The sequence below is a fragment of the Mustela lutreola genome, chromosome 6, assembly GCF_030435805.1.
Source record: "Mustela lutreola isolate mMusLut2 chromosome 6, mMusLut2.pri, whole genome shotgun sequence".
Lineage (NCBI taxonomy): Eukaryota > Metazoa > Chordata > Mammalia > Carnivora > Mustelidae > Mustela > Mustela lutreola.
In genome coordinates, this window is record NC_081295.1 from 68,818,817 (window position 1) to 68,890,905 (window position 72,089).

At 39.6% G+C, this 72,089-nt stretch overlaps 3 protein-coding genes and 1 pseudogene across 3 annotated transcripts; 3 read left to right on the top strand and 1 right to left on the bottom strand.

Annotated features, from left to right (window-relative positions):
• Positions 1-5,138: 5,138 nt before the first annotated feature.
• LOC131833163 (trace amine-associated receptor 5) lies at positions 5,139-6,152 on the top strand. Its single transcript, XM_059176345.1, has one exon. It carries the CDS (start codon positions 5,139-5,141, stop codon positions 6,150-6,152), a length of 1,014 nt encoding a protein of 337 aa, XP_059032328.1.
• A 4,456-nt stretch (positions 6,153-10,608) lies between these two features.
• On the bottom strand, positions 10,609-57,590 carry LOC131833165 (trace amine-associated receptor 6-like). The gene is given in 5 exon segments (XM_059176348.1): positions 10,609-10,894; positions 10,896-11,169; positions 16,872-16,876; positions 54,701-55,067; positions 57,515-57,590. Coding segments are annotated over 5 exon segments (1,008 nt in total).
• Positions 19,757-20,890, top strand: LOC131833271 (trace amine-associated receptor 6-like; annotated as a pseudogene).
• On the top strand, positions 29,516-30,547 carry LOC131833164 (trace amine-associated receptor 7a-like). Its single transcript, XM_059176347.1, has one exon. The coding sequence runs from the start codon at positions 29,516-29,518 to the stop codon at positions 30,545-30,547; it is 1,032 nt and encodes a 343-aa protein (XP_059032330.1).
• Positions 57,591-72,089: the final 14,499 nt, after the last annotated feature.

A 72,089-nucleotide genomic window follows, 5' to 3' on the forward strand; every position in this document is an offset into this window, starting at 1 on the left:
GAGCCCCACATCAGGTTCCCTGCTCAGCGGGGAGTCTGCTTCTCCCTCTCTCTGCCCTTCTCCCTGCTTGTGTGCTCTCTTTCTCACTCTCTGTCAAATAAATAGATTTTTTTTAAAAAAGTGTCTCCTGAGGACTGTTTTATTTGGTCATTTGAATATGGCATATTTAGGTCTTGAGATGTTTCAGCAAATTATTATTATTATCAAAGGACAGGATTTGAAATCAAAATTAGGTTTTGAGATGCTTAGTGGAGTATTGGTTTATTCTTTAATGGTTGTAGGAATATAGTCTTTCAGGAGGCAATTTCCTCTGCCCCTAATCCTGAAGGCAACATGCCAGAGGCTAGGGTACTCCTTCTGTTTGAAGAATCAAAGAAGCAGGAGGAGTTAGGCTGAGCGAGAACTCCTTCCTGCATCTGATGGGGGTAATAGAGCACTGCAGGATGGCAGGAACGTTTTACCATCAGCTTTCCATGATGAATCTTCCTTCCTCTTTAGGGATTCACAAGGTGGTTGAACTGCTAGAACCTAGGGACTGAACAGGAAGGGCAGCCCTTCACTCAGTACATAACTCATTTTGTCGTTTGCTCTCAGAATAGCATAAAACATGTGACAATATCAAGGAACTTGGATCTGAGGCCATGGGTCCTTTTGTAGACCAGCATTTTCTTTTGCCCACTAAAAGCATAGCTAAACAGAGGAGAAATGAAAGAGTGAGTGGAAGCTTCTGTTGTAGTCATAATCACTCCTTACCTTCATGAAGAACTTTTGTCATGTACAAAAAATGCCCGTGAACATCAGCTCAATTATTACTCAAAACAACACCACAAGCTCTTCCCAAGTGGGAGGTGGCTATTCCTAGAAAAAGTGAATCATTCCATTATTATTCCAAATCCAATGTTCTTCTTTCCAGAATGTATCTAGGTTGACTAGAGCAGCCATTATTTCAGGAGGACGATGGCTGCCATGGACACCGTGCTCTCTGTATTGAAAAACCACTCAGTTCAATAAGCATGTACTGAGCATCTACTATGTGCCAACGGCTACTTTGACTGTTTGTGGTTCAGAGATGAATAAAACTGAAATCCTGGCTTCAAGGGAGTTACAGTCTAATATGAGAGACATAGCTACTTAATTTCACAACATGGTAATACGTTCTGTGATAGAGCCAAGCACAATAAGCTATGGGAATATGGTAGAGGAAATTTTTGCCCAGCTTGGGGTAGAGGGAAAACTGTCAAAGCAATGTGTCATCAGATTGAACAAGGGAGCCATTTCCAACCCCTGAAATATCGAATCTTAGCATTCCCTATAACCCCTAGCTCAAACCCCAGTTCCTTTAAGAGATTATGCAACTTCTCCTATATTAGAAGATTCAAAGCCAGGTCTATCTCTTGATAAATCCCATGGTTTTTACTTCATCTACTGCTAACCTACGTTTTTCCTTTCATATGCATTTAATTGGTCTATGGATTACAGAGGGGCTACTAAAAACTGGAAAATTTATACTCCTTAAACAAATTGTTTCTTTCTTTCTTTCTTTCTTTCTTCCTTTCAAGGGAATTTTTTTTTTACAATTCTTTCTGTTAAAAAAAAAAAGAAGGAAAGAAAGGAAAGGAAAATGAAATAAAAGAAAAGAAAGCCCTCACTTCCTCAGACCTTAGTCACCAACAGTGATTGCTGTTTTAGACTACAAAAACAAGCAGAGGCAATTCTTAAACACTTAGTAACTGCGTTTCCGTAACGTTGCTGAAGATTTACATGTTCCTTGGAGATCATTGGTTTGATTTTTTTCTTTTTTAGAATATCACCTAGCTGCCTTTCTCTCTGCTGGACCAAAACTCGGTAGTTTATTTCAAGGGAGTCTGACATTGCTTCGGCGGGAAAACACTAATATTCCTGTTTTGTGGCCTAGACTAGTGGCTTTAGTGATATTAAAATAGCAAGACTAATTGTTAAAATCCTAAATCAAACAAAATTTTGACTTTCTCATAAATATTTCACTTACAGTTATTTCCTGTTTCTTAAAATAAATAGCCACTTTGAGGCAAGCAGGGGGAAAGGAGCATCCCTGAATCCTGAGATAAGCAAGAAAACCTAGAGGTTCTAGACTCCAATGACTTTTCCTTCTAGCTGTTATGTAACTGGAATGTATTTCTGAAAGTGAGTGGAAGAGGGAACGAGAGCCCTAAATTGGGAGGGTTGACATGGGGTCTGAAATAATATCCACTCACACTCTTATCTGTCCAATTCTGCTTACTCTGACAGGTACTGTTCTTAACATTCATTCATCGTCATGATAAATTTGTGGTGTAGGTAGTGTATTATACTCAATTAATGGATGAGAAAACTGGGTGCAGAGAATTAGGTAATTTCTGATCTAGGGATCACAAAACTAGAAATAGTCTTTTTTTTTAAAGATTTTATTTATTTCTTTGACACAGCAGATCACAAGTTGGCAGAGAGGCAGGCAGAGAGAGAGAGGGAAAGCAGGCTCCCTGCTGAGCAGAGAGCCTGATGCGGAGCCCGATGTGGGGCTCAATCCCAGAACCCTGAGATCATGACCCGAGCCAAAAGCAGAGGCTTTAACCCACTCAGCCACCCAAACGCCCCACTAGAAATAGTCATTTTAAATTCTGTATCTCCAAATAGACTTGTGATTCCATATTGCATTTCAGGTTTGATGTAATATATCCCCCCAAATAAACAAAACATTTTTTTTTAACAGAGAATTTCCTCCTTTAGGCCTTATTTTATTTGTAAGGGATTTGTCCTTATTTTTCACACACTATTGGTCACATTAAACTTAGAACTGTAGGACTTCCTGGCTGATCGCCGATGGACTATGTCTTATAAACAGAGGGGTGTCATGGTTTGTGGTAATGCAGGATCCTTCCTGGTCTGATTATCAAGTTCTGGAGTCAGAAATCTGTTTTCGTGCACATGGACCTGGTACAAGGCAAATTTCCAACAATCACTACTGGGTTTAGCCCAGGCTGTGTAGAGAGGGTAGAGATGCCTGCCAACTTCCTTCATTTTTTTTTTTTTTCCATTTTCTTTCCTTCTTTTTTTTTTTTTTTTTTTTTTTGACCTCTATACCTTCTATGAAAGGCTCTGCTGGCAGATGTAATCTCTTGTCACATTTAGAATTATGTCATTTTTGCAATGTCATTTTGACTTATATTGTGTAATGATCTCTCTAAGGCCATAAAGAGGCATTTCATCCTCTGGAGGTTTGGTACCAAGAATCAGAGAGCAGACTATGTCGCAGCCGGCGCGACAAGAGGGAGCAGGGTTGAAGGAGAGGAGAATGAAGAAAGGGAGTGTGGGGAACAGGAGGGACTCAGGCAAACGTGTCAAGCAAGTGCCAAAGTCTATTTCGCAGAGTTCTGATTTACACCACACAGTAAGGGAATCACCTCCTGTACATCTGGTTCTAGTTTCTATTTTGGCCTGAGAGTAGCTGGCCATGCAGAGATATCAGACAGCCTTGACCTTCGTGGTTTAGACACTTAGGCCATAACTCAATATTCACAAAACACAGGAGCCTTATTAACTTAGTCTTGAGACAGCAGCTGCAATGGCAACAAGCCAAACCTCACAAAGTTCTCATAACAATCAGCAGGGAGACACAGTGGCACTCTAGCTCGCCACCTGCAAAGGTCCTCGGTTGAAGAGGTTCCCAAGAACTGTTGCTCTGTTGGGTTAACCCCTTCTAGGCACAAGGCCCCCAACAAGAACATGGTTGAATATATTATTTTCCTTGATAATATCCATGTGAAGTAGGGACGTTTAAGTATAATTATAGGTACTCTTACCAATTAGGAGACAGAGGGATAAAGGGTATAAATCATGACCTAGGCAGTAACAGAACCAGAATCTAACTGCTGTATTCAGGGCACTGTTTTATCTACTGTGATTTTTTTAACCAAGATAAAACCTAAGAGCTAAAAAAAAAAAAAAAAAAAAAAAAAATCATGATGAATCCAATGTGGAGGTCACAAACCAAAGGGCTTATGATCAATTATTCTCAACTATTTTGTTGAAAAAAGTGTACACGAATAATCCTAAAGCAGAAGGGATATATGAAACTTACCAAAAATAAAACTAAACAACATATAAAAACCAATGTCTTCAATTATCTCTAATTAATTGGCAGGATAAATGATCCTGTCCCAAGTAGGAGCCTCAAGCTCCTGACACTTGTGAGTAGTGCAAACTAGGTCCCTTGGTGCTCCTCTATCCCTCATTTGTGTGACATACACAGTGAGGACTGGTTTCTATCTGGAGTATAAAATCATATCCTGATTGCACATCTGTCCTCTTTGCTGCTAGGAGAGAATTCTACATACCTATGTTCACCTGCTACAAGAAGAGCTTCTTCTGAGGAAGTGATTCTGATTCCTACCTATGTAAGCAGCTTAGAAACGTTGATTCATTTTTATTAGAACTTGTTTAAAATTTCACAGGTTAGTGTTAAGATAGAAGAAATACTTTTTCAAACCACATAGCTCTTTAGAGATGTATAAACAATGTGTGTTCTCTTTAAGAATTGTGCAGCAGCAGAACTGAAATCGGGTCATTTTCTATTCTTTTAATTATTTGCATTTTGAATTATTTTCTTGGGAAAGTGGACATGTAATTAAAAAGCTTAAGCTGTTAATTACTGTCATTTTATTTAAGTCTTGAAGGGAGGAGCCAGAAGTTACTCCTTCCCCAAGTGATGATTTGTTACAAAGAATGAATTCTTCCTTTGGTTCAGACCAAAGGGTGAGCTTATCAAAATGGCAGAGGCACCCTCTCAATAATTGTATAACACCTACTGTGACATTGCCTGTTTTGTCTTTGTGGGAACATTTAGATTACATTCTTCTTCTTTTTCCTTGAAGATACAGTCTACACTCTTCTTCTACACTCTTTTCAAAAGTGCCCAGTCAGACAAAACAGAGTTTGCATAGAAATGACTCTTAGGAGATCTTAAATCCCACGTTGCTTTGATTTTTGGAGCACATTTTATTCAGTACCGCAGGAAATTGCACTAGGTTCCAAACTGCTCTTCAGTTTCTCCTCTATGTCTTTTTTTGGGGGGTGGGACAGGTGGCCAGTTCCCAGAGAGAGAGGAAAAGAAGAAATCATAAATGACAGCTGTCCTCATCCAAGGTGCTGAAGAACATTCCACAAAATTCTGCTACCAGATGAATGGGTCTTGCCCCAGGACAATCCATCCTCTGGACATTCGGTTGGCCATCTACCTGGCCTGTGCATCAGGCATGCTGATTACAGTCCTAGGAAATTTGTTTGTGGTGTTTGCTGTGTCCTACTTCAAAGTGCTTCACTCTCCCACCAACTTCTTGCTGCTCTCCCTGGCTCTGGCTGATATGTTTCTGGGTCTGCTAGTGCTGCCCCTCAGTACCGTTCGCTCAGTAGAGAGCTGCTGGTACTTTGGAGACTTCCTCTGCCGCCTGCATACCTACTTGGACACCCTCTTCTGCCTCACCTCCATCTTCCATCTCTGTTTCATTTCCATTGACCGCCACTGTGCCATCTGTGAGCCCCTGATCTATCCCTCCAAGTTCACGGTCAGGGTAGCCTTCAGGTACATCCTGGCAGGGTGGGGGATCCCAGCAGTTTACACTGCCTTCTTCCTCTACACAGATGTGGTAGAGAATGCGCTCAGTCAGTGGCTGGAAGAGATGCCTTGTGTTGGCAGTTGCCAACTGCTATTCAATAAGTTTTGGGGCTGGCTAAACTTTCCTATGTTCTTTTTCCCCTGCCTCATCATGATCAGCTTGTATGTGAAGATTTTTGTGGTTGCCACAAGGCAGGCTCAACAGATCAATACCTTGAGCAAAAACCTGGCTGGGGCTACCAAACGTGAAAGAAAAGCTGCCAAGACTCTGGGCATCGCTGTGGGGATATACCTCTTGTGTTGGCTTCCCTTCACCATTGACACGCTGGTTGACAGCCTTCTTAACTTCATCACACCACCACTGATCTTTGACATTTTTATCTGGTTTGCTTACTTCAACTCAGCCTGCAACCCTATCATCTATGTTTTTTCCTACCGATGGTTCAGAAAGGCACTGAAACTCTGCCTGAGTGGGGAGATCTTCTCATCTCGGACACGCACTATTGATTTGTACCAAGAATGACTTCTTTAACTGAATGCAGGCAAGGAGTAGGAAGGATGAATGGTGCTGTGGCAGTGGGCTGTGTGGTGTCATGAGGTTGTGGACATGCTTCTTAGGACACCACGGTTTGAGTGGTGGGGAAAAACTTCTTAATTCAAAAAGAAATACAGTCATTCTTTATTCAGTGTTTCTATAGGAGAGTGTAGGAAAGGAGAGAATGAAGTCAACCGAATATTCCTTGGATAAGTTAAAATTCTGTGAAAATATTGGGCTCCTTATTTGTTACTTCATTGAGACAGAGGAGATACAGAGGTGAAGGAAAAGAGCACAGAAGCTGGGATTTCTGAGTCCTCTCCTGGTCCTGCCATCTGCCAGTGCCAGGTGAGACTATTTTGGCAATCTTTGAATTCCTTTGTATCTCACGGAGTTTCAGCTAGAAAATTGGATTTTCATACTGTTTCTTCTCTAATGTCTCCTGAAGCTCAAATATTGTGTAATTTACTTTTCAGCAATGTTACTTGCATCCTAATTCACATCACTTTTTATAGTCATAGTTAAGTGTTCAGACTGTTTCTTTTTTATAATGTTCCCTTTAGAATCCATGTCTTTGTGGAATCCCACTACTAAACAGGATTGTAAGCTGGATTCGCCCATTTCAATGATTACTGAGTTAACGTATTATATTCTTAAATGGATATCTCCTCCATTTCCTTTAATAATTGAAACTTGGAAATAATGGACTATTTTGTAAAATGATAATGATCCACATATCGCCATTGTAATATTTCTTCGTTTTTAAAAAAAATCACATAAGTTAGACCTACTATCTTTCCAGGGACACGAGTACATGATTTTCTTTGGAAAAACAAATACCTATCCCACATGCTTGCTCAGCATTGAACCAAGTGTTTCTTACAAGCTGTTACTAGTAAAGACACTGACATCTTTTATGTACATTTTGCTTCTGTCTTCTTCCTAAATCTTTTCCAACAGGTCTCTAGTAATTCCCACATTTCTTACTGAATGCTTTTCAAATTAATAATTGCTTGTTTGGAAAACTTATTTGTAAATTAATTTGAGGTCTCTGAAGTACAAATAATATGGATAGATGTAACATAGATATAAACATAAGCCAATCAATCTCCATAAATAAAGAAGTAATGTTTTAGTTTGTCCTTGAAGTTAGCTGAAATGAATTTATTTTACTCCATTTCTTTCTTTCTGGATAGAAAGATAACTTCTATTGACTTTATTGTCTTTATAATTAAAAATTATTTATTGTAAACATATTTTTAAAGCCTAATTTTTCTTTGGAAGTAATTATTCTTTCCTTTCCAATTAACTGAAGTATTATCACGTAGCTAAATGAAAACAGAATTCTAAATTAAAACTCATCATAATATACATAATTTTGAGACATTAAGGGACACATGTTTTAGATATAGGAATAAATAAAATTAAAAGGGATAAATCAGTCATTATTTTTAAAAACATAGTTTCCTCTGCCTAGAAATAAATCCAAACTTCTTCTCAATCCACTGAACATGGCACTGTATGTCCTAGAAGAACACTCAGCTATGTCATAAGTTGCAACTTCACATAAATTTTTTTAAGGTTTTATTTATTTATTTGACAGATATTATAAGTTGGCAGAGAGGCAGGCAGAGAGAGAGAGGAAGAGAAGCAGGCTTCCTGCTAAGCAGAGATCCTGATGCAGGGCTCCATCCCAGGACCCTGAGATCATGATCTGAGCCAAAGGCAGAGGCTTAACTCACTGAGCCATCCAGGAGCCCTGCACACAAATTTTTTAAATGCAGACTTAAACAATGGTAGGCAGGTTTTTGTTGAAACAGGACTTTTCCGAGTCTTTAATATGTCATGCCTTATGTTATTCTCCAAGAGCAGGATACAGTATGCAGTAACTCCAAAACATTGTTGATGCAGAAAATTTTTTTCCCTGGAGAACTTTATAGGATGACTGTCTGATAAAGCCTCATTTGGGAAATGTTGGCTCGGAAGATAGTAAGAATTAGAGTCAAACCCTGAGCAGAGGAGTAAGAATGTCTCCACATCGAAATGGAAGGTGTCTGGGGGTATGACGGCCGAGGAAAGGTGGAAGATCTTGAATGCCAACCTCAGGAAGGTCAAAAGGGTGACTATTCCCTTGGTAACTGTTTAGTTATTTTATCTCCATATTTTGTGAACACTCTGTACCTTCTCAGTTTCTTTGGTCATGCTATTCCTTCAGCCTGAAAATCCTTTTTCATCATTTGCCTCCTGCAAAAAACTCTTCTTAATCTCTTAAGGCCCAGCTTAAATGCTACTCCTTTAATACGTCTCCCTATTCTTCCAAGCGAGATGTCAATTCTCCTTTCTTCTGTGTTCCTCGAATACATCTTTTCTTTTTTTTTTTTTTTAGATATTTATTTATTTATTTGAAAGACAGAGAGTGAGATTGAGAGAGAGAGAGCAGGAGTGGGGAGAGAGAAGCAGACTCCCGGCTGACCAGGGAGGCCAATGTGGAGCTTGATCCCAGGACCCTGAGATGAAGGCAGACACTTAATCATCTGAGCCACCCAGGCACCCCTCAAAGGCATCTTTTATCATTTAAACCTTTATGAATTCCAAGCCGTAATTGTCAGTAGATCAGTTTTTCTTTATAAGATTTTCTAAGGTTTTTGTTCTGTATTCCTGAAAAACTGAACCCAGAATACTAGGTCTTCAAAGATATTAGTGAAACGGATCAGTGAATTAGTCAATATAAGGATTAATGCCCATTGTCCTCACGTAACTGTTTACCCTATATTTTAAAAATAAACTTTTTATTATTTTAGAATAGTTTTAAATTTATAAGAAAGTTGCAGAGACTGTACAGATAGTTCCTATATCCTGTCCCCCATTTCTCTTATTATTAACATTTTAAATTAGTATCATACATGTCTTACGATTAATGAACCAACATTGTTGTGTTATTTTTAATGTATCAATAAAAAGTCCATACATGATTCAGATTTCTTCAGGTTTCCCTGCTGTCCTTCCTCTGTTCCGACTTCCCATTTATGACTCTACATTTAGTTGTTATGTCTCCTTGGGCTCCTCTAGACCCTGACAGTTTCTTTTACTCCCCCTCTCTTTGATGACCTTGATGGTTTTGAGGAGACCTGGTCAGATATTTTGTAGGACAGTCCTCAGCAAGGGTTTATCTGAAGACTTTCTCCTAATTACATAGGGATTATAGGGGTTTTCTTTGGGAGAAGGACCATAGAAATAACATGCCGTTCTCATCACATCATGACAAGGACACTCTGCTATCAACATGACTTGTCAGTATTGATACTGACCTTAATCTAGCTGAGCTAGTGTTTGTCCTTCTAAAATTTTCTGCAGTTAACAACATTGCTTCTTGCCAGAGTTCCAGATTCTTAAAGATAAAGGTAGGATCCCATTGCCTGTTTCTGTGTAACCCAGCACTGCTTTGGTGCAATGTGGGCACGAGGTTCATCATTCATACATGAAAAAAAAGATGAGTATGTGAATGTTTTTATTGATGTATATTTCACTTATCTCCCCAAACTAGCAAACTTTTTGTTGAAATTAAGTTTTGCTACAGAAAAAAGAACAAGAGACTGCTTTCAGAAGAGAATCTCCCCCAATGAAAAGTTATATTTAATATGTTTGAACAGAATAGCATAGAGTTCCCTGCGTGCCAACCATTTACACAGTTTGCACGGTAATAACAGCAGCAAAAAGAGGAGACAAATAATCACCCTAGCATCATTTGGGGAAGTACAATGGCTTTTGCTTCCCGCACTGCTGGAGGAAATAATTACACAGGATAATAGTAATTCATTTGGCAATCACAACAGCCGGGTCAGGATGGAGTCTATGTTTGTGGATGCCCTCCAACCCCCAAGAGATCTCTCCTGATTCTGAATCAGACAAGGTGTCTGTGTTACTCTACACACAATTTATAGATAAATACTTCAGATCTCTCTCCTCAGACATTAAACACAATACATTTAACTGCTCCCCCCCCCCCCAAAAGCCATTTTTTCCCCAAAAGCCTCCCTTGGGAAATTAACCAAAGCAAAAGAAAGCAAGAACCTTCTGAAGGCAAGGTTTTGAGAGAGTGAAAAACTTTGTAAGACAAAGTTTTGGTGCTTGGGACAGAAACTTGGCCCAAGTCCATGAATTAAATGAATTAAAAGAAATGAGGGAGGAAAGTATATTTAGGAAGTGGGATATGCTGAGCTCTGAAATAATTAGCAAATAAAAATTTAACATTTATTAGGAAATTGCACGCTTTTGGAAAAACGACAATGAAGTGCACATCTTAACATGACTGGAAACACATTGATCTACCCTTTTAAATTTGAAGAATAATTTGTTTTCTCCTTATGAATAGTCCTATTTGATTTTTAAAATTCATTTCATTTGGAAATTGTAAAGATTTCTTTAACTTCTTCAGTCCAACTGCTTACATTTGTTTGGACAACACATTTATGGTGGCTGAACTGTCCTTGAAAACCCAACCACTCACAATAACTTTGATGTCTTTCCTGAATCATGGGTAAAATAAAGCATAACTCAAAAGATTCATGGATGAATCATAATAAGCACACCAACAGCAAATCTCATAAATACAGGCGGGGGTCATGAAGTCCATACAAGCATCAATTAATGAGTCAATACTATATAGTAACCATGAAATCATAAATGCTATCACCATGATACGCAGGGTTATAGTGGCTTTTCTCTCTCTTAGCCACTCTGGATTTATAACTGTTGTCTTGCCTCCAAGTATGTTCAATCTTTTTAGCCTGTCGTCTAGCCACAAGAAAAAGATTGCTAGAGAGAATTGCCATATTAAGAGTAGGTATGAACAAGGCTAGAAAATCTATTAACACCCAGTTTTGACATCCTCCTACACAGTTGAGGGCACTAGAGAGTCCCTCCAGCCCATCATCACAGACACCTGTGTAGAACACAGCCCCGCTGTAGACAAGGGGCAGGGTCCAGGAGACGCTGACGCACATCCCTGACCCAGATGACGGGAACTTGCTAGGATAGACCAGAGGGTCAGTAACAGCAATGCGCCTGTCCAGGGAGAGGAAATCCAAGTGGAAGAGAGAAGAGTAACCAAATGCCACATCACAGCACGTGTGGAAGGGACAGAAACTTGGCCCAAAGCACCAGCAGCTCTGCACGGACCTGACTGCTCTGAAGGGTGTGACAGTCACACCCTGGAAGTCAGCAGAGGCCAGAGAGGCGAGGAGAACCTTGGTTTTATATGCAGGATGGAAATCAGCACGAGGAGATTTCCAAACACAGCCAGCACAGCTCCAGAGCCTAACAGTGCATAGAGCATTAGCCGGGGTCCCGGTGAGCAGGGAACTTTTAGGCAGGATGGGGTCACGTTCTGGTCTCGAGCTGCTCGGCTGTAGAGAGGGATGAGTCGGTGCTCACGGTGCATATGGAAAATTCTGTCCTTGATTTTCACAAAGATGTAGGATTCCACTTTTCAATACACCTGAGAAAAAGATCTATAAGGATGCCTAAGAAAATTATCAGAGAATATCTCTATTATATTCTTCAATTTTCCATTTTTATTATAAATCTTCAATGATTTCTATAGCAAAATTAAAATTATATAATGCAAGATTACTGAGGGGGTTCATTTCAGTTAACAAAGAGCTGGCTCCCTTAATTTGATAAAATTTCCTTTTAATAAAAAAATTTCCCTTTAATCATAAACACCTTTATTTTTTGTCTTTAGCATTTCTCTTCACAAAGACTCTAATATGGGATGTAACTGTGTGGTTCAAGGATCACTTTTTCTCATCTTTATCTCTATATTGTCTGACCTACATTGCTGACTAAGACATGCAGTCCTTCCAGAGAAATAAATGCCATCAATGGGAAAATTTCTTTGGAATCCCTATAGTAAGATGTGAACTTGGAAGATTATTTTCAGCAGTGGTTTTCAGGAAAGTCATTCTACAAAACAATTCTTTATATTAAATTACCTTAGCCATTATGGTTTTGGGGCCAACGATTACTTAGTGCATAGACTTAAATCTTCCCCTATTCTCAATCCTGACTTGGCCACCTTATTAGGTTTCTGTTATAGAAACACAAAAGAGTGCAGCTTTTTTTTTTTTTTTTTTTGTCCCAGTAAGAATTATTTTTTGCATCTGCCCTGGCTACCAACAAGTAGAAAATGTCACATACCTTGAGGACATTTTGAGATTGATGAAATACATTACAAAGAAAGTATTAAAAAACAACATGGTATTTAGAGTGATGACCATGATCCTGTAAGAGTATTGATTAAAGAGTTGAAATGGAGTCTCAGAAGTCACTGTTGATTTCAGAAATACCAAAAGACTGTGATGAAATGTGTTCAGAAGAGTTCTACATAATATTTTTCATTAAGCAGGCAGATATAGGAATGCCTGGGTGGCTCAGTCAGTTAAGCATCTGTCTGCCTTCAGGTCAGGTCATGATTCTAGGATGCTACTCAGTGGGAAGCCTGTGTCTCCCTCTCCCTCTGCATGCCACTCCCCCTGTCTGTGTCACTCTCTATCAAATAAATAAATAAAATCTTTAAACAAATAAATAGGCAATGCAGAGTGATCAGCAGGAAAACAAAAGAAACAAACAAACAAACAGAAACCAATATGGGCTTTTAGATTGTGTTGACAGCAAGGAGGTGACTTAGAAAGAGGAGAAGCAAGGAAGGTGATTTTAAACATCTCCAATCTCAGGTTGGATTTTTTTTTTTTTAATTTAATGTTTCCCTAGCAAGAAAAAGAAGGTTGAGTTGGGTACCTAAGCGCCAACCAGGGCACACAGAGATCTCTGGCTGGGGCACCTGTTTTGAAAGACTGAACTTCCCAGCAGGGCTGGAAGAAGCACTTTCCTTCCTGGAGGGGGATGTTGTGGAGTCTGCACCTTAGAGGAAGGGAAACATAGACAGACTTCCAAGAACACTCACAGATGCTGTTGTGGAATTTCCTGGAGTTTGGATGCCACCCTGGAGGAAAAGGAGCAGAATCCCTAAATTTACTGAGATCTATGTCTTGTTCCTGGTGGGATATGAGCCTCTAAGCAAGATTTAAGAATACTGCAGAAAAATAAATCGCATTGTGGCATGCCTGAGTAAGCGGTAGCTAAAATTTGTGCCCGTCACCGTATATATGTATATATTATGTCCTCTCCCCTCCCACACACTGACCTCTGCACAAATCCCCACTACGTGGGAAAATCATCTTAACCTTGTGTCCATTTCTCCCATATCTCATGCTGCTCCCCACACAGCACCTGTCCCACAACTATGCTCCAGATCCCTACCAGCACCCTGCCCTCCCCATCTCCACGCCTTAGCACTCTCTGCCTGGATATTCTGTTTTTACAGTAAGTTTCTCTCCTTAACCTACTCGATGTATTTTAAATCCATCTCCTTGGTGAATTTACCCCAAATACACTTGGATAAAACTCAATATCATTATCATTAACACCTAAAACAAATAACTGACAAACTTGAATTCTGAAGTCAACAAAAATGCCTTTCAAAATTGAAATGGGAAACGAAAATATCATTAGATAAACAAAAACTTAGAATCTTAATTGCCAGCATAGCCACACCAAAAGAAAAACTTGAGGGAGTTCTCAAGGCAGAAAAATCTAATCCCAGAGGAAACACGGCAGTGTGGGAAGTAATGTGGTGTGCCACAGTGTCAATATTGGAAAAATAAAAGGAAGGCTAAATGTAAAAACAAACATCTTTTTTACTTAAATTGCATGCAGAATTAAAATACGTGATAGTGGTATCCAAAAAGTTGGCAAAAGTAGATGGAGTATAAAATTCTAGGTAAACTTTTGCATTGCCTTGAATTAGGAAAACTCTTAACTTATTGGAGAATTTAATTAATGAGGGATACATATTAAAACTCTAGGATTCCAACAGAATAATGTAATTAATTCCAATTTATAATTTCATGGGAGGAAAAGTGAATAATAAAAAAATCTAAAATTAGTCAAAAGAGGTAAAAAAGCAAATGTAAAGAATAAAAAAAAAAAAAAAGATGGGATCGGGAGAGAGATCAACCATAAGAGACTCTTAATCTCACAAAAAAAAACTGAGCGTTGCCCAGAGAGGGGGGGCAGGTAGGGAGAGGGTCGTGAGGTTATGGACACTGGGGAGGGTATGTGCTATGGTGAATGCTATAAAGTGTGTAAGCCTGATGATTCACACACCTGTACCCCTGGGGAAAATAAAACATTGCATGTTAATATAAAAAAATGAAGAAATACTAAGATAGTTGATTTAAACCCAAATGCACCAACAATTATATCAAATATGTAAGAATACTCATTCAAGTTGGTAATAAACTTACTGGACTGGATTTTAAAATTCAGCTCTAAAATCCTTGCTTAACTTTACCCTCTCTCTTTTGGAGAGACTTCAAACAATATAACTGGTCAAGAACTAAAGGACAGTTTATTAACATAAATTTATTTTCAGGATAAGCCTCAACTTAAAATTAAGGTATTTGTGAGATACTGGGAGTTTTTCATGTATTAAGATGTGGAATGGGGTGTGTGAATACATCAAATTTGAAAAAAGGCATTGCTCGGATTCAATCATTGCTTAGAGTGAGCTTCTCCAAGCTTCTTCTACAAACACTTGCTGACATGGTAAAGTGAGGTCCCATTTCTACTGCTGATTCTGCCCACTTCTCTGCTTTGCTACTTTTCTATTGCCCGATCTTCTGAGAGGAATTTCTTGGTGTTTTCACCTTTCATTCTCACCTCTCTGTTACTTTCATTGCTCATTTTCTTCTTCCTATTCTCTCATAATGTCACGTGCTGTTGGTCTTCCCCTAGATCGCTGTTTTCTTCACTTTCATTCCAACATCTCCTTTTGCTGGAGTTACTTTCTTCAGTCTCCTCATCCCTCTGCTTCATGCTTTCGTAAGGAGATCAGTTTCTCTTGTTCACCAGGGCTCTTCCAACAGCGAGAGAATCAGATGTTAAATTCAGATCTGGCCCAAGCCTCAAGTCTGATGTTTAGGGGATAGTCTCCTTTGGGCATTTCTCCACTGTGGAACTGATCATGACAAAATGATATATTTATAACAATAACTATCTTTTCAACGTGATTCCTTCCATGTGCTATGTCACTTCACTTCTTCAAGTGAAGAAGTGAGAACAGTTGCCTGTCATGACCTATGAATATTATCACTGTCAATTATAATGCAAACTTACAATGTCACATATTTATGGGGGAAGATGATGTATTCAAAAAATCGTGTTTGGACACTTAGCTATCTATTTAGGGAAAAAAAAAAAGAGTTGTATTCTTCTTCTGCAAACACATGTGACTGGATATACATATTCCTCTGGGACAGATCTGAGTGTAAAACGAAACCATAAAAATTTAAAAGAAACCATTCAATATGTTCATAGTTTCTCATAGAAAATATTGGTAGACTAACTATAGATTTTTAATTTCCCTATAATAAAGAAGTTCAGAAAAGGTAAACTTGAAAAAAACTCTTTAGAACATCTAGTGTATTCTAATTGACTTAGGTGAAATTAGGATGAAAAAGATTTTTTTTTCCCCCCAAGCGCTTGAGCCTCCAAAGCCCAGGCCCTATTCAGAAAAGAAAGAGCCAATAGTCACTAGATTTGAGAAAGTTATGGGCACTATCAAAACTTCCCTTTTTCCGGAATAAAGGGAGAAAAGGACCATAATAACCGAGAAAATAGTGAGGATCTCTGAGGCAGGAGCACCCCTTCTCTCCCTCTCTCTGCTCTGGGCTGATGGAAGAAAAGTAACTGATACGCCAGTGTGGTTGGTTGAATAATGGCCCCTTGAAAGAGATCCATATCCTAATACTTGGAACCTATCACTGTTAATCCTCTTTGGAAAAATACGTCTTTGCAGATGTGATTAAATTAAGACTCTTGAGATTAAGGAATTATCCAGGGTTATCTGGATGGGCTCTAAATGCCGTGCAAGTATCCTTATAAGAAAGAGGCACAGGGAGATGACACACACATGCAGAGGAGAAGGCAGTGGGATCATACAGGCAGAGGGTGGAACAATGGGACCAGAAACTAGAAGAGGTTAGGATGCATTCTCCCCTAGACCTCCAGAGGGAGTGAGACCATGTAGGCACCTTGATTTTGGTTCAGGAGAATAGATTCTGTATTTCTGGCCTCCAGAATTCTAAGGGAATAAATCTGTGTTGTGTTAACCCATCAAGTCTGCAGTAATTTGTTACTGTGGCAATAAGATTCTAATATAGTCAGGTAGGTTGAAGGAGACCTTCAAGGGACCTGTAATGGAAATACATTCTCCTTCCCCTGTGCAGAACTCACAGCGCAGAGAGGTGCCATAGGTTGCTGAACCCCACCAAATGTTGCTCGGCCTGTGATGCCACAGTATAGCTAGATTCTTCTGAGAAGCCCACTGGAACTGACTGATAAAAGTAAGAGCTACAGCTGGGGGAGCATGTAACTCTTGATCCTGGGGTTGTGAGTTTGAGCCCTGTGTAGAGTTTACTTATGAATAAAATCTTAAAAAAAAAAAAAAAAGTAAGAGCCAAAGAGCTTTACTGGCAGGTACGAGGGATGACTGTTCAGTCATTCTTCCAGGGTCCGGAGACCAGGGTCCAGAGACCCAGCAGGCCATCTCACTAGACATCAGTGCGGGAGGTTGGTCACCCAGACCAGATCTCCACTCCATAGAGTCACTGTTGATGCCTGGTTAACTCAGAGGGGGATGGTCGAAAAAACTCAGATAAACGGAAAGGAAGTTTCTATCACCTGGAGGTTAAGGGCATGACCCAGACATCAAGTTCCTGTAGAACACAGAGGAATAGCACACAAGATCTGGAGCTAAATTGCTGGGATGCAAACCCCCAGTTCATCCTTTACTAGATGTTGAATAATCCTAGCCAAGTGATTAACATCTAATGTGTTAGTAAAATAGGGATAATAATCATGCTGACTTTGTGAGGTTTTCTTGCCTGTGATGATTTAATGATTTAATATATATAAAACACCTAGATAGAGCAGGTGCTCAAAAGTTGTTTGCTACTGTTAAAATGATAGTTGCCTTAAGGATAAGGCAACTGAATCCATGCCCCATAACTCACAGAAGATAGTGGGGTTTTCTGAAATTTCTCTTATGAAATTCCTCTCTTCCTAAAAGGAAGCATTTCTACAAAACAAACTATTAAAAGCCATAGCATTAAAAAAAATAACATAAAGCTATGACCCAAATTCTAAAAATATTTGCATTAAAAATATCCGGTAAGGGGGCACCTGGGTGGCTCAGTGGGTTAAAGCCTCTGCCTTCGGCTCAGGTCATGGTCTCAGGGTCCTGGGATAAAGCCCCGTGTTGGGCTCTCTGCTCAATGGGGAGCCTGATTCCCCCTCTCTCTCTGCTTGCCTCTCTGCCTGCTTGTGATCTCTGTCTGTCACATAAATAAATAAAATCTTTAAAATATATATATATTTTTATCCCCAGGTCTGTATATAAAAAATATATGTTTATAAAAAATAAAAAATTAAAAAAAAATATGCAACTGTAAGAAATAATAAAAATATATATATATATATATATATATATATATCCGGTAGGGGTTCCGCGGTTCATTAGTTGAGAAGTAACTTGTTGACTCTGATGAGAAAGCGTGTGAGAGGACACTTCAGAATGCTTCCAGTTTCCTGGGCAGACACAGGGCAATCAGCTGAGGCTAAGGGGAGAGGAGGAATGGAGGGAGGAAAAGAAAACTAGGAGAACATGAGAGCCTACTCTGACAGGACTCAAATCTCTGTGTCTTAGCTGAGGACACTGGAGAAGAAGGGGATTGATACATAGATCTAAGACCCCCAGCCACTCTCCTAATTTCAATAAAATGGAACGTTTTCTTGGAGGTACAGGAGAGACTGACGAGGGTGCACTGGCTGTGAATCTGAAGAGGGCAGAGCAGCATGTCCCCTACTGAGCCCCATGGGATTGGGCTGGAGCACCTGTGAGTGACTGCCAGGTGTGCGGACTAGGTGGGGGATTGGTAAGCATGACATTCAGAGGTTAGGGTCCTGTGAAAATCCTTTTTTTCCGTGATGAGATAGATGGCCATTTCATTCTAGAAGACACCCACGAAGACAATCCCAATCTATTCTTGTGGAAATGGGGCAGACTACATAGTCCCTTGGAATTCAGATGCAACCCTGGGAGAGAAGAGTGGGAGCCCCACACTGACTGAACTTATGTCTATTGTACCCCATGACAGGCGGCTCATGGGAGATTTAATGGTCAGTTACAGAAAGATCAAGAAAATTGCCTTCTGTGGTAGTTGAGATCTTTACCTGCTAATAAATATGTTTTCTCTACCTCCATGCATGAGTCAGAGCATAAAATCTACAATAAGTATTGGGCTGTCCGAAACTGTGTACAATTTTTGAAATTTTCCCTGTTCTTGACCTAATACCTTACATTCCTTCTTCTAAACCTGGCCCTAAATTTATATCCTCAGTGAATTCTATTTATTCATCCCAGTTATATTAGTATTGATGTCATTTTTCACTTAGCACTTTTTACATGTGTTAATTTTAACTTGGAGCACAATGAATTATTACTGTTTTATGTCTGTCTGTCATACTAACATGGATACTCCCTTGAGGGCAGGAGATCTTTCTTGTTTATTTTTGTATCTTCAAGACCCTGATACAAAGTAATGCTTAATAAATAAACATAAATAATGCACACGTGAATAAGACTTTCTGCAGAGACCTTTATACATACAGAACATTTCTTGATTTTTATTTTGTTAAAAATGTTTAGTAGTGTATAATTGCTGAATTTTATGTAATTTTTTTGCATTCCTCAGATACGTTAAAATGGTGAGTTATGCTATTTTACTTTCTTACGTTAAAGCAAAAGTACATTTTTTGCATAGACTCCAATCATGATATATTATCTTTTTATATATTTCTAGGTTTGGTTTGTTGACCTTTTGTTTAGAACTTTTGCATTTTTTTAATATAAGTGAGGTATCCTTTTCTTCATGTTTTCCACATGGTCACTGTTAGGTTTTAGAATCGTGGCTACTCTAAGTCAAAATATGAATTTTAAGTGGAGATTATGAAATATAAATATCTTCTCTCTGTTCACATCTGGCACTACAGGAACCACACTTGATTTAGGATGACTTGAGAGAAGGGATCTGGCTGTGCTTCTTGGGAGTTTCACTATTAACATCACAAACAGTCTTGGCGGGGGTGGGATGTGGTAGTAAAAAGTAACTAATAAAAAACAAATCACACACTTAGGACTAACTGGCAAAGAGGCATATGCCCTGTATCAAGACCAGGTAATAAAAGATGTTTGATAAGTTGCAAGCCAGAAAGTCTTCTGTGGCAAAAGCAAATCTGCTACAGACCTACTTGAAGTAAGATTCTTACTGGATTTAGAAAAATTGGTTCAATTACACACTAAAGAGTAAAAATAAAAATGATAGTGATTAATAACAACTAGGATTTCTTGAACTTTTAAATCAAATATATTACTTCATATTTTCAGAGATAATATGAATATGTGACAGGCCATGGAGATACTATCTGGTATCTGGTATCTGGTAACAGAGGTAGGCAGTTGTAAACAACCTTTCCTCTGCCTTCAGGAAATAGGAAATGCTCTATTTGGTGTGATTGACCGAGGGCACAACTTCTCTATGTTTACCTGCTGTTTGCGGCAGCAGTGGGAGCACCGACTTGTCCCCCCTGCAGCTGAGCAGCTCCCCTACCAGAACATGACCCCATCCTGCCTGAAAGCTCCCTGCTCGCCTGGATTCCTGCTGGTACTCTACACACTCTACACAGTTTGGCTCTGGGCTGTGCTGGCTGTGTTTGGAAACCTCCTGGTGCTGATTTCCATCCTGCATTTCAAACCAAGGTTCTCCTCGCCTCTCTGGCCTCTGCTGACTTCCGGGTGGGGGTGACCATCAGGTCCATGCAAGAGCTGCTGTTACTTCGGGCCAAGTTTCTGTCCCTTCCACACGTGCTGCGTTGTGGCATTTGGTTACTCTTCTCTTTTCCACTTCTCCATCAACAGGTGCATAGCTTTCTGGTCAATCCTAGCAAGTTCACGGTGTGTGGGTCAGGGATGTGCGTCAGTGTCCTGGACCCTGCCCCTTGTCTGCAGTGGGGCCGTGTTCTACACAGGTGTCTGCGATGATGAGCTGGATGGACTCTCTAGTGCCCTCAACTGTGTAGGAGGGTGTCAGACAGTTGTAAGTCAATTTTGGATTCTGATATATTTGCTGGGTTTTTTTCACACCTCGTTTGTTACGATGATTCTGTACAATAGTATTTTTCTTGGGGCCAGAAAACAGGCTACAAAGATTGAAAACATTAGTAGTAAAGCGGAAGGCTCAGGGACATACAAAGCCAGAATGAGTAAGAGAGAGAGAGAGAAAAGCCACTAAAACCCTGGTATCACAGTGATAGCGTTTTTGATCTCGTAATTACCGTGTATCATTGACTCATTTATTGATTCTCTTGGGGGAGTCGTAACACCTTCATACGTTTATGAGATACTTTGCTGGCTCAGTTATTATCACTCTCCTGTAAATCCTTTGATTTATGCTTCACCTTACCCTTGGTTTAGGAGAGCAATAAAACACATTATAAGTGGCCAAGTATTAATAGACAGTTCATCAACCATAAGTTTGTTTTCTTAATGAAGCAAAATTTCAAATTGAGGAATTTGTCACTATATTAAGAATTTCCTAATAACTGTGGCATGAACCACAGGCATGAAAATGATGCATTCACCTGGGGATGAGAAATGGGACCTCAACTTCAGTAGTACAACCTTTATGTTTTTAGGTGAAGTGAACATCTCTAAGCACTTGAAGGGGATATGTTTATTTAAAAATGGCTGACATAAGTCATATTTTCTAGTTTCCTCAAATCCATGTGCTTCCTGACTTTAATTATTAATTATTTTCCTTTTTCAGGCATCCCTTTAGGCTTTTCTTTGGGTCACCTCAAAGATTGTATAGATCTGTGAAGTTTGACGGCTCCTGTCTTTCTGGACTCTATGTACTTGACTTCCATTTTAAGCAGCTTGTTTCTTGGAGTCCAATCTTTCTGTAGCTCTTGAAGTTCTCTAAGGCTGATTTCAGGCTCATAACTGGATTCATATTTTATATTTTGGGGGATATTTTGTTGAATAACCATGAGCAGATGGTACAATTTCCACACCAGTGATTGTCCTATGTGATTGTTTTTTCACCTTCCCAAGTGTGTCGTTTCACCTTCCAGCCATTATGGAGGGCAATTTTTTGTTATTTTCTTTTCTATAAACACTATCCAAAGTGTGTACATTGTTGATGACAAAAATAACAATGCATTGCAAGTTATGGAGAAAGGATGGCCCACTCAAGAAGTGTTGGTGTGGCATACAGCTTTTTGGAAAAGTATTGTTAAGCATTCCTCATATCATAAACGAAAACAAAACTCATATTTCTACATGTTAAAAAACTAATAACTTCAGAATTTTTCAGTGGAAGAGTTATGACCAAAAACATATTATAAATTCATGCAGTCAATTTAATTTTCTTTTCTAAATTCAAAAGAAACAAAGCCTAGGTAAAGAAAAACAAAAACGTTAACTTGGAAAAGTATTGGCAACATACATGGTCAAAGGAGGGTTAGTAGATTTAAAAATAGAAAGTCCTCTTACAAAATAGTAAAACAAAGATTAACACCTGACTAGACATATGAATAGGATTTCACAGAGAAAAATACACAATGCCTAATAAATACATGAAAATGTAAATTTAAAAATAATTTTTAAATGCTAATGAGAATGTGATGGAGTATCATATATCAAATTGGCAAATATTAGAAGTTTCAATAATACCCAGCATTAGAGCGTGGGAAATTGGACACCTGTACGAATAGAACATGCTCACATTACAACTTGGGAGAACAGAATTTATTATCTCTTTTTTTAGAGGAAGTGAAAATTTAAAACACACTTGTCACTTGGTCCTGCAGCTCTTATTTCTAGTAATTAATTTGGGATTAGAGTCAGCCAAGGAAGCAAAGATGACAATAACATTCACTGTATAATTAATTTTTTTAATAAATTAATTTTTTTTTCAGAAAAACAGTATTCATTATTTTTTTCACCATACCCAGTGCTCCATGCAATCCATGCCCTCCATAATACCCACCACCCAGTACCCCAACCTCCCCCCCCCCCCCCCGCCACTTCAAACCCCTCAGATTGTTTTTCGGAGTCCATAGTCTCTCATGGTTCACCTCCCCTTCCAATTTCTCCCAACTCCATTCTCCTCTCTAATTTTTAACCCACTGAGCCACCCAGGCGCCCCCTCCATTCTCCTCTCTAGTTTTTAATTATCAACTGGAAAAAGCCTACATCCATATGGGATATATTAAATAAATTATGTCCCACCTCTGTAGTGGAGGGTTATGAAGTCATTAAAAAGCACAAATGAGTTCTGTATAAATTGACATGGAAAGACAATCTCAATACTATTTTTTGATTAAAATCGAAACAAAACCCCAAAACCCAGACCCAAATTAGACAACAGTATATGAAGTCTGGCCCCCATCTATGTATATTTCTACATGCTTTTACAAAGTCTAGCTTTTTATATAATGGACAATGTGTGTGTATATGGGGGGTTTATTTTGTCATTTATCTTTTTTTTTTAATATAATTTTTTATTTTTTATAAACATATATTTTTATCCCCAGGGGTACAGGTCTGTGAATCACCAGGTTTACACACTTCACAGCACTCACCAAAACACATACCCTCCCCAATGTCCATAATACCACCCCCTTCTCCCAAACCCCCTCCCCCCAGCAACCCTCAGTTTGTTTTGTGAGATTAAGAGTCACTTATGGTTTGTCTCCCTCCCAATCCCATCTTGTTTCATTTATTCTTCTCGTACCCACTTAAGCCCCCATGTTGCATCACCACTTCCTCATATCAGGGAGATCATATGATAGTTGTCTTTCTCTGCTTGACTTATTTCGCTAAGCATGATACGCTCTAGTTCCATCTATGTTGTCGCAAATGGCAAGATTTCATTTCTTTTGATGGCTGCATAGTATTCCATTGTGTATATATACCACATCTTCTTGATCCATTCATCTGTTGATGGACATCTAGGTTCTTTCCATAGTTTGGCTATTGTGGACATTGCTGCTATAAACATTCGAGTACACGTGCCCCTTTGGATCACTACGTTTGTATCTTTAGGGTAAATACCCAATAGTGCAATTGCTGGGTCATAGGGCAGTTCTATTTTCAACATTTTGAGGAAACTCCATGCTGTTTTCCAGAGAGGTTGCACCAGCTTGCATTCCCACCAACAGTGTAGGAGGGTTCCCCTTTCTCCGCATCCTCGCCAGCATCTGTCATTTCCTGACTTGTTGATTTTAGCCATTCTGACTGGTGTGAGGTGATATCGCATTGTGGTTTTGATTTGTATTTCCCTGATGCCGAGTGACATGGAGCACTTTTTCATGTGTCTGTTGGCCATCTGGATGTCTTCTTTGCAGAAATGTCTGTTCATGTCCTCTGCCCATTTCTTGATTGGATTATTTGTTCTTTGGGTGTTGAGTTTGCTAAGTTCTTTATAGATTCTGGACACTAGTCCTTTATCTGATATGTCGTTTGCAAATATCTTCTCCCATTCTGTCAGTTGTCTTTTGATTTTGTTAACTGTTTCCTTTGCTGTGCAAAAGCTTTTGATCTTGATGAAATCCCAATAGTTCATTTTTTCCCTTGCTTCCCTTGCCTTTTGCGTTGTTCCTAGGAAGATGTTGCTGCGGCTGAGGTCGAAGAGGTTGCTGCCTGTGTTCTCCTCAAGATTTTGATGGATTCCTTTCGCACATTGAGATCCTTCATCCATTTTGAGTCTATTTTTGTGTGTGGTCTAAGGAAATGGTCCAATTTCATTTTTCTGCATGTGGCTGTCCAATTTTCCCAGCACCATTTATTGAAGAGGCTGTCTTTTTTCCATTGGACATTCTTTCCTGCTTTGTCGAAGATTAGTTGACCATAGAGTTGAGAGTCTATTTCTGGACTCTCTATTCTGTTCCATTGATCTATGGGTCTGTTTTTGTGCCAGTACCAAGCTGTCTTGATGATGACAGCTTTGTAATAGAGCTTGAAGTCCGGGATTGTGATGCCACCAACGTTGGCTTTCTTTTTCAATATCCCTTTAGCTATTCGAGGTCTTTTCTGGTTCCATATAAATTTTAGAATTATTTGTTCCATTTCTTTGAAAAAGATGGATGGTACTTTGATAGGAATTGCATTAAATGTGTAGATTGCTTTAGGTAGCATAGACATTTTCACAATATTTATTCTTCCAATCCAGGAGCATGGAACTTTTTTCCATTTCTTTGTGTCTTCCTCAATTTCTTTCATGAGTACTTTATAGTTTTCTGAGTATAGATTCTGTGTCTCTTTGGTTAGGTTTATTCCTAGGTATCTTATGGTTTTGGGTGCAATTGTAAATGGGATTGACTCTTTAATTTCCCTTTCTTCTGTCTTGCTGTTGGTGTAGAGAAATGCAACTGATTTCTGTGCATTGATTTTATATCCTGACACTTTACTGAATTCCTGTATAAGTTCTAGCAGTTTTGGAGTGGAGTCTTTTGGGTTTTCCACATATAGTATCATATCATCTGCGAAGAGTGATAATTTGACTTCTTCTTTGCCGATTTGGATGCCTTTAATTTCCTTTTGTTGTCTGATTGCTGAGGCTAGGACCTCTAGTAGTATGTTGAATAGCAGTGGTGATAATGGACACCCCTGCCGTGTTCCTGACCTTAGCGGAAAAGCTTTCAGTTTTTCTCCATTGAGAATGATATTTGCGGTGGGTTTTTCATAGATGGCTTTGATGATATTGAGGTATGTGCCCTCTATCCCTACACTTTGAAGAGTTTTGATCAGGAAGGGATGCTGTACTTTGTCAAATGCTTTTTCAGCATCTATTGAGAGTATCATATGGTTCTTGTTCTTACTTTTATTGATGTGTTGTATCACATTGACTGCATTGACTTATTTGCGGATGTTGAACCAACCTTGCAGCCCTGGAATAAATCCCACTTGGTCGTGGTGAATAATCTTTTTAATGTACTGTTGAATCCTATTGGCTAGTATTTTGTTGAGTATTTTCGCATCTGTGTTCATCAAGGATATCTTTATCATTTTAGTGTTGTGATGAAATTAGTGTACCATAATTGACATTAGTATTTCACAATCTCTGTTTTACTTGGGTACAGAGGTAGGTTTTTCTGTTTGGTTGTTTTAATTTAATGAGGATATTCTTTAAGTATATATCCCTAGTATATTTTGTCTTACCTAAGGAAACTAAATTGTAGCTGCATTGGTTTTTTTTAGGAACTACCTCTTAAAAGTAGTTAAAGTATCTTAAGAATTACATTTTAATGTCATTAAAATATTTTACATAAGGTTTTGAGTCGTACAACCTCGTAGGTCACCCTTTGTACCTTGTTCCTTGGGCCCTCCTGGTTTTGAGTGTAATTACAGGTCTGGAGGCAAGAAAAGGTGTTAGGGGAGGTGTTTTGTAAGGCAACAACTCCAGGGAAGGCCACTGTAGACTTCTTTAAAAAAAGGGAAACTGACCTCAGGCAGGAGTAGACCAGGTACCTCCTCTAACAGAAAGTTTGAGAGAATTAGAGATTAGAGGGAATCAGTTTCATCAGGACCTGCTATATTTGATTTGGGTTTGTTTCTCAGAAACTCAGCCCTGTGGCTGTGGCAGATATGGGATTCTTTCAAGGCATTCAAGGAAGCTTTCAGGTCCTTCGTATGGGTCTTGAGCAGGAATTTATTTTTTTTAAGATTTTATTTATTTGAGAGAGAGAGAGACAGAGTGAGAGAGCATGAGAGGGGAGGTCAGAGGGAGAAGCGGACTCCCCATGGAGCTGGGAGCCTGATGTGGGACTTGATCCCAGGATCATGACCTGAGCCAAAGGCAGTCGCCTAACCAACTGAGCCACCCAGGCGCCCCTTGAGCAGGAATTTAAAGGCTCTCAAGCTCATCATTTTTGTATTTTAACTAAAATGCTGTATGGAAGCATATCCTTCATCACCAGAGCCTTGTCTTCAGTCAGAATTTGAATACAGTATCTACAGATAATAATTGGAGTAAATGTATTGCCACTACAGGCTGTGAGCTATCAACTCCCCCTCTACCATGGAAATGGGGTCATAAATGCACCACACAGAGTTATATCTAATAAGCAATTCTAGGAAACCCACAACCTATTCAGAGAACTCATCTCAAGACTCAATGCCTCAATAGTTCTTTTATTATTAATCTGTCTTTATTTCTGAAAGTACTATTGTTGTGAGTTTTACATTGTCTGATATTCATATAGCCACAACAGCATTCTTGTGCTTATTATTTGAATAGTATCTATTTTTCTACCCCCTTTTCCTTCAGACTGTGTCGTTATACTTACAGTGTGTCTCCTGTAGGCAAAAATAGTTGAGATTTGCTTTTTTCCATGCAGCCTGACAATTTCTGTCTATTAATTGGAGAGTTAAATCCATTGACATGCCATGTAAATTTTATATACTTAGTTCTATTATCTTGATATTTGTTTCTCATTTGTTCCTTTTATATTTTGTTTCTCCGTTACTCCTTTCGTGCCTTAGTTTTTGCTAAAATAACACATTTAGTTACCATTATTTTCTTATATTTGCTTTTATGGAGAGATATAATATTCAATACTATTAGGATGTCCAATCCTTAAATGTTACCAGGAAAATATAGCAATCCTAAATATATATAGAGTTAATGGCAAAGCATCTACACCCATAAACCACAAATGACAAAACTAAAAGGGGAAATGAGTTACTTCACTGTCCTGATCAGGCATTTCAGTACTTCTCTCTCTAATTTGTATAGATTCAACTTTATACCAGTAAAAACCCACAGGGTTTTTTGGTTTTTTTTTTTTCCCCTAGAAACTGACAAGGTGAATCTCAAATTTATATGAAACATAAAGACAAACAGAATAACCAAAGAAACTTTGGAAAGAACAGCAGAGTGGAACACACAACATAACCTGAATTTAATACTCACTATAGAGTGCCTGGGTTGCCTCAGTCATATACCCAGCTGCCTTTGGCTCAGTTCACCTCAGGGTCCTAGGATCAAACCCTACCAAGCTGGGAGCCTGCTTCTGTCCCTCCCTTTGCCTCTCCCCCTGCTCCTGCTTTCTCTCTCTCTCTCAAATAAATAAAATCTTTAAAAAAAAATACTTACTATCATGTTTCAATTAAGACAATAAAGTATTGACCTCAACATAGAACAATATAGGAAATACAGATCAAAAAACTATAAGAGAGTCCAGAAATAGGTCCACTTGTACAAGGTTAATTGGTTGGTTTGGTTTTTTAAAAGATTTTATTTATTTATTTGACAGAGAGAGAGAGCTCAAGCACAGCCAGGAGAGAGGGAGGGGTAGGCAGAAGGAGATGAGGTACTTGATCCCAGGACACTGGGATCATGACCTGAGCCAAAGGCAGTCACTTAAGAGATGGGCCCACCCAGGCACCCTGGTTAATTGGTTTTTGACAAAAGAACAAACATCATTCACTGGAAAAAGAATAGTCACTTCAAGAAATGCAGCTGGAATTGCTAAATATCCATATACTCCTACCATTGCTACTGAACCTCGAATGATAACAATAATAAAATTCCTCACAACATATTAAAAAAGTAAACATTAGAAGTAAAATTTTAAGAATTTTGGAGGGAACATAGAAAAAAATACTTGTGACATTGAGGTAGGCAACAGCTTCTTAGACAAGAAACGAAGTTGCCAACAACAACAACAAAAAAAAACAGTTGAATTTCATCAAAATTAAAATCTTTTATTCATCAAAAAACAACTCTCAAGAAATTGAAAAGTCCAATGTTCATAATATATATTTAGAAAGGACTTGTACCCAGTCAACTAAGTAATTAGAAAACTTAAAACCCAGTTAAAAATGGGCAAAAATGTTAATGAAGAATTCACCAAAGTGGATACATTAATAGCCAATAATAACATGAACAGATTCATCAATTATACCTCAATATGAAAAGGCTGATTTTAAAAAGTGACCAGAATTCATTTATTAGAAAAATTCACTGATTAGAAAAATTCATTTATTAGAAAAATCTAATTCATTTATTAGAAAAAGATCTGTTCTAGAGAGCTAAGAGGAAAAAGAAATTTGTCAATGTTAAAATCTAAAGTATAAGATAGGAATATCCATGTTCCAAAATTTTTTTTCATATTATTTCTTTAATATCTTCCAAACAGTCCATTTAGAAACAAACTACTGAACAAATATATAAAACCAAAAAAACCTTAGCAGGAACATGCTTTTTAGGTGTCCATACACTTCCTTTGTGTATTTTCACAAGGAAAACACTAGATTTCCACACCCCTATTTTCTCAGATTAGAATTATCAAAACTCAACCTGAGACATCCTAGACTTTAATAAATGATTCTGCATTTAATTTCTGTAATACAGACCAATAATGGAAAGAATAAAGAGCTTATATGAAAGCTTTAGGGACAAACAAGAATTATAAATAAATTGTTCTTACAAAAATGAAAATGTAATCTCTAATAATCAGTGAGAATGAACGATATGGTTTCAAATTCTAAACAAAGGTTTTTTAAGGACAGGCCCTATTTCCATTCCCTTTCCATGAAAAAGTCAGATGTCACTGGAAATTAGGAGGGTATAAATTTATATTTAGCATAAAGAGGATCATTATTTAGATTTTTTTCCTTTCCACACCTTGCACTATGGGGATTCAATCTTAAGGGCTCTGGGTATTTGGAATTATTTGGCTACTTTCCTGAGGGGACAGAGTCATTTGAACATTAATATAGCTCTGGTAAGCGGGGGGTAAGTGGCATTCGTGCGCGCATCATGGCACAGCTCTTTGTTCACCAACGTGTCTCGGATATGAACTAGTAGGTGATACAGAGAAACTATGTTTTTAATTCAAATAGCATCTTATGTGATGATGAAAATTAACTGCTTATTCATTACGAAGTGAAATATCTTATGAGATGAGGAAATGAATCACTTTTTAAACATGAAAATAAGAATTTGTATTTACAAAGAAATAGGGGAAGAATGTACTGGCAATTACTGACATATTGTACATATCTTTTTTTTTTTTTTTTTTTTTTTTTAAAGAATCTTTCAAGACGGCAAGGACGTCTTAGCCGGGGAAGACGACCATTTTTCTGGGTCTCAAAACCGATTATCATGAGCAGTGATTTTCTCCCTCCTGAGACTGAGCAAAAGTGCTTTGAGAACCTGAATGGATCCTGCGTCAAAACTCCCTACTCACCAGGCCCCCGCGTGATTCTCTATGCAGTGTTTGGCTTCGGAGTTGTGCTGACTGTATTTGGAAACCTCTTGGTGATGATTTCAATCCTTCATTTCCAACAGCTGCACACCCCTACGAACTTTCTGATAGCGTCTCTGGCCTGCGCTGACTTCCTGGTGGGGGTGACTGTCATGCCCTTCAGCATGGTGAGGTCTGTGGAGAGCTGCTGGTACTTCGGGGACAGTTACTGTAAATTTCACTCTTGTTTCGAAGGGTCCTTCTGCTATGCTTCTATCTACCACTTGGGTTTTATTTCCCTCGATAGATACATTGCTGTCACTGACCCTCTGGTCTATCCAACCAGGTTCACAGCGTCTCTGTCTGGCCTATGTATTGCCTTCTCCTGGCTCCTTTCTATTATTTATAGTCTTTCCCTTATTGGCACGGGTGCCAATGAAGCTGGGCTGCAAGATCTGGTAAGTGCTCTCACTTGTGTGGGAGGTTGCCAAATCGCAGTGAATCAAAGGTGGGTATTGGTGAATTTTCTATTATTTTTCATACCCACGCTTGTGATGATAATTGTCTACTCCAAGATTTTCCTCATCGCTCAAAAACAGGCTAGAAGAATTGAAAGTATGAGCAGTAGGACTGTGAGATCGGCAGACAGCTACAGAGACAGAGTAGCCAAGAGGGAGAGGAAAGCAGCAAAAACCCTGGGAATTGCAGTGCTAGCTTTCCTGATTTCATGGTTGCCCTACTTCATTGATTCAATCATTGATGCCTTCCTGGGTTTCATCACACCCACATATATCTATGAAATACTGGTTTGGATTGCTTACTATAACTCAGCAATGAACCCCTTGATTTATGCTTTCTTTTATCCTTGGTTTCGAAAAGCCATCAGACTAATTGTCACTGGCAAGGTCTTGAGAGAGAATTCCTCAACGATCAATTTATTTTCTGAGTAAGTGTAGGTTTTAGATTGAAAATAGACTCGCAACGAGCATGGCATTGGGAAGAAAAAAATAATCATAATTGTGCAAGACTTTTTTTTTTTAAGATTTTTATGTATTTGAGAGAGAGTGAAAGTGAGATGACAGAGGGAAGAAAAAGAAGCAGACTCGACGCTGAGCAGGGAGCCTGATGCAGGACTCAATCCCAAAACACTGAGATCATGACCTGAAGCAAAGGCCAACCCTTAGCCGACTGAGCCACTCAGCAGCCCCTTGTGCAAGATCTTCTAATGTAGAATAATTGAATTAAGCTTTGATCCAGACACTTAAATTCAGGTTCAGAGTTCTTTGATAAATGCAACATTAAAACCCATTTGTGAAGGAAATGGCATGGCCTTGGAGCCAAAAATACCCGGACTACAGTACCAACTTTGCCATTTAAAGCAGCTTAGTTTACACTGAGCTCTACTGTATTTCTCTGCTGAGTAATCATTCCCTTGTGGTATTTTTCAGAAAGATTAGGACAATATATATAAAAAGCCTAGTATAGTTTTGTTATTCTAAATCCTGCCTTTTGTTACTTTATATGATCAATTCCTGACTATATATTCTCTTTGTCCTTTTGCAATATATTTTTTTAAAGATTTTATTCATTTATTTGACAGAGAGAAATCACAAGTAGGCAGGAGGCAGGCAGAGAGAGAGAAGGAAGCAAGCTCCCTGCCATGCAGAAAGCCCGATGCGGGGCTCGATCCCAGGACCCAAGCCGAAGGCAGAGGCTTAACCCACTGAGCCACCCAGGTGCCCCGCAATATTTTTTTAATAAAGTTCAAATACAGCTAAGAAATACTTACAGAGGTGGTAACTCTTTGCTCTGACAGGGTAAAGGAACGAGTCCGCACTATCTGGCATTCAGATCTGTGAGTCTAAAAATGTGATTTCAGAGTCAGAAAAAATCAATCAAGAGAAACATCTCCTAACTCAATATCATTATTTGCAATGGGAAAGATAGTTGGCACCATAGAAAAACATTTATTCAGTAAGCTTCTCCCTGTTAAGTCTGCTTATAGAATTACATTAGGATTCAGAAATTTTACCAGTTACTGTATGTTTTAAGAAAGGATTTTAAGATTGTCATTTATCGTGCTACTTTATTTTAAGATTCATTTCTTTTTTTTAGTCACATAATTGAGCTTTGTTCCACAAAATACTTATAGGGGCTTTCAAGGATATACGTGAAAATGTAAGTTAAAAACGTGTCCAAAAGAAGAAAGAAAACTGAAATGTAAGGCATAAAAAGCCAAGACAGAACCTGCAAAATGCACTTCATATGACCCACAAACTTGATTCAAAGGTGAAAAAGGGAAACTGAGCTAGTTATGCAATTCACAGTGGATCAAGCAACCCCAGCCAGTTAAGTCTTTTCTTGGTACTAACACTGAAGGGGGGCTGAATGTCTCAAGCACGATGTGAATAAATCACGGATTCTGCTCTAGCCCCAGTTTTATTGCAATCACACACCGAGATTTTAAAACCAGGTGTCGAATCTTTGGATCAGGAGTGAATGTCTATCACAATAATCTTGCACTATTTTTTCAAATTTCTAGCTTGATGTCAATCAACATTGTCCTCTAGCACATCGTTTCTATTAATACACAAATGGTATGATGCGGTAAACCTTTCTTGAAATAGCGTGTTATTTCTGATTATACTGTGCTTGTGAGACACGCTCTTGTCTTTATTGAATTTTATGGATGATTAAAGGCACCCTAGAATGTTCAGTATTGTTTTACCTACAACTCTTTAGTACCAACACTATATATCATCAATTTCTTTTGATTCCAGTGGTTTCAATATAGCAACTGGCTCTGATCCTGTTCTGCAAGCCATAGAATCATTACACTGCTTCATTTAATTAATTAATTTTTTAAAAGATTTTATTTATTTGAGATAAACAGAGCATAAGCCGGGGGGTGGGGGACAGGCAGGGCAGGGAGACAGTGGGAGAGGGAGAAGCAGACACCCCACTGAGCTGGGAGCCCAGTGTGGGACTCTATCCCAGGACTCTGAGATCATGACCTGAGCCAGCCCCTTAACTGACTGATGTACCCAAGCACCCCGGTGTCATTTTAAAGATAAAGAAGCTAAAATCAAAGTGTTTGAGAGATCTGGGGAATAGCATAAAGCATCTGGATTCAAATAAATACTTTCAATGTCTACTTTAATACATTTACACTGTTTTTTTTTTTAAAGATTTTATTTATTTACTTGAGAGAGAGTGAGAGAGAGAGAGAAAGCATGAGAAGGGAGAGGATTGGAGGGAGAAGCGGACTCCTCGGTGAGCAAGGAGCTCAATGCGGGACTCAATCCCAGGACCCCAGGATCATGACCTGAGCCGAAGGCAGTCACTTAACCAACTGAGCCACCCAGGTGCCCTGTATTTCTTTTTTCAGTAGCCTTTCAAAAGTGGACAAACCATTTAATGTTTACCATTAATTCCCTAGACCGACAAACTATTGTAATTTTATACGTGTGTGAAACCCCCACCTTAAAGAAACTAGTTCCTTTCCCCATTATTCTTTTCTGTGACCTATTCTGGTTGTGTGAGGCCTCTGCTACTGGCCTGTGTTTCCATGAACACGTACTGAGTGCTTCTGGTATGCAGTACGTGGGCTCTGGGACTGGGTGGATATAATGAGAAAGCCCATTTCAACCTAATAATGATTCATCTAGGTCAGGGCACCCTCATTCTGTGCATGAGACCCCTTCCCTGCCCTACCTCCCTTCATCTCTGCAATGACCCCGTAAGAGGGAAAATATGACTCCTGTTTCGTTACTGAGGAGCCTGAAGCATAAGAAGGTGAGTCACATGCCAAGGTGGCATATTTGTTAAACACTAGAACATGACCCATAGTCAGGCAGTCAGAGGGTAAACACAGCTGTCCCCCAACTATTCCTCCTTCACAGAGGAGAATGTGGCCCAGCCTCTCTGCATCCAAGTCCTTGGGAGCGATTTGGAACACAAGTTTTTTATACCAATTTCTACCAAAGGAAAATAGGAGCATCATAAAGAAAAGGGTCAAGTTCTTTGGGGAGATGGGGACATTGGAGGAAGTAATTGATCTGCTATGATGTAACATTTTAAGATTTTATTTATTTATTTGAGAGAGAGAGAACATGTGTGGAGAGAGGAGCAGCAGCGGGAAAGGGAGAAGCAGACTCTCCACTGAGCAGGGAGACTGGCATGGGACTTGATTCCTGCACCCTGAGATTATGACCTGCGCTGAAGGCAGACGCTTAACCAGCTGAGTCACCCAGGCACTCCCTGGGTACAATTTCATCCATAGTTTTCTACTGATCTATACCTCTTCTTCTTCTTTTTTTAAAAGATTTTATTTATTTATTTGACAGAGAGGGAGAGGAGACACAAGTAGGGAGAGTAGGAGTGGGAGAAGCAGGCTCCCAGCTGAGCAGGGCACCTGATGTGGGAATCGATCCCAGGATTTTGGGATCATGACCTGAGCCGAAGGCAGACACTTAACCAACTGAGCCACCCAGGCACCCTCTATACTTCTTCATTGTGGAAATAGTATTTTGCTGTACACGGCTTTTTCCCGCTGAGGCTGAAGGGAGGGTTATTCAGGTATACTCTATCTTAACTACTAAGGCAGGATTGACCTACATACCATGCACAATCACAATCTTGTTTTATACTATGACTTCATTTGACTTCTTTGCATCTTTTCGCCACACAAATCACTCCATCTCACGTAAACATTATTGAGGTTGGAAATTTCATCTTCTTTTTTCAACAGTTGTCATTCATTCATTATTATGAATAACAATATGATCATGTTTGCCAATTTTATGCACCTTTAATAGCTCATGTATTTAACAGTACCTTGTAAAGTTTCTCTTTGTTTTTCCATGTGCAAAGATTAAAACAATAGAGATCGTACAAACATTTCTATATGTCCTGCTTTCTTAGGAACCACTATGTTCGATCTGTCTATGACATTACTTTCTGCTTTCTAATGATCTGTTGTGCATATTTGTTAATTAAAAAAAAAAAAGCCTATGTTCCTAAGGAGAATGTCCCTCTCATTCATCTTTATGTCTCCAACTGGGCCTTACACTATACTTGGAAAGAATGGATCACCAATAAATCTTTATTGAAAAAATAGTATGTATTCCTTTAAATATAGAAATATTTTAATGAGTTTATATGGAATGTGCATGGTCTTATTAAGAAAAAAAATAGTCTTAGAGTTTCTCTTAAGCTCTGTTGGTAAGAATGGCTCTTGCCTCTTTAACAACCTTATATTAAGTGCATTTTGGGTTGTGTTTTTCTCAACTCTGATTTTTCAGTCAATTTGATCATATCTAATTTTTATTCCAGATTCCATATGGATCTCATAGTGCTTATCATTATCAATGCTGAGGATTCATATGTGTTAATTTGGCATATAGTGTGGCCTATCATGAGAAATAATTTTATTTGAACTGTCCCCTGAAAAGGGTCTCATTCTCTAACTCTAGTAGGGCGTTAGTCGTGGAATTCAAGGAAAAGAAAAATTCCCAAACCAGAGTGTATTTTTCCACATTCCCTTTACCACCCAGAACTTAGACTGTGAAGAACTGAAAGTTACCTTTAAAATAATCTAAATTAAGCCATCCTTTATTACATGCAGCTGCGTCTTAGGTAACCTGCTCAAGGTCAGACAGCTGGCATCTCGTGAATCCCTGTAGAGGGCTGGCCGCACTCCAGCACCAGCCAGCTGTGCCCAGGGCCGGAACTGATGCTTCTCCTCTCCTCCAATACGTGGTCCCAGCACAACCTCTACTTTCTGAAGTTTGCCTCAACTCTCCCCCGCCTTGGACCATGGCCTGCTCCTATATATACACACACATACACATTCAAGGTTTTCTATTAGCTTTGAAGAATTCTATAGGACTTCAGTTACAATCATAATATGAACTAGAATTAGAATTCTCGTTCAAGAATGAAAATCCATGAGAACTTTAAATAAATTTCTCCATTGTCTTCTAGGACAAGTACACTGAGGAGCAGTGTTTGGCCAGTATATGGCCATTCCTTAATTGAAGCTAACTAATTCCTTGTGGTCCCTGTTTAGGAGTTATTAAGATTTTATTTTTCTACTTGTCTGAATTTGTTGCCTTTTTTTTTGTTGTTGTTGTTCAGTTGTCCTCTTCGTACTTTCAGTTTGAAGCCTCAGACCTTTCTTCCACCCAGAAGAAAGGTCTTTTCAATCAATTTGATCCCATCTGATTTTCATCTTTCAAAAAATTTTTTTGGGATATTTCACTGGGACTTTAGGATTAAGGTACAGTGCTCAACTATCTTGGTAGGACTGATCTTCTGATGGCATGTGCCAACTCAACCATCCCAATTGTGAAAACACTGAAATGTTTTATACTGCTTGGTAAATATCTATTTCCCTGAAGCCCCTACAATCCCCTATTTACTCTCCCTAGAAACTCCTCCCCACACTCCGAAGGCTCCTCATGATCCAGCAGCTAAAAGATCAATACAAGGCAAAGGAGGACATCTCCAGGCCTGGCTCTGCTTCTCAGAGTAGCATGCATTCTGACCCATCATGGCCTCCATCCTGCTATTTTTAGTGTTTTGAAAGATCAACTCTGAGTATTGAGCTAGAAATCAAGTGGTCACATTCTGAAGAACATTTTACCAATGATAAATTTAATTCTTTCATAAAAACTTAAATAGGGGAAATTGAAGAATGTATTCAGAATTGCTGAGTGATTGTCATTTGCTTTCTAAGAAATGAATGAGATATCTCAAAATGTATGGTAGGGCAGTGGGAAGTAGTCTTCAAATTATTCAGAAAAAGCATGAAGGAATGGAACTGTAGTCATCGGATTCATCCTTTCTGTTGGTCTGTTTGGAAGCCGGGCTCATGGAATATGTCACTAGATTTGAAACAGTCTGAACTTGGTGCACTGCAAACTTAAAATGGCTTTACAATTTTATCTACTACAGTAGGAAAATGCTCAATTGACTCTCCCTTCCCCATCTTTTAAAGATTTTTATTTATTTTATTTGACAGACCACAAGTAGGCAGAGAGGCAGGCAGAGAGAGAGAGGAGGAAGCAGGCTCCCCACTGAGCAAAGAGCCCGATGCAGGGCTCGATCCCAGGACCCTGGGATCGTGACCCGAGCCGAAGGCAGAGGCTTTAACACACTGAGCCACCCAGGTGCCCCTCCCTTCCCCATCTTTTAATAACACAATAAGATCTAAGCAGATCTTATTGCTTTCCACTCAAATTTCCAATATTTATAAGCCCATAATAAATTCTTCCTAATTCAGATTAAAGCTTTGTAATCACACCCAGTCAAGACTCTTGTCTTTCTGTGGGGTCCAGGCCCAGGCTCCCGGCCCTAGAGCGAGGAGGAGTAGAAATATGCTCTTGACTATTTCTTCCACTCTCCTTTCCTGCCTACGGGTCCACCTGGCCTCCAGAGACGAGCAGCAAGGGAATAAGGAGAATAATACTAATAGGACAAAATTGTCCTCAGATCTGGTAGTGTCAGAGTCTTGGTGGACAATGCCCTGAAGGCACCAGGTGCCCTAGTGGAGGCTCTGTGATGAGGCACATGCATGACTCCTTTCATGGGAGAGCCTCCCCACTGTGGTCTCCTGATAGAGGTGAGCCATTCTAGTTGACCTTCCAACTCTTCCTCAGAGTCTGTCCATGAAAGGAAACCTTATAGACCTTTGTTCTGGGGTTCCTTCATCTGGGGAACCTCTCCATTGAAGAAGGTGCTGGTAAGATGCTTCAAACTGATTCCCTGTTTAGATCTGTTTATTCAGGCGTCTTGCTATTGCTGACCTTCCCTGTCTCCATGATGAGCAGGGGAAAGCAGAGTTGGAGGAAGATGGCTGGGAGGAGAAAGAGGCCAGAGTGAGGAGAAGCCTGTCCTGTCACCTATTCAGGAGACACCAACGCATTAGTTCTGTGTGGCCTAGAGGACCTGTGGAAGCCAGTCAGGTGTGGCCTCTCCTGTGGGTCTCCCATTTCAAGGCACACTGAGAGTTTGGGACACATCCACAGGAGGAGGATGTTGGGAAAAGTCCACTGGGCACTGACCACAAGACCAGGGAACTGGGGATGGGAATGTCTCCTGCAGGGATGCCCGAAAGACCCACATATGCACTGCAGAAGAGAGACAGTATTTGATGGCAACACAGGGGTCATGACATTAAGCAAAGGTTGTGAGGAGACTAAATTCAGTAGAAAACTATTGTACTCCTTTCTTCTGTTCTCTACTGCTCCCTAGGGCATAGAGCAGAAAAGGAAGATGGGGTCAAGAATGAAAAATCAGATACGCCCCATCTCTAAAAACAGGATTTTTAAGTCCAGACTTGGTTAGCACTAGAAATGATGAGGTCAGGGATACTCAGTTAGATGTAGCTTATAGTTCTAAACATGAGTTTTAAAACAGAATTATTGGATTTTTAAGACTGAATTCAATAAAATTGAACTTTTTAAAAAAAATTTTCATCATAACAGTATTCATTGTTTTTGCATCACACCCAGTGCTCCATGCAGTCCGTGTCCTCTCCAATACCCACCATCTGGTTCCCCCAACCTCCCACCCCCTGCCCCTTTAAACCCCTCAGATTGTTTTTCAGAGTCCATAGTCTCTCATGGTTCACCTCCCCTTCCAATTTCCCTCAACTCCCTTCTCCTCTCTAACTCCCCTTGTCCTCCATGCTATTTGTTATGCTCCACAAATAAATGAAACCATATGATAATTGACTCAATAAAATTGAACTTTTAACACTCAAGAGTGATTGTATAGCTATGTCTCAGATCTAATGGAAGAATGAAGAAGCAAGATTTGCTGGAGCACATTTAGAGACTGTGATTGGGGAAAAATTAATTTCATGTTGTTTCTCACCCCAAAGTTTTCCATAAGCAGTTAATGCACATTTCTAAGAGATACGTGTTAAATACAAATCAATTAGGCAGTGAATCAAAATGAGAACTGATTCAGTTATAAGTAACTTCACGCATTGCTTGGACTGTCAGTTACATATATTGATTGTATTATCAATGCCAACTGCTGTTCATTTACGGTTTAATACTCTGATTTGTGTTTGGTTAGCTTTAGCCTCTAATCGAAGAACAAAACATTTTTCTCCCTTTCCTCTCATTAACAAATGTCTGGGTTTGGGCACTGGAAGGACACAAGGATCATTAACGCATCTTTTTCCCTGATAATGAGAAATGTCTAACACTTTGAGTCACTGGAGAGATGGTTTACTTAATGAACTTTTATTTTTAGGAATGTCTGAGAAGTTCAAAACTTGCAAACTAATTGTCAAGTGCAGATAAGAGACTGAAAACTTTGGATGATGCAAGACAATCAAAAGTTTGCCTCCAAGTCCTGCCCTTGGTGCTAGAAAACATAACTCCTGAAAAACATGATTGCTGCTTAACCATGTTCTTTATCTGATGCAAATACTTTTGCTCAAGATATCCTTATGAGCATGATAGGAAGACTTATACATGTGCAAGAATTCTAGAGGCTTTAGGAGGAGTGTCCTGTTTACATGGCATCTAAGCTCTGGGCTAGTTGTTTTTTCTAGACTAACCTCAAATACGAATGTATAAAATAACCTAGATTCTGCTAATAGCATTCAAAGAATCAGCAAAAAAAAAAAAAAAAAAAAAAAAAAAAAAAAGAAAAAGAAAAAGAAACATTGCAAAATAACAAAATAATTCTTTTTCTTAGTAGACATTTCATATTGCTTTCTCTAGAAGCTTGATTCCTTGGGCATGTGTTTCCATTGGATCATGTTAGGTTTATTATCAGTCATTTTTACTTCACTTCTCTAATAAGCTTAGAGTTGACCAGATGCTGCCCAGGTTTGTTTTGAGGGTATAATAAAAGTCTTACTTGCTGAAAATAACACCTTTGCTATTAAAAATACTAATGGATCAAGATAATGGTTTCTAGAAATTTGGATCAGAAATCATAAAATTAGCTTAAAAATTGGGGGAACTAAACAATTTTTTTCCTTTAAGATTTTATTTATTTATTTGACAGACAGCGATCACAAGTAGGCAGAGAGACAGGCAGGGTTGTGGGGGGGAGCAGATTCCCTGCTGAGTAGAGACCCGCTTGTAGGACTCAATCCCAGGACCCTGAGATCTTGACTTGAGCTGAAGGCAGATGCTTAACTCACTGAGTCACTCAGGCACCCCAGAACTAAACAATTTAATGGATAAATTTTAACTCCGCCGACCAAGGACATGGTTAAAAAAGCAGCAACAGCACCAGGGACAACCTTTAGGTACTTTGCCATAATTTCATTTGAGTATGTTTTAATATCAAAAGTTGAAGAAGAATATAATCTAACAATAAAAGGACAGTCCTGTAAATTGAGTAAACTTTCCATCATGAGACATGTGTCCCACTTTCCATATTTTTCTCATTTTTTTTCTGACCAGTGAGAGGTTTGCCACAATCTAGTGCCGTTCCTAGACTGTCTCCAAACAAGATAATACCAAAATGCATAAATATTGAGAAATAACATTAGACACATATTTCCTTCTGTGTGGGTTCCCTGTACCTTTTAAAACCCGGCCTTTACCTGGTGACTGGGCAGAGAATGAGGCAGGCATCTTCCTTATTCCCCCTCATGATATGATAGCATTCTCCCCCCACCCTCCTTAAAACCCTAAGGTTGTCGGATTGCATAAGCCCCGCCCTCCTCAGTACTGCCAAGCACAGATTCCAGGGGTCTCCTCTCTTCTTTCACGTGAATTTTACTCCCCAGCACTCCGTCACACTCCCCAGGACTACTCTCCAGATACACAGTACATAAAACATGAACACTTGCTCTATTAAATGCTTTAGAAATATTCATTCCTACCATCCTCAGAATAACTCCGTGAACAAGGTAATATTAGTATCCCCATTTCACAGCAGAGAATACTGAGACTTCAGAAGGCTGAGAAGTTCAGGAGAGTTGGATTCTTGCTGAGGCAGACTGGACCCAGAGTCCATGCCCTGGACCATGAGTCGAGCTACCTCCCGGATCCTGGGAATCCTCCACCCCAGCTCAGTCTCTCACTCACGGGGTATTAGCCTAGGACTTGTCATCTATAGGGTCAGTCTCTTATCTGAAACCCTTGAGAATCAGATTTTTTTAATTTGAAAAGGCCGATCCATTATAAATTTGGAATAGACATGTGAAGCACTTGTGATCAACACAATCCTTCTCTGCACCAAAGCATGAATATTCAGACAGAGTGGTAAGAAATAGACATGAAATGATGACCTCATGTCAGTGTTTGTCACCAAATTAATTAGACACAAACCTCCAGGGTTCTAGTTTTTGGAACGTCAGAATCTGGACTTCTACTAAAATCTGAAATCCCTCCAGTTGGTATATCTGATTAATGACTCCTGCCTTTCAGGGTCACTTGTTCTAGAAAACCAACTGCAAGTAGTTTCTCACTTCTCAAATGCTGGGATTCTTCATTGTCCTCCTCACCCAGCTTAAATGCCAGCACCAATGATTCTAATCACTTCTTAGACGTGAAGTTGAAGTTGGAAGAAAAATCATGTACTTGTTCTTATTATTTTTGTTAATGGTTACTCTACCCACCTATCTGTCATTTTTTATTATTGGTTATTATATGCTACTAAGTTCTAACCATAAATTGTTCATTTCCTTCCTTATCTTTACTTACAGCTCCATATGGTGAGTAATATTGCTTCCATATTTAGAGAGGAGTGATCTGAAGCCAGGAGAGGTTAGGTAAGTTTTCTAAGATCACATGGCCAGGATTTGTTCTCAGAGATTTCCGTTTCACAGCCCTGTGCAATGATTGTCTAGGTCTCTGCTTTCTTGTCATAGAAAATGGGCTCTCTTTGGCTTATGCCCAACACATTTACTGTCATTATTATTGCTTTTCAAGAAATGACATGAAGAACAGAAATAAAACCCAAATGGCACTTAGAAGAATAACAAAAGATCTCATCAAAGTAAGAGTGAAATTGATAATACAAGCTCTCCACAGTGCTGGCCTCCCTCCTGGCCTCATTTCAAGCAGGTATACTCCCCAGCGAATTTTCTCATCACCTGTCTGGCCTCAGTGGACTTTCTGGTGGGTGGACCTGGGCACTCAGCAGAGCAATGAGGAGAGTGAAAAGAGCGTTAGGTATGGAATCAGGCCTGAACTTCTCTCTCATCTCCATGACTGAAACTCCCTGTCTTTTGTCTAGCTTCAAAATAAGCTGGATGTGGGAGAGGCTGTAGGAAATCTCTGTACCTCTCTGTCAATATTTCTGTATACCCAAAACTTCTGTAAGAAATAAAGTCTGCTTTTCTTAAAAGGGCTTACTCATGCCTAATGTATAAGATTAGTGCCTGTTAAATATCTGGGAATAATAGTTCTTGTTCCTTGCAATTTTCTTTCAAAGAAAATCAGATTTTTTGAAAGATTATGTTGATTTTTCTTTCCTCAGCCCTTTGCCCCAATTTCTTCTTTGTCAACCATTTTGTCACTGAATGGAAGAATGTTTTATTTTCCTTGGAGAGTGTTTTAGTTTCCTTGGACTGCCATCACAGATTCCCACAAAACTGTTGGTTTTATCCTCTGACAAAAATGTATTCTCTCACAATCCTGGATGCCAGAAATCTGAAATCAAAGTGTTGACATGACCATGCTCCCTCCAAAAGCTCCGGGATAGAGTCTTTCTCTGCCTTTTCCAGGCTCTGGTAACTCTGGGTGTTCCTGGCTTGTAACAGCATACTCAAATCTCTGCCTCCATCTTCACATGGTCTTCTATTCTTTCTCCATTTCTTCTCTGGTGTCTATTTTATTTTATTTACTTATTTGAGAAAGAGACAGAGAAAGGGTGAGAGTGGAAAGGTCAGAGAGTCTGAAAGGTCAGACTCCCAGCCGAGCAGAGAGCCCAATGCGGGACTCGATCCTGGAACTCCAGGATCATGACCTGAGTCTAAGGCAGTTGCTTAACCAACTGAGCCACGCAGACACCCCTCTCCTCTGGTGTCTCTTATAAGACCCTGGTCTTAGATTTAGGGCACATTCAGGTAATGAGAGCATCATCTTATGAGATGAACTTGTCTTAGCTAAGTTTGTAAAGACTCTTTCCAAATAAGGTCTGGTTCTGGAGGCTAGAATGAGGAATACCTTTTTGTGTGTATGTGTGTGGGGCTGGAGGATTACAATTCAACATATTACAGAAGGGAATGAGAGCTCTTTTGTTGTGAGGTTCTCACAGATAAGCAGCTGGGCCGTGATGGTTGAGGGTCTAGATGATCAGTTTTCAGGCAGAGAAATTTGATCTATATCCTGAATGACTGATTAACACTAACTGATGTCATAAAAACCTTATTTGTTAACTGTCACATTTATTCAATAATTTATAGCATTAGAATATCTGCAATTTTATATAATCTAAGTCAGTAATTTGATTAAAGAGTATCTTCTACACAAAAGACCAAAATATAGAAAAACTTCCAGTTTAAGTGGATATAGAATAAATGGAAGTAGTTTTCTTTAATACCAAAAGAGTATTGTTAAAAATAATTTATGGGGATGCCTGGGTGGCACAGTCGTTCAAGCATCTGCCTTTGGCTCAGGTCATGATCCCGGGATCCTAGGATCAAGTCCTGCATCCAGCTCCCAGCTCAGTGGGGAGGCTGTTTCTCTCTCTTCCTGCTGCTCTCCCTGCTTGTGCACTCACTCTCTTATAAATAAATACATAAATAAATAAAGTTTATTTTGTTTTGAAATATAATTGTTTCTAGTTTGTGAATTTATATGCCTTGATCCAGAATAAATTTAAAGCAACTTACAGAGAAATGTAAAATTCAAGCAAACAGTGTACACTAAAATTGTAAGCAATAGAAGAAAGAAGCACAGAAATGGGGGTGGTGGTGATCAATGGAGGCATAAATGGACCTAAAATATATATGTCAATCACAAATACATACGTGCACGCACACACACACACACACACACACACACATGCACACACTTGCTAATGGGAGCAAGAAATTTGGCCATTTTTAACAGCCAACACAAAAGGAGAAGTGTCTTCAAACTCACTGATTACAGGGGCACCTGGGTGGCTCAGTGGACTAAGCCTCTGCCTTCAGCTTGGGTCATGATCTCAGGGTCCTGGGAGCAAGCCCCGCATTGGGCTCTCAGCAGAGCAGGGAGCCTGCTTCCCCTTCTCTCTCTGCCTGCCTCTCTGCCTGCTTGTGATCTCTCTCTCTCTCTCTGTCAAATAAATAAATAAAATCTTAAAAAAAAATTCACTGATTACATTCTCAATAAAGAAAAGCACAAACCCATTGTTTGTTTAGGTTGCCAAACTAAGATTGCAGGGGATCTTGTCCCAGAAATTTTGATAAAGGGGACACTTCAACTTCCATGAGAATCAACAGATATCTGTTGATTTTTCCACTCAAAGACAGTTGACCTTTGAACAACATAGGGGTTTGGGATGCCAACCATTTGCACAGTCGAAAACTCATGTGTAACTTTTGATCTCCAAAACTTCAGTACTTATAGCCTACTGTTGACTGGAAGCCCCGCCAATAAAGTTGATTAAAACATGTTTTGTATATGTATTATATACTGTGTTCTTATAATAAGGTAAGTTAGAAAAAGGAAAATGTTAAGAAAACACTAAGAAAAAGGAAAATACATTTATATTACTGTACTGTAAAAATTTACATATAAATAGACCTATATAGTTCAAACTTATGTTGTTCAAGCGACAACTATAGTTGACCATTTGCAATAATCTACTCTAGGCATATTTGCATATTACTCATTGACAGTAAATCCAGAAAATATAAACAACTTGCCCAAGGTCACAGAGCCTGGGTGTCATATCCAAGATTTAGGATTCTTAGACCATGATATTCATTGCTCCTTCTCATTCCTCCATTGGGATTAGCCTTTGAAACAAGGTTCTATTTTCAATTTCCTTTCTATTCCTTTCTACCTGCCTCTTCTCTATGAAATATTTTGCTACATTGTGTTCATTTTTTGGTTGAGTCTGAGCAGTGGAATCCCTAGCTATGCAAAAAAATTTTGCTTTGTTGTCCTTGTTTCTCTACCTCTAATTAATTAAACTTTTGCAATTAACATATGAAATCCTCAGTCTGATAGTCTGTAATGCAATTGTTTAGATGGCTTATTTTTTCCCAAATATAAATTCTAATTACTTGAATCAATTTGGGATGTTCTCTGGTCCCTTGGTTATATTTTAGAGATGATTGGGTCCACCTAATAGACGTGGAGGGGTGGGGCTGGGCACCTAGTTTAAGATCTTCCTCTATTTTGCCTTGGCTCAAAAAATGTATCACTCTCAATTTGTTTTGATCCTGTGGGTTTTGGAAGCATTTTCTAAACCTCTCCCATATTGGGCCCTGAAAGTTGTAGGAGACATGTGAAAAAGGGAAAGAATATAAATCCTAAATAAATATCTTAAGAATTAGCTAAGATAGAATAATTGGAAATTAACACTGGTAGAAAAATGGAAGATGTCTAGATCTTTGTTTTAAAAGATAATTTATAGAGAAGTGGATTGTGTACAAGTTCTTCCTAGAACAAGCTCCCGGTCTCCCACCCATTCCTGTTTCCAGACCACAGCAGGCTTTCATCACTCTCTCTCTTTCTCCTCTCTGCCTTTCTTTTTTGGGCATAATATTTCACTCTCATTAAGTCACCCTCAGACTATTTAAGTCTAAAACCCCAGCTATTGTTCCACCCCATTCTCACTTTCTGTTTCCTCATATATATAATATTAAAATTCTACAAATATTTGAACTGTTTTTGTCTTACCCTGTTTGAAGGAACCACTTTGTCTACACCTGCCTGCCTCAGTGCTCTCTGCAACATAAGTTATCGTCTTTTTTTTTTAAATACTTTTCATTTGTATTCATGTATCTATTTCTTTGTATACTTGCTTAAGATTTGTTTCCCTCTCAAGACTGCAAACCTCATGATAGAGATCAAGTGTACCCAGGTTTTTTGTTCATTTCTTTGTACCCAGCTCCTGGCACTCAATAAATACATATTGAATGGATGGATTAATTAATTAATTAATTAACCTCAGAGTAATAAAAGAAGATATAAAGTTATTTCTTTATCCTAAGTGGCGAGTATCATATGATACTTCCCCCACCCTCCCCAGAGAAAATTGGTTTTCAATGAGTAGGTCATTGAGTGTTTCTCCTCCAGAAGACTCCAGAAGTCAATGTCTGGAGACATTTTTGGTTCACACAGTTGGGAAAATTTTACTGACATCTACCAGCATCTAGTAGCGGGGAGGCTGTTAAACACCCTTCAAGGCAGACAACAGATCCCCACATCAGGGTTATCTGATCTCAAATGTCAGCAATGCTGAAGCTGAGAATGTTCTGGCCTAGACTTTTGCCTATGTAAGCAATTATCATTATTTAACAAAACCAGATTCTCGGAAAATATTAGAAATAATATTAAAAAGAATCCACTTTTTAAAAGATTTTATTTATTTATTTGACAGAGAGAGATCACAGGTAGACAGATAGGCAGGCAGAGAGAGAGAGGGAAGCAGGCTCCCCGCCAAGCAAAGAGCTGGATGTGGGACTCGATCCCAGGACCCTGAGATCATGACCCGAGCCAAAGGCAGTGGCCCAACACACTGAGCCACCCAGGCACCCAAAAAGAATCCATTCTTTTTTTTAAATGAGAAATCAGATGCCGAGATGGATTAATGATGATACCTATGGCACTTTAAAACTTGAAGCACAAATTCACCCATACATCCAAGATCACAGCCCTGCAGTGTTAAGACTCTTGGACCTTTGAGAAGTTTGAACCTTGCTGTTCCTTGCTCTGCAATGTTCAACATTTCAGGGCTGGGAAATGACTCAAGAATCGTGTTCCCATTTCCCAGCTTTCTGTTCATTATTCTTTATCAGAATTCTTTGAGCAACACTGCAAACAGATATTCTATCAGCTAGACCCACAAATGTGTGTCGTCAGGGGACTCACAGCCCATTTCCTATGTGGACAGAGAGGCATCCCTGATCTCTTTCCAGAGACAATGGCTGAGAGGAGAACTGACCTCCTTCCTACCAGCACTGACAGTCACACCACTTCAGAAATGCTGGTGTCTGAAATAGCATGTTGTCTTTTAGTGCCTGTGTATTTCACCAATCTCAATGTATTTCACCAATCTCAAACCATCCTTAGTGTATGTTCCTATTTCTGTTTGCTGGTAGCCAGTGCAGAGGCAAAAGAGAGGGAAAAGCCAAGTATTAGCTTTCACTGTTTACACCCTATTGAACTTCTGTACAAAAAGCCAGTGAGGTGTCTTCACCAGGACTGAGAATAGGGGAAACACTCAAGTCTAAGAAAAAAGAAATCTTTGACCCAGGAAACAATGGCTAAGCAAATTTAATGTAGAGGGTTGTTTTGTAGAATACCTTTTCCTAATAATCACTGTTGAAAATAATATTTCAAGTTCACACCTTACACTACAGGATTCCGTGCAGGGATTCTCCCAATGTTCGCATTAATTTATGTCTTAGTCAGTAATACAGGTCAGACAACATAAAGATAAAGGGGAGGTGATCCCTAAGATATGATCCCATATCTGAGGCTGTTGTGAAGAGGAACACAAGAGGTAAAAATATCCCATATCTGAGGCTGTTGTGAAGAGGAACACAAGAGGTAAAAATAAAAACATTTATTTATGACTAAAATGGAATTTTGTCAAATTTTAAAGGAATCATGCATTGGTTATTTGAAATTAACCCCCAGTAATCTTATACAATATAATTTTGTTCAAGTTTATTTTGTTATAGAATACATTTGGGATTTGTAATAATAAATGGAAAACAGAAAAAACATTAGTAATAATATTTGATCATTTCTTCAGACTCCTGGTGTATTTATGTTTTTCTCCTCAGGAGTATTAAAAATTAGAATCCTACATCCTTTGTGAAAATCAAGAAGGACAGAAGTCTCTACAAGCACCATGAATAACGACTCATCTCCCCCTGCAGAGCAGCTGCTCTGCAACCAGAATGTGACCCCACCCTGCCTGAAAGTCCCTGTTCACCAGGACCCTGCCTGATGGCTGTTTGGCTCTGGGCTGCTGGCTGTGTTTGGAAACCTCCTGGTGCTGATTTCCATCCTGCATTTCAAACCAAGGTTCTCCTCGCCTCTCTGGCCTCTGCTGACTTCCGGGTGGGGTGACCGTCACACCCTTCAGTGAGGTCAGGTCTGTGCAGAGCTGCTGTTACTTTGGGCCAAGTTTCTGTCCCTTCCACACATGCTGCGATGTGGCATTTGTTTATTCTTCTCTCTTCCACTTGTGCTTCCTCTCCATCGACAGGAGCATTGCTGTTACTGACCTTCACCTACCCCTAGATGGTCTGAGGACTAATGGTAAAATCCCTAGGAAACACGGCAAATGCCATACCCCAAATCATCTGAAATAGAATCTCTGTAGTAAATAGTATGAACAGGAGGAGAATTAATTATCTCCACTTGAGATTTGTATTTTGATGTAGCTTCTATACCAAAACCTACATAGATGATTTCAAAAAGGAGAAAGGTAAAAATGCCCTCATTTATAAACAAAGATGCAAAAACCCTAAACAAACTTTCAAAAACTAAACCCAAATATAAAAGGATAATATACCATGATTAGAGTCTATACCAAGAATGAATGTTTGCTTTAAATTAGAAAATCAATTATTGCAACTCAACTTTGTAAAAGATTAAAATTTTACAATCATCTGATGAAATGAAGAAAGGCATTTGATAAATTTCAAAATTTATTCATTACTAAAAAAAAAAAAAAATTCTTAGCCAGCTAAAAAAATAAGATCTCTTGTACCTAGAGAGGTCTAGACAAAAAGGGCCTATTACATAGTATATGTAGACAAGGATATATGGATAGGCTATACTCAATAATGATATTTGAGAGTATTCTCTTCAAAATAAGTAAAAAGCCATAGACGCTTTAGTAAAAGATTCAGGGGCCATAAAATCTCTATAGATCTGCCTGCAGTCTGATCATTCATGTATGCATTATTTATATTTGTTTGTTTACTAAGCACCTATTTGTGCAGGTCTTCAACATACAAGAATACACACAAAATATATTCTTCTCTTAGGGGGGTTTCCATGTTAATATGAGATACAGACATAAAACAACATAATTCACAATGCTTAAAGCTAAAATTAACACAATTAAAAAGTGTAAAGTGAGAAACAATATCAACAAATAATATAAGTAAGATGAATAAATAGAATTCACTGAGAATATAAATTTAGGGCCAGGTTTAGAAGGATGAAGGAAGGTACTAAGGTCAAGAACAGGGAAAACTTTCAAAAATTGTACACAGCTTTGTACATGTCAATAACTATTTTACATCTTTCTCAGAATTTGGGTCACAGCTCTTATCTTATGGCTTTTAATAGTCTATGATACAGAAATGCTTCCTAAAACATGATAGAAATTCTAGGAAGACCCACGGGTACCTTCAATGAGTCACAAGGCACAGATTCTGGTGTGCAAAATGTGTTACTTTATTGTTAAGGCAACTGCTATTTTAATGGTAGCAAACAGCTTTTGAACACCTGCTCTATCTAGGTTTTTCACATGTAGGAAGTTCTTAAATAGTCACACACAGAAAATCCCATGAAGCCCATATGATCATTATTCCTATTTGACTGAAACCCTGAAAGTTAGTCACTTGCCCAGGGTTAAGGTGCAGTGAACAGTGAACTGGGGATTGGCATCCTAGAAATTTAGCTCCAGATCTTGTGTGCTGTTCCTCTATGCTCTATAGCTATTAATGAACTTGATGTCTGGGTAATGCCCCTGACCTACAGATAATGGGAAATTCCTCTCCATCCATCTGGATTTTCTCTACCTTCCCCTCTGAGTTAACTGGGCTCTGTGGATTAGAGATCTGATCTGGGTGACCATTCACCCTCAGTGAGATGTCCTGCCTGTTCTCTGGACTTTGGTCCAGTCCTGTCACAGAGAAGTCATCTCTTATACCTGCAGGTAAGGTTCCTGTAGCGCTTATCAGCCAATTCCAACATGCTTCTCTGAAGAGTTCAGCTATACTCTGGCATCAGGGGCCATGGAACATTTGGTGGAGTTTCTAGGACCGTCATGACTCCATGGCACCTTCATGGGCTAAGAATCTTTTACTCTTTTTGTCCCATGCAGAGCGAGGTTCTCTGTGAGGCTGTCTCAGGCTATGGGCTCAGAAAACCTATGCTGTCATCTCTGCTCTGTGGTCTTCATGTCCACTGAGTTCTATCCAGGGAAAGGAGAGAGAGCTTTGCCTGCACTTGGGTCTTCTTATTAATTGTTGTTGCTGCGTTAACAAATCAGCACTCACTTGGTGGCTTAAAATGACAGAAATTGATACCTACAGAGTTCTGCAGGCCAAGAATATGAAATCCAAAATCAAAGTGTTAGCAGGACTTCACTACCTCAGAAGGGTCTCAGAGAATTCATCCTAGCCTCCCCCTGTTTCTGCTGGCTGCCAGCATGCTTTGGCTTCTGGCCCCATTCCTCCAATCTCTGCCTGTGTGATCACACTGCCTTCTCCTCTGTGTGTGTCATCTCTCTGTGCCTCTTTCCTGTAAGAACATTTGGGATGGCATTTGGGGCCCACCCAGATGATCCCAGATAATCTCACCATCTTAAGAGTCTTACCTTAATCATCTTCAAAGACCATTGTACTCCAAATAATTTTTAATATTTATAGGTTCTAAGATTTAGACTTGGGTCTGTTTGTGGGACTTTTATTCAACCAACTGCATTGGCATATCAGTTATTAGTCCTTCCCTCAAACCAGACAGTATCTGGGGAGAAATGGGATTCTCCTCCCTCATAGACCTTCACAGCTTTCTCACTTATTTTTGTATTCCAGCTATCTTTTTTACTCTTGTTCTGGGATGCAGGAAATATTTTTCTATTGCACTCACTTCAAATCTGTTCACTATAAGCTTTTTTTCCTTTCTAACAAGGCCGAGACTTTGGAGACTCAAGTACTGCGGAAAACAAAAAATTAAAAAAAAAACAAAACAAAAAATGTTTTTTTCTTCTCCATTTTCAACTAAACCAATTAGAAGAGAATAAATATTCTAAAGAGTTTTTTCAAGTTTATCTTTTTTAGATTTTAATTTTTTATTATGTAGAAATATTAAATTTATAGTTAATTTGCCAACATTTTCCATGAGAAACTATGAAAATGTTCTCCAATATTTTCTTCTAAAACTTCATGGCTTTATATTTTACACTAAGATCGCGCCTGAAAAAAAAAAAAAAAGATCTCTCCTGAACAATATGTATGTAAGCGCACATGTGTTGTGTAGGGGAAGAGTGAGAATCAGAACATTTTTACCCCAAATAGATACCTAGAAGTTTAAAGACGATTTATTGAATATATCATCTTCCCCCATGAATATGTGACATCCTAAGTTTGCATTATAATCAACAGTGACAGTATTAGATGATATTTATAACATGCCATGACAGGCAACTTATTATTCCCATATCATGCTGAAGAAGTGAAGGGACATACTACATGAAAGTAATTATGTTGAAGAGATAATTATTGTGGTGAATGTATCACTTTGTTGTATGAATGTATCACTATAAGAGAATGTCCTCTAAATATTGAAAAAGAAAGCCAAAGTTGGTGGCATCACAATTCCAGACTTCAAGCTCTATTACAAAGCTGTCATCATCAGACAGTATGGTGCTGGCACAAAAACAGACACATAGATCAGTGGAACAGAATAGAGAGCCCAGAAATAGACCCTCAACTCTATGGTCAACTAATCTTTGACAAAGCAGGAAAGAATGTCCAATGGCAAAAAGACAGTCTCTTCAACAAATGGTGTTGGGAAAATTGGACAGCCACATGCAGAAAAATGAAACTGGACTATTTTCTTACACCAAACACAAAAATACACTCCAAATGGATGAAAGACCTCAATGTGAGAAAGGAATCCATCAAAATCCTTGAGGAGAACAGAGGCAACAACCTCTTTGACTTCAGCCGCAGCAACTTCTTCCTAGAAACATCACCAAAGGCAAGGGAAACAAAGGCAAAAACAAAAAACAAAAAACAAACAAAAAAAAAAACTACTGGGGCTTTATCAAGATCAAAAGCTTTTGCACAGCAAAAGAAACAGTCAACAAAACCAAAAGACAACTGACAGAATGGGAGAAGATATTTGCAAACGACATATCAGATAAAGGGCTAGTGTTCAAAATCTATAAAGAACTTATCAAACTCAACACCCAAAGAACAAATAATCCAATCGAGAAATGGGCAGAGAACATATACAGACATTTCTGCAAAGAAGACATCCAGATGGCCAAAAGACACATGAAAAGTGATCCATATCACTCAGGATTAGGGAAATACAAATCAAGACCACAATGAGATATCACCTCACACCAGTCAGAATGGCTAAAATTAACAAGTCAGGGAATGACAGATGCTGGGGGGATGCAGAGGAATGGGAACCCTCTTACACTGTTGGTGGGAATGCAAGCTGGTGCAGCCACTCTGGAAAACAGCATGGAGGTTCCTCAAAAAGTTGAAAATAGAGCTACCCTATGATCCAGCAATCACACTACTGGGTATTTACACTAAAGATACAAATGTAGTGATCCATAGGGGCATGTGCACCCAAATGTTTATAGAATCAACATCCACAATAGCCAAACTATGGAAAGAACCTAGATGTCCATCAGCAGATGAATGGATAAAGAAGAAGTGGTATATATACACAATGAAATACTATGCAGCCATCAAAAGAAATGAAATCTTGCCATTTGTGACGACATGGATGGAACTAGAGGGTATTATGCTGAGTGAAATAAGTCAATCAGAGAAAGACAATTATCATATGATCTCCCTGATATGAGGAAGTTGAGAGGTAAAGTGGGTTTAAGGGGTAGGGAAGGAAAAAATAAAACAAGATGGGCTCAGGAGGGAAACAAACCATGACACTCTTTTTTTTTTTTTTAAGATTTTATTTATTTATTTGACAGAAAGAGATCACAAGTAGGTAGAGAGGCAGGCAGAGAGAGAGAGAGGAGGAGAAGCAGGCTTCCTGCTGAGCAGAGAGCCTGATGTGGGGCTTGGGATCATGACCTGAGCCAAAAGCAGAGGCTTTAACCCACTGAGCCACCCAGGTGCCTTTTTTTTTTTTTTTTTTTTTTTCCCCATAAGAGACTCTTAATCTCACAAAACAAACTGAGGGTTGCCAGAGGGAGACTGGTAGATAGAGGGTAGTTGGGTTATGGACATTGGGGAGGGTATATGCTGTGGTGAGTGCTGTGAAGTGTGTAAGCCTGATGACTCCCAGACCTGTACCCCTGGGGCTAATAATACATTATATGTTAATTTTTAAAAAAGAGAGAGAGAGAAAATGTCCTCTAAACAGTATCTTGATCTTGTGCCAGATCTGAATTTGACTTCTGATTCCTTTGCTTTTGGAAGAACACTGGTGAACAAGAGGAACTAAACTCCTTGCGAGAGCATGAAGCAGAGAATCTGAGAAGATTGCAGAAAATAATTCCAGCAAAAGCAGATATTAAAATGACAGCCAAGAAAACCAGAGCCTAGGGAAAGATCAAGAACAAATGGCATAGTTAGAGAATAGAAAGAAGAAAATGACCATTGAAAGTAACAGGGCAGGGACACCAGTGTGGCTCAGTCCGTTAAGCAACCAACTCTTGATATCAGCTCAGGTCATGACCTCAGGGTCCTGGGATTGAGCCCCATCGGCATGGAAATTAACCCTCCTGTCAAAGAAAAGTTCCCCCTGTCTGCCTATGCAAGCTTAATGCTTGAAGACTCCTCAAAAACCCCTTCTAAAAAAATAAAGTCTTTAATAATTTTTAACCCTTCAGGCATGAGACCACATGTCAGTAAGAAAACAATGTTTTAGAAATGCCCAATGCCAAGGAACAGCCTTGTGACAGTGACAATTGGTTCTCTGCTCATAGGATTTAGCATCTCTGACACTTTTCTGGTTCTCAATAATATAATTTAAAATGTGTTGCCCATATTGTCTATAAAATTACATTCCTTGAGGAGAATACTATATAGAACACATTTGTTATTGTCAGTTCTTCCTAACACAGGTACTTACATATAATTTATGTCCAATATTTGCTTGAAAACAATAAAAAAATCTCAGTGAAAACCAATGAGAAAAAAATATTTCAATCACTTTAATCGAGTGACTCAATAGACAAACCAAAAAGAAAATAAATAAGGTTTATAGACCCATAACCTATTACAATTTAGATTCATTGTACAAAATATCAGGATATACATTCCAAAAAACTTTTATTGTATTAACAATGTCAAATATTCCAGACAGCAAAATGTAAAACTATAGCATCATTTTTTGATATCCTTTTTAATAGAAGTTTTTGCAGTATCTGCATACACTTTTTGACCCCACAGCATTCCAGGGAAGTGAAATATGCAGTATATTCAGGTGAGGAAAGTTGGTATCACAGCTAGTAATAATTGACTATTCTATTTTTTAAGAGACTTTATTGATTGATTTGGAGCAAGAGAGCGTAAGGTGGGGCAAGGATCTGAAGCAGACTCCGCGCTGAACACAGAGCCCTATGCAAGGCTCAATCTCACGACCATAGGATCATGACTTGAGCCGAAACCAGCAGTCAGACACTTAACCGACTGAGCCACACAGGCACCCCGATAATTGATCATTCTTTCATTTGCAGATACCCATGAAAATGATCATTGTGCCAACTTTTTTGTGGCACGTTTTTTCCACTTGCAATTTTCCACTCCTTGGCAATGTCTGTAGTGAATACATGATTCCAAGGCTCAATGACTGATCCCACAATATGACAGGTGGACATTCCAAGATTCTGTCCAGCCATTAAACAGGAAATTCTTACCTGCTGTTCCAAAAGCTGCTGGAAGGTACAGCAGTATCAAAAATGCGCATCAAAAACAGACCCTTGGGGAGTGTCACCAATCCTTGTCTTCTGCCTGTTATGGGCTGAATGGTGTCCCCCAAATTCTTCTTCATATCCCCGACACAGACACCGTGAACTTGCTGGGGTAGACCAGAGGGTCAGTAACAGCAATGTACCTGTCGATGGAGATGAAGCACAAGTGGAAGAGAGAAGAGTAACAAAATGCCACATCGAAGCAGCTGTGCAGGGTACAAAATCTGGCTCCAAAGTACCAGCAGCTCTCCACGGACCTGACCATGCTGAAGGGCATGACGGTCACCCCCACCAGGAAGTCAGCACAAGCCAGAGAGGTGATCAAGAAATTGGCAGGAGAGTGCAGCTCCTTGAAATGCAAAACTGAAGTCATCACCAGGAGGTTACCAAACACAGCCAGCAAAGAGGCTAAGCCAGGCGCTGAGTACAGAATCACCCTGGATCCGAGTGAGTAGGAAGGTTTTTTTTTTTTAATTTATTTTTTATTTATTTTTGGCATAACAGTATTCATTATTTTTTCACCACACCCAGTGCTCCATGCAATCCGTGCCCTCTATAATATCCACCACCTGATAACCCAACCTGCCACCCACCCCCTCCACTTCAAACCCCTCAGATTGTTTTTCAGAGTCCATAGTCTCTCATGGTTCACCTCCCCTTCCAATTTCCCCCAACTCCCTGCTCCTCTATAACTCCCCATATCCTCCATGCTATTTGTTATGCTCCACAAATAAGTGAAACCATATGATAATTGACTCTCTCTTCTTGTCTTATTTCACTCAGCATAATCTCTTCCAGTCCCGTCCATGTTGCTACAAAAGTTGGGTATTCATCCTTTCTGATGGAGGCATAATACTCCATAGTGTATATGGACCACATCTTCCTTATCCATTCGTCCATTGAAAGGCATCTTGGTTCTTTCCACAGTTTGGCGACCGTGGCCATTGCTGCTAAAAACATTAGGGTACAGATGGCTCTTCTTTGGGGTAAATACCCAGGAGTGCAATTGCAGGGTCATGGGAAGTTCTATTTTTAATTTCTTGAGGAATCTCCACACTGTTCTCCAAAGAGGCTGCACCAACTTGCATTCCCACCAACAATGGAAGAGGGTTCCCCTTTCTCCACATCCCCTCCAACACATGTTGTTTCCTGTCTTGCTAATTTTGGCCATTCTAACTGGTGTAAGGTGATATCTCAATGTGGTTTTAATTTGAATCTCCCTGAGGCCTAGTGATGATGAATATTTTTTCATGTGTCTGATAGCCATTTGTATGTCTTCATTGGAGAAGTCTCTGTTCATATCTTCTGCCCATTTTTTGATATGATTGCTTTGTGTGTTTTGAGTTTGAGGAGTTCTTTATAGATCCTGGATATCAACCTTTTGTCTGTACTGTCATTTGCAAATATCTTCTCCCATTCCGTGGGTTGCCTCTTTGTTGTTTTGACTGTTTCCTTTGCTGTGCAGAAGCTTTTGATTTTGATGAAGTCCCAAAAGTTTATTTTCACTTTTGTTTCCTTTGCCTTTGGAGACATATCTTGAAAGAAGTTGCGGCTGATATTGAAGAGATTACTGCCTATGTTCTCCTCTAGGATTCTGATGGATTCTTGTCTCACGTTGAGGTCTTTTATCCATTTTGAGTTTATCTTTGTGTACGGTGTAAGAGAATGGTCGAGTTTCATTCTTCTACATATAGCTTTCCAGTTTTCCCAGCACCATTTATTGAAAAGACTGTCTTTTTTCCACTGTATATTTTTTCCTGCTTTGTCGAAGATTATTTGCCCATAGAGTTGAGGTTCCATATCTGGGCTCTCTACTCGGTTCCACTGGTCTATGTGTCTGTTTTTATGCCAGTACCATGCTGTCTTGGTGATCACAGCTTTGTAATAAAGCTTGAAATCAGGTAACGTGATGCCCCCAGTTTTATTTTTGTTTTTTAAAATTTCCTTAGAGATTCGGGGTCTCTTCTGATTCTATACAAATTTTTGGATTATTTGCTCCAGCTCTTTGAAGAATACCAGTGAAATTTTGATCAGAATGGCATTAAAAGTATAGATTTCTCTAGGCAGTATAGACATTTTAACAATGTTTATTCTTCTGATCCAAGAGCATGGAATGGTCTTCCATCTCTTTGTGTCTTCTTCAATTTCTTTCATGAGTGTTCTGTAGTTCCTCAAGTACAAATCCTTTACCTCTTTGGTTAGGTTTATTCCCAGGTATCTTATGGTTCTTGGTACTATAGTAAATGGAATTGATTCTCTAATTTCCCTTTCTGTATTTTCATTGTTAGTGTATAAGAAAGCCACTGATTTCTGTACTTTGACTTTGTGTCTAGCCATGTTGCTGAATTGCTGTATGAGTTCTAGTAGTTTGGGGGTGGAATCTTTTGGGTTTTCCATATAAAGAATCATGTTATCTGCGAAGAGAGAGAGTTTGACTGCCAATTTGGATACCTTTTATTTCTCTTTGTTGTCTGATTGCTGTTGCTAGGACTTCTAATATTATGTTGAATAAGAGTGGTGAGAGTGGGCATCCTTGTCATGTTCCTGATCTCAACGAGAAGGCTGCAAGCTTTTTCCCATTGAAGATGACATTTGATGTGGGTCTTTCATAGATAGATTTTATGAAGTTCAGGAATGTTCCCTCTATCCCTATACTTTGAAGCGTTTTAATCAGCAACGGATGCTGGATTTTGTCAAATGCTTTTCTGCATCAATTGAGAAGACCATATGGTTCTTCTCTCTTCTCTTATTAATTTGTTCTATCACATGGATTATTTGCAAATGTTGAACCATCCTTGTAGCCCAGGGATGAATCCCACCTGGTCATGGTGGATAATCTTTTTAATGTGCTGTTGGATCCTGTTTGCTAGGATCTTGTTGAGAATCTTAGCATCATGAGTAGGGAGTTTTAATGCAAGATCCATTCACACTCTCATAGCAAAGCTGCAGGACAGCAGGGTGGGAAAGATTGATGCTCATGGCTCTGGAGTTTGGTGCTTCCTGTCTTTCTGCCCTTCCTTATGGTGGGCAACAAAGTTTTTCAATTCTGAGAATTAAAAAAAAAATCAAACTTCATAATTGAGCAACTGCTTTTTTTTTTTTTAATTTTTTATTTTTTATAAACATATATTTTTTATATACATATATTTTTATCCCCAGGTCTGTGAATCACCGGGTTTACACACTTCACAGCACTCACCAAATCACATACCCTCCCCAATGTCCATAATCCCACCCCCTTCTCCCCAACCCCCTCCCCCCGGCAACCCTCAGTTTGTTTTGTGAGATTAAGAGTCACTTATGGTTTGTCTCCCTCCCAATCCCATCTTCTTTCATTTATTCTTCTCGTACCCACTTAAGCCCCCATGTTGCATCACCACTTCCTCATATCAGGGAGATCATATGATAGTTGTCTTTCTCTGCTTGACTTATTTCGCTAAGCATGATACGCTCTAGTTCCATCCACGTTGTTGCAAATGGCAAGATTTCATTTCTTTTGATGGCTGCATAGTATTCCATTGTGTATATATACCACATCTTCTTGATCCATTCATCTGTTGATGGACATCTAGGTTCTTTCCATAGTTTGGCTATTGTGGACATTGCTGCTATAAACATTCGGGTGCATGTGCCCCTTTGGATCACGACATTTGTATCTTTAGGGTAAATACCCAATAGTGCAATTGCTGGGTCATAGGGCAGTTCTATTTTCAACATTTTGAGGAACCTCCATGCTGTTTTCCAGAGTGGCTGCACCAGCTTGCATTCCCACCAACAGTGTAGGAGGGTTCCCCTTTCTCCGCATCCTCGCCAGCATCTGTCATTTCCTGACTTGTTGATTTTAGCCATTCTGACTGGTGTGAGGTGATATCTCATTGTGGTTTTGATTTGTATTTCCCTGATGCCGAGTGATATGGAGCACTTTTTCATGTGTCTGTTGGCCATCTGGATGTCTTCTTTGCAGAAATGTCTGTTCATGTCCTCTGCCCATTTCTTGATTGGATTATTTGTTCTTTGGGTGTTGAGTTTGCTAAGTTCTTTATAGATTCTGGACACTAGTCCTTTATCTGATATGTCGTTTGCAAATATCTTCTCCCATTCTGTCAGTTGTCTTTTGATTTTGTTAACTGTTTCCTTTGCTGTGCAAAAGCTTTTGATCTTGATGAAATCCCAGTAGTTCATTTTTTCCCTTGCTTCCCTTGCCTTTTGCGTTGTTCCTAGGAAGATGTTGCTGCGGCAGAGGTCGAAGAGGTTGCTGCCCGTGTTCTCCTCAAGGATTTTGATGGATTCCTTTCGTACATTGAGGTCCTTCATCCATTTTGAGTCTATTTTTGTGTGTGGTGTAAGGAAATGGTCCAATTTCATTTTTCTGCATGTGGCTGTCCAATTTTCCCAGCACCATTTATTGAAAAGGCTGTCTTTTTTCCATTGGACATTCTTTCCTGCTTTGTCGAAGATTAGTTGACCATAGAGTTGAGGGTCTATTTCTGGGCTCTCTATTCTGTTCCATTGATCTATGTGTCTGTTTTTGTGCCAGTACCATGCTGTCTTGATGATGACAGCTTTGTAATAGAGCTTGAAGTCCGGAATTGTGATGCCACCAACGTTGGCTTTCTTTTTCAATATCCCTTTGGCTATTCGAGGTCTTTTCTGGTTCCATATAAATTTTAGAATTATTTGTTCCATTTCTTTGAAAAAGATGGATGGTACTTTGATAGGAATTGCATTAAATGTGTAGATTGCTTTAGGTAGCATAGACATTTTCACAATATTTATTCTTCCAATCCAGGAGCATGGAACATTTTTCCATTTCTTTGTGTCTTCCTCAATTTCTTTCATGAGTACTTTATAGTTTTCTGAGTATAGATTCTGTGTCTCTTTGGTTAGGTTTATTCCTAGGTATCTTATGGTTTTGGGTGCAATTGTAAATGGGATTGACTCCTTAATATCTCTTTCTTCTGTCTTGCTGTTGGTGTAGAGAAATGCAACTGATTTCTGTGCATTGATTTTATATCCTGACACTTTACTGAATTCCTGTATAAGTTCTAGCAGTTTTGGAGTGGAGTCTTTTGGGTTTTCCACATATAGTATCATATCATCTGCGAAGAGTGATAATTTGACTTCTTCTTTGCCGATTTGGATGCCTTTAATTTCCTTTTGTTGTCTGATTGCTGAGGCTAGGACCTCTAGTACGATGTTGAATAGCAGTGGTGATAATGGACATCCCTGCCGTGTTCCTGACCTTAGCGGAAAAGCTTTCAGTTTTTCTCCATTGAGAATGATATTTGCGGTGGGTTTTTCATAGATGGCTTTGATGATATTGAGGTATGTGCCCTCTATCCCTACACTTTGAAGAGTTTTGATCAGGAAGGGATGTTGTACTTTGTCAAATGCTTTTTCAGCATCTATTGAGAGTATCATATGGTTCTTGTTCTTACTTTTATTGATGTGTTGTATCACATTGACTGATTTGCGGATGTTGAACCAACCTTGCAGCCCTGGAATAAATCCCACTTGGTCGTGGTGAATAATCTTTTTAATGTACTGTTGAATCCGATTGGCTAGTATTTTGTTGAGTATTTTCGCATCTGTGTTCATCAAGGATATCGGTCTATAGCTCTCTTTTTTGGTGGGATCCTTGTCTGGTTTTGGGATCAAGGTGATGCTGGCCTCATAAAATGAGTTTGGAAGTTTTCCTTCCATTTCTATTTTTTGGAACAGTTTCAGGAGAATAGGAATTAGTTCTTCTTTAAATGTTTGGTAGAATTCCCCCGGGAAGCCGTCTGGCCCTGGGCTTTTGTTTGTTTGGAGATTTTTAATGACTGTTTCAATCTCCTTATTGGTTATGGGTCTGTTCAGGCTTTCTATTTCTTCATGGTTCAGTTGTGGTAGTTTATATGTTTCTAGGAATGCATCCATTTCTTCCAGATTGTCAAATTTATTGCCGTAGAGTTGCTCATAGTATGTTCTTATAATAGTTTGTATTTCCTTGGTGTTAGTTGTGATCTCTCCTCTTTCATTCATGATTTTATTTATTTGGGTCCTTTCTCTTTTCTTTTTGATAAGTCGGGCCAGGGGTTTATCAATTTTATTAATTCTTTCAAAGAACCAGCTCCTAGTTTCGTTGATTTGTTCTATTGTTTTTTTGGTTTCTATTTCATTGATTTCTGCTCTGATCTTTATGATTTCTCTTCTCCTGCTGGGCTTAGGGTTTCTTTCTTGTTCTTTCTCCAGCTCCTTTAGGTGTAGGGTTAGGTTGTGTACCTGAGACCTTTCTTGTTTCTTGAGAAAGGCTTGTACCGCTATATATTTTCCTCTCAGGACTGCCTTTGTTGTGTCCCACAGATTTTGAACCGTTGTATTTTCATTATCATTTGTTTCCATGATTTTTTTCAATTCTTCTTTAATTTCCCGGTTGACCCATTCATTCTTTAGAAGGATACTGTTTAGTCTCCATGTATTTGGGTTCTTTCCAAACTTCCTTTTGTGGTTGAGTTCTAGCTTTAGAGCATTGTGGTCTGAAAATATGCAGGGAATGATCCCAATCTTTTGATACCGGTTGAGTCCTGATTTAGGACCGAGGATGTGATCTATTCTGGAGAATGTTCCATGTGCACTAGAGAAGAATGTGTATTCTGTTGCTTTGGGATGAAATATTCTGAATATATCTGTGATGTCCATCTGGTCCAGTGTGTCATTTAAGGCCTTTATTTCCTTACTGATCTTTTGCTTGGATGACCTGTCCATTTCAGTGAGGGGAGTGTTAAAGTCCCCTACTATTATTGTATTGTTGTTGATGTGTTTCTTTGATTTTGTTATTAATTGGTTTATATAGTTGGCTGCTCCCACGTTGGGGGCATAGATATTTAAAATTGTTAAATCTTCTTGTTGGACAGACCCTTTGAGTATGATATAGTGTCCTTCCTCATCTCTTATTACAGTCTTTGGCTTAAAATCTAATTGATCTGATATAAGGATTGCCACTCCTGCTTTCTTCTGATGTCCATTAGCATGGTAAATTCTTTTCCACCCCCTCACTTTAAATCTGGAGGTGTCTTCGGGCTTAAAATGTGTTTCTTGGAGGCAACATATAGATGGGTTTTGTTTTTTTATCCATTCTGATACCCTGTGTCTTTTGACAGGGGCATTTAGCCCATTCACATTCAGGGTAACTATTGAGAGATATGAATTTAGTGCCATTGTATTGCCTGTAAGGTGACTGTTACTGTATATGGTCTCTGTTCCTTTCTGATCTACCACTTGTAGGCTCTCTCTTTGCTTAGAGGACCCCTTTCAATATTTCCTGTAGAGCTGGTTTGGTATTTGCAAATTCTTTCAGTTGTTGTTTGTCCTGGAAGCTTTTAATCTCTCCTTCTATTTTCAATGATAGCCTAGCTGGATATAGTATTCTTGGCTGCATGTTTTTCTCGTTTAGTGCTCTGAAAATATCATGCCAGCTCTTTCTGGCCTGCCAGGTCTCTGTGGATAAGTCAGCTGCCAATCTAATATTTTTACCATTGTATGTTACAGACTTCTTTTCCCGGGCTGCTTTCAGGATTTTCTCTTTGTCATTGAGACTTGTAAATTTTACTATTAGGTGACGGGGTGTGGGCCTATTCTTATTGATTTTGAGGGGCGTTCTCTGAACCTCCTGAATTTTGATGCTCGTTCCCTTTGCCATATTGGGGAAATTCTCCCCAATAATTCTCTCCAGTATACCTTCTGCTCCCCTCTCACTTTCTTCTTCTTCTGGAATCCCAATTATTCTAATGTTGTTTCGTCTTATGGTGTCACTTATTTCTCGAATTCTCCCCTCGTGGTCCAGTAGCTGTTTGTCCCTCTTTTGATCAGCTTCTTTATTCTCTGTCATTTGGTCTTCTATATCACTAATTCTTTCTTCTGCCTCATTTATCCTAGCAGTGAGAGCCTCCATTTTTGATTGTACCTCATTAATAGCTTTTTTGATTTCAACTTGGTTAGATTTTAGTTCTTTTATTTCTCCAGAAAGGGCTTTTATATCTCTCGAGAGGGTTTCTCTAATATCTTCCATGCCTTTTTCGAGCCCGGCTAGAACCTTGAGAATTGTCATTCTGAACTCTAGATCTGACATATTACCGATGTCTGTATTGATTAGGTCCCTAGCCTTCGGTACTGCCTCTTGTTCTTTTTTTTGTGGTGAATTTTTACGTCTTGTCATTTTGTCCAGATAAGAGTAAATGAAGGGGCAAGTAAAATACTAAAAGGGTGGCAACAACCCCAGGAAAATATGCTTTAGCCAAATTAGAAGAGATCCAAAATCGTGAGTGGGGAGAAAGGGGATAAAAAGAGGTTCAAAAAGGAAGAAAGAAAAAAGAAAAAAAAAAAAAAAAGAAAAGAAAAGAATATTTTTAAAGAAAGAAAACACCTAAGAAAAATGTAAAAAATATATATATATATATATATTAGATAAACTAGTAAAAAATCGTTAAAAAAGAAAAAGGTAACAGTTAAAAAAAAAATTTTACCCGAAGGCGAGAAAAAAAAAAAATGAAAAAGAAAAAATTAAATTAACTGCAAGACTAAAAAAAATCACAGGAAAAAAGCCATGAGTTCCGTGCTTGGCTTTCTCCTCCTCTGGAATTCTGCTGCTCTCCTTGGTATTGAAACCGCACTCCTTGGTAGGTGAACTTGGTCTCGGCTGGATTTCTTGTTGATCTTCTGGGGGAGGGGCCTGTTGTAGTGATTCTCAAGTGTCTTTGCCCCAGGCGGAATTACACCGCCCTTACCCGGGGCCAGGGTGAGTAATCCGCTCGGGTTTGCTTTCAGGCGCTTTTGTTCCCTGAGCGCTTTCCGTAGAGTTCCAGAGGACGGGAATACAAATGGCGGCCTCCTGGTCTCCGGCCCGGAGGAGCCGAGAGCCCAGGGCCCCACTCCTCAGTGCGCCCTCAGAGAACAGCGCCCAGTTACTCCTGTCTGCCTGACCTCCGGCCGCGCTCCGAGCTCACCGAGCCTGCGACCGGTTCAAGGTAACACGGAGCTGCGAGCTTACTGTCGGCTCTGTCTCTGTAGCCGGCTTTCCCGTTCCAATACCTGCAAGCTCTGCGACACTCAGACACCCCCGATCCTTCTGTGACCCTGCGGGACCTGAGGCCACGCTGACCCCGCGTGGGCTTCGCCCCGGTTTAGCCTCTGGAGCGATGTCCCTCAGCGGAACAGACTTTTAAAAGTCCTGATTTTGTGCGCGGTTGCTCCGCCGCTTGCCGGGAGCCGGCCCCTCCCCCCGGGGTCTATCTTCCCGTCGCTTTGGATTCACTTCTCCGCCGGTCCTACCTTTCAGAAAGTGGTTGTTTTTCTGTTTCCAGAATTGCTGTTCTTCTCTTCGATCTGCCGATGGATTTTCAGGTGTTTGCAATCTTTAGATAAGCTATCTAGCTGATCTCCGGCTAGCTGAAGCAGTCTCAGCTTGCTACTTCTCTGAGCAACTGCTTTTAAGTATTGCCTCGATTCTGTCCTTTCTCCCATTTTAATCACAAAAAGAAGTTAAGAGAATTTCAGAAAGTTAGAAATGTATCCTTTCTGACTTTAATGCATGCATTTACTTCTGTAATTATGTCTCAGCCTTGCAGATAGTTAATTCCAAGATAACCTATTATGAATTTTCATCAAGCCGGAATTCATATTATCTGAATAATTGAAGAAATGTAATTTAAACACCTGGTTCTTTATACCCCTGAAGTTCTTCATTGCAAAGAAGAGTCAGATATAATATAATCATGTATTTGAAAAGTGACCTTTTAATAGACTTCCACCTTCACATTTCTGAGATGTTAGCACTTGGAATGTTTTAGGAAGCTGGTCAATTAATTTCACCCATTATGAATTCCTCACAAGGAACCCCTATAGTGTAAGGTACGAATCTGGAAAAGAAACTTTTGATAATTATGATTAGTAAGTTTTTCTACAAAATGTCTGCCTCAGTGCTCTATTACGTTGCAGGAAGATTTGTGATTTTCCTAATCAAGAGATTTCTTTAAGTTTGACACTCCTGGAATAGTCTCATCCTGTATATAGCAGCAACGTTACCTATCTACAAGACTGGCTGTATAATTTGTAGAGCCCAGGGCAAAATAAAAATATGGAGATCTTTTTTCAAAAATAGGTAAAAAAGTACCCTTGAGTATAAAGTTTTTCCTTTTTTTCTGCAGTCTCTCCTGACCTTCCATTGTATTTGACTTCAGCTATAATGTCCCATTTCCTTGGGCATGGAAGTGTTTGTGGGCAAGTGCAGACCTTCACAGGTGCCTGGAGACTGTGCCCTAGAACTCAGCATGCCTGGCCCACCCACTGCCAGTTTTCTCCTCCCCCCAGCTGCTGAAACCATACGCATGCCCACTTTGGTGACCTAGGAAGCTGAGCAAGCCATCTGCCCTACTCTTAGCATGACACCTCAGCCAAAGGCAGACAGCTGACTCCCTAAGGGGTGCAACCTCCACATCAAGACCCACTCAACATGTTGACTGAGAGTGGGTAAGACGGTTGGCCCCACTAAGCTGCCCTTTGGATGTGCTATGGCCCTACTAGCCTGGATAGGGTAACAGTTGCCATGATTTCCCTGAGACCACAGAGGTCTACCTTGCCTCAACCCTCCCTTCCCTGCATCTAGTCCTCCAACATGGCAGTCTTAGTAGGTCAGAGTGAGGAGTGGGAGGTGGGACTGAGCTGAAGGTGCAGAAAGGAGGGCTCAGAGGGAGCGGGTAGGGCAGCCACGGTTGTGGAAGTGGCAGAGAACTAGTCTAAGGGAGAAGACAAAGCATTGTAATGCAGGACTATCACATGTAATGCAACTTGGGGCTCCACATCCCCCACACATGCTCTATTGTCCTTCAGGACTTCACATATAAAACACAAATTCAAAGATACAATTTTTAAGAATTTCAAGACCACAACAGCTGTCATCAAGCCCCAAGAGCAGGGCTCTGAGCCACGGGGCTGGTCATGAGCCCACAGAAGAGCTTCACCTTATTTTATTTCAGAGATTAAATTATCTCTTTGCAACAACAATTAAATGATGAAGAAAAGAAAACTCAATGAAAGCAAGTGCAAAATTGCCAGATGGGAAAGTGTAGAAGCTAAGTGCCAGAGAGTTCGGATAGTAGCAGTATAGAGATATGGGCATGGAGAATGTTCATGTTGCTATTCTTGTTTTGTTTTGATTTTGTTATTTATAAAGAAAGACTAATGGGAATGTGAGACCAAAGACTGAGCTCTGTTTGGACAAGTTTCACTATCAAGCAGGAAAGCAAGAAAGCACAGATCTGGGCTGTGGGAGAGTCAGTTCAAGAGAGTAGAAATAGGGAATGTTTCCTACAGCCAGAGGGCCATGAGCTGCTTTATATCTGGAGAGCAAAGTCTCCAAGTGCTGCTGATTGGATGATGATATCTATATTCATTCTCCAGGTAACCACTGGGCTGACTGGGTGTGTCCACAGACATACATCGGGTGCCTGCCTTAGGATTATGCCATTCTATTAGTTCCCTATTGCTACTGTAACAAATTACCACAAATTTAGGGGGTTTAAAGCAATACATATCTATTAACTTATAGTTCTAGAGATTAGAAATTTGAAATAGTTCTCAGGACTACAATCAAAATGTTAATGGTGCTGTTTTCCTTCTGGAGGCTCTAGAAGAGAATCAGCTTCTTGCCTTTTCCCACTTCAGAGACCACATGCATTTCTGGCTTGCAGTCCTTTCCTCCATCCATATAACCAACAAACAGCACAGGATCTTGAAATCTTTCTCTGACTCTGACATTGACTCTCTCCGTTTCCTCTTTCACTTTAATGACCCCCGTGATTACATTAGGCCCCCTGGATAATCCAAAATATCTCTTCATCTCAAATTACCAATCCTTAATTTGACCACATCTGCAAAGTCCCTCCTTGCAATGGAAGGTAACATAGTTACAGATCTGGTGATTAGCACATGGACATCATGGAGGTGAAGGGAGGGGTCACTATTCTGCCCATCACAGGCATCAAACTATTTCTGCTGCTGAGGTCAAGTGTGAGCCCTGAATGATGGTACCCGCTCCTCCTGCCCCCTCTCTAAGGTGCCCGTCTTTAGGTTGTCGCTCCCAGGTGGATCTGTAAACTTTAGAAGGAATAGCAGCCATTGTTCAGAAAGAAGTTGGAAAACAAAACCTCTAAATTCTTACCTCTTAAGGACAACCTTGCTTGAGTGAAAAAAGAAAGATCAGAAAATGCAGAAGTGAGATAAAACAGGTTTTTCTCTTTCACCTTTCCTTCTCCAATGAGATACAGATTTCATGAGTGTGTTCAGACAAAAAGGCTGAATTAGTTTCTTCATCAACTCTTGTGTTTCAAGTATATGGAGAGGACAGGCATATAAAAATGGGGAGGGGAGAAGTTGTAGGAATGTCCATAAATGAAATCATCACCTCTGCACTCAAGAAATAGGAAGGCCAAATGTGAGCAGGGCTGACAATGAGAACCTGGTGGTTCCCATGTCCGGAAGCAGCTGGGGAATCCAGGATTTTGACTCCTGTGAAAGGGTCTAAAAGTGTTCCACGTCATCCAGGAGATAATGCACAGCTCACCTCTTGAAGCCTGGATCTGGGAAGAGCCTTCTCACTTCAGGCCACATGAGCAAGGATATCGAAACAAGTGACTTTGCTCCAATTCCACCTAGGACCTTGGTTTTTAGAAAGCTGCTAGTGTAAGGAGAAGTAAGGGCACAAACATAGATTCACAACCAGGAACCGAGCTGAGCCGCCCAGCAGCTGATTACCCTGGGTCAGTCACATTTCCAATCTGACAGAAAAGCAGGAACCCAAAGCACCAGACCATGATTGTGTTTGAGGATCTTTAGGGCTAGATGGAGACAACTTCACAATTACTAAGCACTTCAAGTGTGTTTAGATTGGGGAGAATAAAAGAGAAAGAAATAGGAAACCAAACCAACCCACTCAACTGAGATAAGAAAGCACAACAAAAATCCAAAGCCTGTAACAAGATATGATTCTAAAATACAGCCAATAAAATCAACAACTGAAACATGAAATATTCCAGATGAAGTTAATTTCATAGAGCTGTTTGAAAAAGACAAGTACAACTTTAGTGATGTTTCTATTCAAATCTTTTGTTCAAATACATGTGTCTTGACAGACAGTGATTGGGAGCTCTTGGAAGGAAGCTTGGAACTTGTTTCCAGCAAGTGCCTGAAAGAGACACAGCGCTAGTAACAGCAGATGACACTATGGGAAGCGTCACTTTCCCTCTTTGTGTCTCCTATAAGAATATTCAATTTTAGGGACACCTGGGTGGCTCAGTAGGTTAAGCCTCTGTCTTTGGCTCAGGTCATGATCTCAGGGTCCTGGGATGGAGCCCCGCATCAAGACCCGCATGGAGTCCCACATCAGGCTCTCCACTCAGCAGGGAGCCTGCTTCCTTTCCTCTCTACCCCCACCTGCCTTTCTGCCTACTGTTGATCTCAGTCTGTCAAATAAATAAATAAAATCTGAAAAAAAAAGAATATTCTATTCTATGCAAAATGCATAATAGGTTATAAATAAACATTTAGCGAGGTAGGATTTGGTAGATGCTCTTCTGCTTTATTTGCCTTTTCTCTTATTGTGCACCATCTTCTTTCTAAATCACTTCCTAACTCCAGTTCCTGCAGCAAATTATGGCCAGAGATTGGGGAATAGGTAAGCGACAGTTTGCTCCTATGAAAAGTTCAATCCACGATGCTGATTGCTATGAGATGCATAAAGTCTACCACCAGCCTCCTCAAATGATGAAGAGAGCAAGCCTTGAATCACTGTGGAATGTATGGACACTGCCGTAACCAGAGCCTCCTGCTTCCTTCTGGGAATTTATTCCCACCTATGAGAATAAATCTAGGCTTCGAGTCTATGCTCCCTAATCTTTTTCACTTGATCATGCATGGTAATGCATTGCTATAGACTGACTATGTGCATCCCTTCAAAATTCATGGGTTGAAACGTCATCTCCAACATAATGCTTTTTAGAGGTTGGGCTTTTAGGAGGTAGTTCTGTGGTGAGGGTAGAGCCCTCATGAGTAAGGCTGGCACCCTTATGGAAGAGGTTCCTGAGAGATCCCTTATCCCTGCCTCCATGTGAACACACAGCAGGAAAGAGTCACCTATGAACCAGGAAGTGTGTCCTCACCAGACTTGAATCTTAAGGCATCTTGATCTTGGACTTCCCAACCTGCAGAACTGTGAGAAATAAATTCCTGTAGTTTATAGAACACCCAGTGACTGTCATTTTAATAGCAGCCTGAGCTGACCAACACATATGTACTTCACAAGAGGGTAAACTGAGATGATTTGGGATGTCTGTAGAGCACCTCAATGAAAGATAAGTATTATAACTGAGCAAGATGGTCTTAATATTCCCCTTGGCTTGAATAAACTGTAGACATGCTTCTTTCTGACTCTAGGCCTCTGCCCTCCCTTTTCTTAGAGGATTTGATTCAGAAAACTTGCCATTGTAAGTTCTTTTTCGGCCTCCTTGAGATATAAATCTTTTTAAAGGCTTCTTGTCAGTTGTATAACCCAGGACTTGTCTTTTCCAAGTAGCTGAGAGCCATTCCTTTGAAATGCAGTCATTGAGGAAAATGGCACACTTATCTCTTAGTTTCTGTGGAAGAGTGGGAGCCTAATTCTAAAGGCCACCAATGTGTAAAACCACAGCCTGTCATGAAAATATGAGGACATTTACTTGTCACCTTCCTTGGAGCAGTGTGCCACCAGAGGAGATTCTCAGTAATGATGTCAGAGGTTCAGGAGAGAAAGCAGAACCAAGAAGGCCTTCTTAAGGCCCATGCTTAGAACTGACATCCTGTCACCTCTGCTCTCACTTTATTTTGAGGGAAGAACTTCAAAGTTACACAGCAAGGGGCATGAGAGAGGGGTTTCAAACATTCTGTCAACCACACAAAATCTTAAGGAGTAAGCCTTTCTCAGTGAGACATGGAAACATAACATGTGTTGAATGTTGCTCATTGTACTTACTACTTATAGAAAGGGAAGCATCCTGTCAGAAAGTTGAGACAACCACCAGAGTAGAATGAGGGAAGCTGCTCGCGTCCTGAGCCTACTGGCCACTGTGAGCTCATCTGACCGCCTTGAAGGCTGAGTGGATCAGTATCTCTAGGTACACTTATGACCCCTTGCAACACGCTGTTACGGGAAACCAGTTGGGAAGCTCTGCTTTATATAGCAGTCTGATGGCCCATCAGGTTTGGAACAACATTTATAGCAAGTCTTCTGTGTTTCCAGCCAAAATCTGTTGTCTACCTTGATATGATTTATTAACACTTTCAAAATAATATCCTTATTATTTACTGTGTCTTTGTGCAAACCCAGAGAGACCCTGCTCAGATATATCTTCAAAAAAAAGAATCTAAACATAGGGTGCCTGGGTGGCTCCGTGGGTTAAAGCCTCTGCCTTCAGCTCAAGTCATGATCCCAGGGTCCTGGGATCGAGCCCCACATCGGGTTCTCTGCTGAGCTGGGAGCCTGCTTCCCCCTTCTCTCTGCCTGTCTCTCTGCCTACTTGTGATCTCTGTCAAATAAATAAATAAAATCTTAAAAAAAGAATCTGGGCAATCTGAGGATCTTAGAAAAGATGACACTGATTCATTACCTTGGTGGCACTACACTGATCTGGCAGGAGGAGCAGGTAGTACCTAGCACTCTACATAGGAGATGAACCTTATGAAGGGTCAAGGGCCTTCTATATTAAAGCAGTCAGGAATGTCTCATCCCAAGTAGAAGACAACTGACTACATCTTGAATCTTCTTAGCTAAAGGATTTAGCACAATAGTTGACAGACCTCTTTAGGATCCAAAAACAATGGATTCCACACTTAGGAATACTGCTCTGGTCCATACACTGAGTAACAAAGATGTCTGTCAGTTTTGTATGGGGCTTGGAGTCTGGGCTGCAGCGTCATTGCCAGGCAATTTCGTGACCTGGTGGTGCTAGAGATGTTAATAATGGGGGGAAAATGCAGTTTAGATTTTATGGAAGGCTCCCTTGGGAGAAATATAATGCAGTCCTCCGGACTTCTGAAGTAAGATCATGCTATAGGATAAAACACCTTTTGAAAGATGGCTCTCTGAGCCCAAATAGTGATTGAACACTTGACAAGGTGATACCCAGTAATCATGTGTCTCTAACTGCCCATGATGACACAGGTCCTCTTGAATCTTCAGTCATAAAGTCGGGTGGGTCCAGAAAATTCTCTGGGAAATGGAAATGATACACCTGGAACCAAGCCTGAGCAAGGCCAGACAGCATGAGCCCAGAGCCCATGTTCCCCACCACAGTTGTGTCAGGACCCCTCCATCTCACGTTTCAGCAAACTGAAGAGGAGGAAAGGATCTAGCTTGGTTTACAGATAAATTGTCTCTGTATGGGGTGCAAACCAAAAATGGACAGCAGTTGCGTTACAGACTTGTACTGGCCTTGAATGACAGTGAGAGGGAAAATCTTCTCAAAAGGAAGACTTTTGTTTGACTAATAGTATCAATTGAGGGACACCAGAAAGTTATTCCACCTGAATAAATCCCTTCTGGAACTTCACTCTTAGCATTTTATTCTTTTTCTAAAGTACTTCTCCCTGAGTGTCCCCTAAATGATTTCTTGGGCCTTCATCCACTGCCCATTCAAAAGGGAAACTCTGAGAATAGTATATTTTATTGTGACTGCTGCAATACGAACAATTTTATTAATTTAGCCAATGGTTATTGTTTAGCAGCTCATATTACTGGTGGGAAAGGACAGCACAGATCAGTTGATTGGAGCCAGCAATACAAGGGAGCTCCTGGGAGAAGGTAGAAAGTAGAGGCAGGGCAGATTGGGGACTCAAGCAGATTTTGATTTCCTCTTAAATGTAACTAGGATGAGTCATAACAGGGACCTTACCCTTTCTCACCTTTGAGATAGTCTATGCTGTTTACCTTAGTACCGACCTTAGAGGCTGATGAAATTTGATCTTTGTTATGAGACACAGTTGAGGACTTATCTTTATATTTGTCGTGTGTGTGTGTGTGTGTGTGTGTGTGCGTGTGTGTGTGTTTGAACAAAATAAAATATGTCAGCTACTAGGTAATGCCTAGGAAGGTTGTTTATGCCTTTTCATTTCTGAGAAATATTGATGGTTTTTCTGGCTTGTTCCCTATGGTAATAAAGCCTCCTTTATTCTTGCGAACAGACTTAGAATTATTCTCCATGAAGAATTCACTTTTGACCTTGTGCCATTTTCTGAACCAGCTAAGTGGCTCTTTCCACAGAACCCTGCCACTCTTCTGAACTCTGATTTCTAATCATAAAATAATATGTCGATGGGGTTTAGAGCAACTTTATCAATTAGTGGCATGATAGAGTAGACCGTCATCAAGAACTAGGTCCTTTCAGAGAGCTACCAGTGTAATTGGGTATCCCT

Excerpts from the sequence above, each read along its gene's own strand:
- LOC131833164 (XM_059176347.1), top strand. The coding sequence starts at position 29,516 with ATGAGCAGTGATTTTCTCCCTCCTGAGACTGAGCAAAAGTGCTTTGAG.
- LOC131833163 (XM_059176345.1), top strand. The coding sequence starts at position 5,139 with ATGACAGCTGTCCTCATCCAAGGTGCTGAAGAACATTCCACAAAATTC.